This window comes from Lycorma delicatula, chromosome 11 (assembly GCF_047948215.1).
Source record: "Lycorma delicatula isolate Av1 chromosome 11, ASM4794821v1, whole genome shotgun sequence".
In the NCBI taxonomy this organism is placed as follows: domain Eukaryota; kingdom Metazoa; phylum Arthropoda; class Insecta; order Hemiptera; family Fulgoridae; genus Lycorma; species Lycorma delicatula.
The window spans coordinates 638498-710586 of NC_134465.1; the positions used below are offsets into that span (position 1 = coordinate 638498).

The 72089-nt window shown below is 31.3% G+C and overlaps 1 protein-coding gene across 1 annotated transcript; it reads right to left on the reverse strand.

The window, feature by feature from the left end:
- Positions 1-16405: 16405 nt before the first annotated feature.
- Positions 16406-53887, reverse strand: LOC142332216 (uncharacterized). Its single transcript, XM_075378507.1, has 8 exons — positions 53828-53887; positions 35699-36454; positions 32397-32489; positions 28002-28280; positions 23541-23633; positions 19593-20667; positions 16830-17061; positions 16406-16533 (listed from the first exon to the last, which is right to left on the reverse strand). The coding sequence occupies exons 2-6, from the start codon at positions 36371-36373 to the stop codon at positions 20122-20124; spliced, it is 1686 nt and encodes a 561-aa protein (XP_075234622.1). The 5' UTR covers positions 36374-36454; positions 53828-53887; the 3' UTR covers positions 16406-16533; positions 16830-17061; positions 19593-20121.
- Between the last annotated feature and the right edge of the window lie 18202 nt (positions 53888-72089).

Here is a 72089-nt window from a genome sequence, read left to right on the forward strand (position 1 = left end):
ACGATGTGATGCTGAAATTATTGTTTTGTAATTTACGACCGAGCTTGAAATTTCATATCGGACTAAGTTTACTTGCAACAATTTATCGTGTATTTCTTATTTTGGGGGTTCCTTTAATGACCCTCTTTCACATGCTTTTGTCAGGAGACTTACTTATGTCTCCGGAGGAGAGCTGATTTTAATTATAATTGTTATTGAAGAAAAAAAATCCAAAATAATAAAAAACATTAAAGTTCGATAACTAATAATGAACGGTTCAAAATTCATAATAATCCAAATTTTTGTTGTTATCAACTTCAATTACTACAAAAACTAAGGTTTTCAAAACACAATCTTGATATAGAAATTTTTTACTTTAAATCAAAACCAAATCGGTTCAGATTAATTTCATTCTGTGCACAGCTAACATTCTGCTAGATTTGACCATTCTACCATTTTGTTTGTGTTTTTTCTACATATTCACTTGTACACTTTTGTACAAATTGAAAAAAAAATGGCATGTTAGATGGTTTTGAAACCCAATAAACCCGTATTTAGGTTAAGAATATTTTTCACGAACAAAAAACGAATTTTTACTGATTTTCAAAACGCTGTAATTTTGTGAAAAGTTATTATATGGAGACGATAAAAAAAAACATTTTTAAGGTTGAAGTTTCTAGTAGAGATTCCGTTCAGAATCTTAAATTCTTAATCGCTTTAATTTTTTGGGGAAGTATAGTAGTAGTAGTTATTTCCTTTTACGGAGACAGAAGAGGAAACAACCAGATACGCGAAAGCGATAGCGGCGGAGAAGAAAAATCGAAACAGAATTTTGGTGAAAAATCATGCGGAACTTCGCTACCATCTGGTTATGTTGTACAGAATCAAACGTATTTTGATATCCATGTTATCAAAGTTATAACTTTGCTACGGATGCTGGGCGATTAAAAATAAAATTCAAATACAGCTGGTCGGAGGATTATGCTCCTCAGCTGGCGAACTCCAAAAAATTAAAGGGCATCTTTTGCATTTACTGTGTGTTGTTTCCACCGACTAATGCGATTGATGTTTTGTGTCATTTCATAGCGAGGCCCATTATTCGCTATAAAGACATGCACGAATTCGTGGAATTTCATACATCTCGGTGATAGAAATCGGCGGCCACAGCACAAAATTGTTTTATTGAAAATATAGCCGTTGATGTACACCTGATTTCTGTCCACCGACATGAAATAGAAGCAAACAAGAAAATTGTTGCATCAATAATTTCGACTGTGATGTTTTTTTGTACACGTGACCTACCTTTATGGGGCAAAGAAAATCATGAAGGTGTTTTTGAAGACTTAATCAAATTCAAAATTGACGCTGGTGGACACATTATATAAATAGCACATAGAAAAACCCCCCTTGTCAACACGGATTCAAAATGAAATAATCTGCCTGTGTGGCGACCTCGTTAGAGACGAAATCACTACTGACGTAAAGAAAGCATGTGCTTACAGTATCCTGACGGACGAGAACAGTGAAATATCACGGAAAGAACAACTTTCCATCGGGATTAGATTTTTTGACGAAGAAAAGATGATCGTGAGGAATTTCTAGGTTTTGTAGAGTCGACTGACATAGATGCAAAATCGGCAGCATCTGTAATTATCAACTTTGTAGAAAAAGGTAGGACAAAACGTGCGTCGGACAAGGATACGATGGGTGTTCCAGTATGGCAGGAAAGGATGGTGGTGTCCAGATAATTATTCGAGAAAAGTATACGAGAGCGTTATACTTTATAACTGTGCTAGTAACAACTGGACTTAGTTGTAAACGGCTTAAATGAAATAGATAGCAGCGATACGAAATACGGTTTCCACAATAAAAGAAATAAAAAGATTCTTCCGAGAATCGGCTCTTCTTCGAAAACACACACCGAATATGCTCTGTGAAACCCGTTAGTATCAAAAAAATAAAAATTTCGCCATATTCAATAAAAGTTATGTGCTAATCGTTATAGCGCTTGAAAAACTATCAACAGACGGTAACAATGCTACGAGAAAAGCTGCTTTTCAAATGTATTATGCTGCTAAAAAATCAGAATTCATTGCAAGTGTTTGTCTCATAGCAGAATATTCGACACTCTTAAACCGGTGGCAAACACTCTTCAGTTAAAAAGTGTGAACTTATTTCAATGTGCAAATCACATAAAAAAATCACAGACATCATGAGAAAACACCTTAGATGTTGATAGTGGATGTGTTAAAGCAAAGACTGCAACGATCGCCAAGCATCTTTGAACAGATTTCATTATGCGGCGGGTAAAAAATCAGCAGAAACATCGTGCGAATCTCCCAACCCAGACTGCTAGCGAGTTTTGCAGAAAATTTCTAACTATTCCGTACATGCATACATACATTCATTAATAAAATCTCTCGAACAGCGTTTTTCTGAGATGAACTTGCCCGCATTCTCATCGGTAACGCTTGATATGTTTAGTACAACCAATAGAAAGGAAAATATGTACCAAATACCGAACTGAAGGAGATAGAACTAGCTCGCTAGTTAAATAAACCCGATTGTTCTACCCGATCATATAACGTTCTCTACTTATCTCTCTTGCATAGTCCTACATAACGTGCAATATTGAAAGATCCGTCAGCACCTTACGCGGGGTAAAAACTTGGTTACAATCGATAACGGAATATCGGCTTTTCCATATTTGAATGATATGTCCGTAAAAAAACCAAAAAATAAATTTGAGAAAGAAATTTTGTCAAGATATAGCCAGAAACCTGAAAGGCTATTGCTGAAATAAGATTTAGACAGGTTTGAACAGTATTGCAATTAATTGTTTCGTTTCTTACTTTTATCCCCCCCCCCCCCCATCACTGCTTGGAGAACATTCTGGCTACGCCAATGTTAGTTAGTATCATTCACTAACCACAATTAAAAACACATACTGAGAACATATTAACTTGAAAAAAAATACAATTTTTAGTGTAGCTTAAAAAGAAATAGATATGATCTGTTGTATAAGAAATTTTGTAAATACATCTTAAAATGAAACAGAAACAACTTTTTTTGTTAACATAATTATTTTTACTTTCTTTATTACCTCAAATTTAACTGAATAAAAAACCTATTTCTTTCCGAGTAAGTTTACATCAGGAATTTACTATACTCTCCCAGTAAGTTTACATCAGGAATTTACTACATACTCTATCTGAAATAAAATGAAATATGATCTTCCAGTTAAATTTTCTCAGCTTTTATTATAAAAAAATTAAAACAGAACATGTCGCTGTACGATAACACAAAGTAAATGAATTTTCAATTGCAATTTGAATATTTTAACGACTGGGAGAACCTGAAATTTTTCCCTATGCTCTATTAGACTGGGAATTGTATATTTGTTTTTTACACTATTAAGAACTACTCTGTACTGAAGAATAAACGATTTGATTTTGCTGAATGAAAACAGTTTTAAAATATGAAAATTTTATCTAAATTTCATACGTGGATATAACTATAGTTCAAAGTTCGTTAGAAATTTAGATGTTACTGGATAAAACGAACGATTCATATTTCACGAACGACTTATTCGTTCGAACAGTTTATCTAAAATTATATTTGTGTTCGAGGATGAAAAAGGAAAACATTGGGGTAAGAGCCGTGTTAAAAAGTGAACTCAAGAAACAGCTAAAAATATTTAGGATTTTCAAGCTGTTTGTTGTTAGTAGGCTAAATTCATGAACGTTACTTACTCGTAGTTACAGTTGGCAAAAACACTTAACAAAATCTTGCGTAATGAAACAAACCGTGTAATATTTTCACGGCAGGGTACAGGCTCCCTTTTTTCTAGTATAAATAACAAACAACAAAAATCGCATAATTGAAATAAAATCGCATGAACAATACAAATACGGGGATAAAAGTCTGGTAAATAAAAACGTTTAACGTTCCAAGAAATCTTTCAAGTTCTGCATATTGATATGTCCTGCTACAGACATAGAATTGTAAATCAAAGTACAAATTGCTGTGTAAATCGTAAAATTACCCCCTCCAAAACTAGGAGTACGCATGCGTATTCACCAAGGACAAAATTCAGTCGGCTGCAGAGACGATACAGTCGTGGTCATAATTATTGAAAAGTGCTTCTCCGGTTGCACGAATTTTAGGGGGCATATTTTCAATTTTATATAAAGATAATACATGTTATAAAATACACAATATAAACATAATTACAAGGTAATTTGCGTCTGACTTCTTTTGCTGACGTTGATAGCGCAAACCCAGTTACGAAATAAAATGCGTACGCGCTTTTATTACTTTTCTTTCTTTCTTTCTTTTTTCTGTTTAGCCTCCGGAAATTACCGTTCAGGTTTTACTTCAGAGGATAAAGATGATATGTATGCGTGTAAATGAAGTGAAGTCTTATACAATCTCATTTCGACCGTTCCTGAGATGTGCGGTTAATTGAAACCCAACCTCCAAAGAACACAGGTATCCACGATCTAGTATTCAAATCCGTATAAAAGTAACTGTTTTTACTAGGACTTGAACGCTGGAACTCTCGACTTCCAAATCAGCTTATTTGGGAAGACGTATTCACCACTAGACCAACCCGGTGGGTTACAGTTTGTATACTGTGTCGATACAGTTTATGCAATTCGAAATTGGGGGCGTTCAAGCGGTCTAGGAAGGCGATGGCTGATTAAAAATAGGTCAAAATTATATTTTCCTGATATTTCAAACTAAAATTAAATACCTACTAACGAACAGACGAACTCTATCTAGGTGTTATCCTCGATAAGAATCTTCTATTTAAGGAGCACTTTTAATATTCTGCCAAAAACAATCAATAAATTATTGCTATTATCAATAATTATTGTTTAATACATAGGAAGGAGTAAACAGGTTCATATAGTAGTTAAACCTTTAAAAGCTCTTAATGTGTTTTAATCCATAATATTAAAAAAATTGAATGAGGATGATTGCATTAAAACGAAACCCAAATGGAAGAATTATTTTACAAGTTATAATAATTAAAATTAATGTATTAAAAAGATGTTTATGTATCTATGTATGGAGATATTTTATGTCACTAGAAGCCTGATGTATACAACATTAATACATAAATGACTAGAAAAGAAATCTTTTAACAATCCAATTTTATTATTTAATTTTGATCGCTGCTTCGAAACAATAAATTTCCGTGACATTCTCCGAAAAAAAAGAAAAATTGTGAAAATAGATATTACAGCTAATAACAAGTTTAGATCGTATTTTAACAGTAGGAAATTAATGTTTAACAATGGTCATTACAGTGAAAACAGATCATATCAGACAATTTCTTTGTAATAATCTACGACAAATCTTCTATCATACCAGAAAGCAGAAATAAGTTTTATGTAAGTTATAATAAATACTTAAGACCCTATGGAATGGAACGTAAAGGTAGCGGGAAGTTCACAATTCTCCCTTCGAATCGCAGAGCCCGGAGAGTGTCCCTTGCTGCTGTATGATTCTGTAATCGGGCGTGTTTAAGAGTTTATTTTTAATGACGGGTCTAAGTTTTAATGTTTTATTATATTTTATGGACGGATTTATTAGCATTCCATATGAGTTTGTACCAGCGAAACACCCTAATTATGATGCTTCCATGCCACTTTTACTATTACTGACTATTAAAATAGAATTAAACAACATTCTTTTTATAGTGTTAAATTTCTGAATTATATAAATTAAGAATATTCTGCAGTCATTTAACATGTACAAATAATTTCAATTATGAAGATTTTAATTAACAAACGTGTAAAATAATTCTTTATCTTATATTGTTAGTCTTTATTGTATGTTTATTTTTCAGTATTATGGTAACTATGAAGATGGTGTGTGAATATTATATTCAAAAGTGTACTTAGCCTTATCCTATACCTTTTATCACCGGGAATTGTTTAATTACAGTTTGTATACTTATTTCTTTTTCCTGTTTAGCCTCTGGTAATTATCTTTCAGATAATGCTTCAGAGGATGATATGTACGAGTGTAAATGAAGTGTAGCCTTGTACAGTTCGACTACTCCTGAGGTGTGTGGTTAATTGAAGCCCAACCACCAAAGAACACCGGTATCCACGATCTAATATTCAAATCCGTGTAAAAATAACAGACTACTAGGACTTGAACGCTGGAACTCTCGACTTCCAAATCAGATGATTTAGGAAGACGCGTTCACCGCTACACCAACCCGGTGAATTATAGTTTGTATATACTGTGTGAAGAATTGAGAGGAGAGTGGAGGAAGTGTTAGGAGAAGACCGATTTGGTTTCAGGAAAAGTATAGGGACAAGGGAAGCAATTTTAGGCCTCAGATTAATAGTAGAAGGAAGATTAAAGAAAAACAAACCGACATACTTGGCGTTTATAGACCTATAAAAGGCATTCGATAACGTAGACTGGAATAAAATGTTCAGCATTTTAAAAAAATTAGGGTTCAAATACAGAGATAGAAGAACAATTGCTAACATGTACAGGAACCAAACGGCAACAGTAACAATTGAAGAACATAAGAAAGAAGCCGTAATAAGAAAGGGAATCCGACAAGGATGTTCCCTATCTCCGTTACTTTTTAATCTTTACATAGAACTAGCGGTTAATGATGTTAAAGTAACGAAATGTTAAAGTAAAGTAATGAAATGTAGTACAAATAACATTGATGGACCGCTGAATGTGAAAATAGGAGGAGAAAAGATTATGGAGGTAGAAGAATTTTGTTATTTGGGAGTAGAATTACTAAAGATGGACGAAGTAGGAGCGATATAAATCGGCCAAAACTCTGCAACGACACGCGACTTGCAGTTAAGAAATTGATGAATAACGTAGTGGAAGCAACGATTTTAATGGGGCCTTTCAAAGGTGAAGATGTCCTCATTCCTCGAATATCCATAATCCCGACCGATACACCATTTTAATTTAAAAGATTGCAATTCCCAATTCGATTGGCATTTCTCAAGGTCAATCTTTAGAATTGTGCGGTTTAGATTTAGATGCGGATTGCTTCTCACACGGGCAACTGTATTTTGCGTGTTTCCGAGTCGGCAAACCAGATAGCCTTTATATCTATGCATAGTGGAAAAACAAAAAAATATTGTATATCCTCAAGTATTGCAAAATTAAACTTCTATGAAACGTATGCTTTGTTTTGTTTCTCATTTCTCATCCATGCAACCACAATGTGCCACAGCGAAACGTGGCGGGTAGAGCTAGTTTATGATAAATTATATAAATAAAAAATAAATAAATGTAATAATTATTAAATATTAAAATTAAAAGTAATGAAAATATTTAAATAAAAGCGTGGCGCTGTTTTTATAACAATCTTTTCGAATAAGTATTTATAGACATTTGCTGTATTTTAAAATATATTTTTTGTTTAATGAGGTTTAGTATATGTATATACTTTATTTATCTGTAATAAAATAACTAAAGTTTTAATTCTTCGATGGTTCAATTTACACCGAGATGCGTTCAATTTGACTCGGATTGCAAAGCAGAATTCGAAGATGAACTTCAACTATCTGAGAACACGTACAAAGAAAGCGAGTGGATGCATTTTCCCAGATTGTTAGTTGTAGCTAGACAGTCTTAACTGGAGAGGTTCCAGCAGACCTTTCCGCCTCCTCGCATCGTTATTGAAAATGAAAATGAAGTTTAATTGTAAAAATAAATGTTGTGTTGTTTTAAATAAATTATAAAAAATGCTAAATATTTTCATTACTTTTAATTTTAAAATTATTACATTTATTTATTTTGTATTTATATTATATTTAATTATAATTTTTTACTTTTTAGAGGGTTTTTCTAATTTGTTTCCTTTTTTTATTAACGATAATATTAATATTAAAAAATAATTTTTTATATGTAATCAAATATATTTTTGTAATCACAGGTTAACAATTATAACTAAATCAATAATTTAAATTAAAAAAAAGTTAAAAAAAAGAAGATGAAGTCGGATTTGAACCGATGTGCCTTCCCCTTGTAAGATTCAAATATTTGATTAATTAAAATTTTATTTGGTCATAACTGGAACCAATGAAAAATTGTACAATGAAATATTGTTGAAAAGCTCTCGATGAGGGCTTATTACTGCAGTTAAGAAAAAGTCAAAAATCCAATTTTTTTGGATTTGGGCTTTTTTGAACATTTTTGGCCAAGTCGATTGCAATCAAAAGGGGAGGTGCACAACTAGATTTTACAACAGCCCTAAATCCAGAATTTCAACATCCTACTGCTAATAGTTTTTGATTTACGCGAGATATATTCGTACGTACAGACCTCACGCCGAAGCTAGTCAAAATGGATTCAGAGATTATCAAAAATGGATATTTCCGTTGAAATCTGAAAACCGAAGTTTTTGGCGATCACATTATTTCCTTTACTTCGTACAAGTAAGTAAAAAACAATAATCGGATGAATGTCCCAAAGATAGAAATATGTTAGTCAAATTTGAAGAAAATCAGTTCGGTGAATATCGAAAAATAAGACCGAAAAAAATTGCGTAAAAGTATTTTTTTTTTTTTTGTCTAAATGAACTAGTTTGACCTAAAACGTAAAGATTTAAAAAAATATCTGATACTAATCACATGATCCACCATGTTTCCTCTTTAATATATCTTTATTCGCCGAGAAAATAAAATTGTAACCACTCGATGTGTGTACTGGATGTTGTGTCATTGAATTAATTAATCTGCTATGCGAGCGTAGCAGGTTAATTAAAAAAAATGCAACTTAAGTTACCAAGAAAACAAATTTTGCATATTAAATCAACTGACGTCAAAACTTCTGAAAAGTGCCAATTCGTTACTACAGTAACGAATTTTGCTGTTTCCAGCAAAAATAAGCTTACGATACATATATACTCCTTCTACAAATTGCGATTGCGGATTTTTGAAAAAATAATATTCTATTTAAGAAAATTTTCGCGTAATTATACAGTTAATTATTTTTCGATATTCTATGTCGTTTACGTAAACTCGTGAGGCAAGAAAAGAGATTATTTTAAAACTACAAATAATTATTGTCATTTGTTTTACTTTTGTGAAAATAAATTCATTAAATATCTGTTAAATTGTGTAAGAGTAAATAATGAAATAACTTTAACATTCAGTATCAGTGGTTTTAACAAAATTTACGAGGACTTTAAATACGGCGAAGGTCAAATAATGCCTGCTTATGCACCAGAAAAACCCCTCACGTATTTTGAATTCATTAGTCCTGATATAGACGCTGCTTATAAGGTAGATATATATATATATATTTTTTTAGCAAAATTTATCGAAATTATTATTTTTATTAAATTAAAAAATAAATACGTTTTTAAAATTTGTTTTTCTAAAATTAAAGTAGATAATTAAAAGAAAAATCTATTAATATATTTCAGTTAAAATATTTTAAAAAAATATTCAGCTATTTATATGCTGTAAATCAGTGGCTAAATGGACTGGCGGCAGAAGAATACAACGAGAGTACATTGAAGCCGGTGTATCGCTAAGATAAATAAAAAATATTTATAAAGTTTTCAGAATTAATTTTTTTACAATGAATCGGTCAGATAACCTCTCATAGTTCATCTAGTTCAACAAAATATGTACGTACCTATGTGTGTCGCACTGCTTTTGACCTTATATCTCAGCATTGATAAAACAGATTTTCTTCAAATTTGGCTCAAATATTTCTATATATGGGTCATTCATCCTATAATTTTTTTTTTAAATTTGGAAGTGGATGGGGGATACTGCAAAAAACGAATTTCGATCATCTTTGATGCATTTTAAAAAAACTTTATTAAAGCCAATTTCTTACATACAATATATATATATATAAGCGTGACATATTGTCACGATTTTTACTTCGTACAGGTAAGTAATGTAATCGCGAAAAATTTTGGTCTTCAGATTTCAACGGAGATATCCATTTTGAACTCAAAAACGGTTAGCAGTAGGATGTTAAAATTATGGATTTATAACACTTTTGTAACATCTAGTTGCGCACCTCCCTTTTAGATTGCAATCGAAATTAAAATTAAAATTTAATTAATGAAATATTTGGATCTTAAAGGGTTTGTTGTTTTTATTTTTTTTATTTATTTAAAAATATTGATTTACTAAAAAAATATTTAATAGGCATTGCATGCGTGTATATGTCATCAATTTGGTGAAACATTTGATTATTTAATATTAAATGAAAATTATAATTAAGAATTGTATTGTTTTTGTATTTTTTTTTCTTAGCAAATTCTTATAAAATTTTTGAATTTTATTCAATTTAAAGTTATTGTTGAACATTTTTAATATGCACGAGATTTCCGGTCTTTTTCCAAGATTTCCGTATAAATAAAAGTTAATAATAATTGACTAAGCCGTAATAAGAAAGGGAGTCCGACAAGGATGTTCCCTATCTCCGTTACTTTTTAATCTTTAAATGGAATTAGCGGTTAATGATGTTAAAGAACAATTTAGATTCGGAGTAACAGTACAAGGTGAAAAGATAAAGATGCTACGATTTGCTGATGATATAGTAATTCTAGCCGATACTAAAAAGGATTTAGAAGAAACAATGAACGGCATAGATGAAGTCCTACGCAAGAAATATAGCATGAAAATAAACTAGAAGAAAAAAAAGTAATGAAATGTAGTAGAAATAACAAAGATGGACCGCTGAATGTGAAAATAGGAGAAAAGATTATGGAGGTAGAAGAATTTTGTTATTTGGGAAGTAGAATTACTAAAGATGGACGAAGTAGGAGCGATATAAAATGCCGAATAGCACAAGCTAAACGAGCCTTCAGTAAGAAATATAATTTGTTTACATCATAAATTAATTTAAACGTCAGGAGAAGATTTTTGAAAGCATATGTTAGGAGCGTCGCTTTATATGGAAGTGAAACTTGGACGATCGGAATATCTGAGAAGAAAAGATTAGAAGCTTTTGAGATGCGGTGCTATAGGAGAATATTAAAAATCAGACGGGTGGATAAAGCGACAAATGAAGAGGTATTGCGGCAAATAGATGAAGAAAGAAGCATTTGGAAAAATACAGTTAAAAGAAGAGACAGGCTTATAGGCCACATACTAAGGCATCCTGGAATAGTCGCTTTAATATTGGAAAGACAGGTAGAAGGAAACATTTGTGTAGGCAGGCCACGTTTGGAGTATGTAAAACAAATTGTTAGGGATGTAGGATGTAGAGGGTATACTGAAAAGAAACGACTAGCACTATATAGGGAATCTTGGAGAGCTGCATCAAACCAGTCAAATGACTGAAGACAAAAAAAAAAAAATAATAATTGGACTATTCTGTTTAGTGAACTCTTATACTCTATACGGTTACAAATATTAATTTTTGACCTTATGGTGTAGAATAACCAATTTTTATTAACGGATTATTTGGAAAAAACAATTTATTTAAAGAGAAACCAAGGGATTTTTACTCTAAACTAAAATTTCATTTAAAATTGTTAAATTAATAATTTCAGCAATCGTGTAACTGTCCACTTTTATTTCAGAATAAGTTTAAATCAAGTGCAGCAAAAAATGTGTATATGTAATTTAATAGGCGTACAAGGAAGTCATGTTGTGCCCACATCAGATTTTTTATATTTCTTCTCCGATTATCATAGTAGTTTTGAGAATGGAGATACTCGGAATCGTGTCGACTACCAGTGTTAGAATAATGCTAGGACGCGCAGAATACAACGCTCAAATCTATTACAATATATACGTATAACATGCAGAACAATTTTTGAAGGTTTTTTTGTTAATCTTGAATAGTTTTATATATAGATTAATTTATATTTAGATAATACATAATATAACGTCATAAAAACTGTGTACGTGGTTGTATGACTGCCAGGCGTTGCTGAGAAACTGAGCATTAGCATAATTTTTCAAGTGCGTTGCAGGAATTAATTTGAAATAAATATATAACTGGACGGGCTAAATCATACGATTTTTTCTATATTTTTTAAAAAATCTTGTCAAAAAATATATAAGCAAATTTTCTACTGATATTTGGCCTCAAGAATTTCCATTCTGATACTTTTTAAAGGATTTTTACTTCCTTGTATAAATTAAAAGATATATTGTGATCGCGAAAAATTTAGGTTTTCAGATTTCAACGGAAATATCCATTATGACGACCCTGAATCTATTTTGACTAATTTTGGCGTACGAATCTAGCATAGCTCAAAAACGATTAGCCGTAGGATCTTGAAATTTTGGATTTAGGACTGGTGTAACATCTCAAACGTAACAAAAAATTCCCAAAATAAAAAAAATTATGTGAATTTTGGACTTCTTAATTTCAGTAATAAGCCCTCATTGAGAGTTTTCAACGATATATCATAAGTGGTACTTACTTTCATCGGTTCCAGAGTTATAGGCATATAAAATTTTAATTAATGAAATATTTACTCTTACAAGGGAGGTAATCGGTTCGAATCCGACTTTGTTTTAATTATAATTATTAAATATATTAATAATTATTAACCTGCGATTGTAAAAAACCTGTACGATAAATAATAAAAAAAATATGAAAAAATATAATTAGTTATTAATTAAATAAAATTTTATATACTTTTCATTTAAAAAAAAATATGTATATGTAATTTAATAGGCGTACAAGGAAGATGTGGTGCTCTCAATCATATTTTTTTATTTTGTTATATTTCAAACGAGCCTCTGATGTATTGACATTCAATTTTGAATCTAAACTGTATAATTTACGATATGATTTTTACTGAAATGGAATCGTTTCATAAAATCTTTTGTTCGCTTCCGCTTTCAGAAACGAAAAACTAATTTATTCATGTTAAATTTATGGATCAAGGCCCTAAATAGAATATGTTATAAAGTTTGTTCTTTAGTGAATTTAAACGCAAGTATGTAATGTCGTTCTGTACTTTTATAATAAAATCTTTCTACAATCACAGCGTTAATTTAGATTTATATTCGAATTATTAAATTACGCGTAAAACTAGATTAAATAAGTAAATATAGAATCCAGTACATTTCTATGAAATGTTGTTTAAAGTTTTATCGCTCGATTTATATTATATATTAATAATTTTAGTCTATTGTTGCCACGCGAGAGGAAAACAAACTTTTCGTGAAACGAGTTTTTATTGTGCGTTACAAAAAATGAGCGATGCTAATTACGAACAACGTTGTGCAATCAAGTTTTGTGTTGCTACGTTGTGTTGAAACGTTTCCAAAATTGAAAAGGGCGTATGGAGATGACTTCCTCTGCCCAAAAACTGCAGCCACCATCGATACAATCTAAAACGTTCACCAAATCGTACTGGACGACCGGGGTTAGAGAGGTAGCAGAGGGTATGGGCATATCTAAAGGACGAATTTTGTCATATATTAACTGAAGAATTGAATATGCGAAACTATGTGCGCGTTTGCTCGCTTTGGGCCAAAAACGCAAACGAATGAACATTTCTAAGGCTCTGCCGGAACGGTTTCGGCAAAACTTTGTCGGATTTTTTCCTTCAACTCAGAACTGTAGATGAAACGTGGTTCCACAGCTACACTCCTGAGACGAAACGACAGTAAAAACGGTGGACTCCAAAGGGTGAATTCGCTCCGAAAAAGGCGAAGACCGTTCCGTCGGCCGGGAAGGTGATGGCGACTGTTTTTTTTGGGGATAGTAACAAAATTTTGTTTATCGATTATCTTCAGAAAGGTAAACCAATAACGGGACAGTATTACGCATATTGACAAGCTGAAGGCAGAAATTGCTAAAAAAAGACCGCATTTGAAGAAATAAGTGATTTTTCATCAGCTCACACTTCGACATTCGCCGTGGCTAAAATTCACAAATTGGATTTTGAATCGGTCGACTACTACCCGTATTCACTAGATCTGTTCCTAACCTTACAGTTTCGCTTGGAAGAACGAGATTTTCATCTGATGAGGAGTTATCGCATACGTAAACGCCAATTTTGTGGAGAAAGACGCTAGCTGGAAAATGGTGTAATAACCTACAGTCTTTGTGGTTCACATTTTGTAATTTGATGATCAAGATATAGACACAGTTTTTTTGTATTTTAGTTCCTTGTTTATGTAATCGAAAAATTATAGCGGTCACAATTATCGTTACTGTAACTCTTTGTCGATTAAAATACATACATTTTCACGTTTCATATTATTTTTACTGGTTATAAATATTTTTTTTCAGATCGATCTACTGAAAAAAGGATTCTCCTACGACAATATAATCAAAAAAAATAAACTTATACGCAAGTTTATTGAATATACTTACATCTTATTCAATAATATATATTATTGAAATATTTAAATAATAAATTTAGTAATTATTGCAATTATTTATTATTCAAATAAACAAAACGTTACTGTTAATTAGTCGAGTTTAGCGAGTCAAGCGAGCGTAGGTTAAGTTTGGTTGTTTATATTTATTATGCTTATATTTTTAATATGTTAATATGGAGAATGTTTAAAATGACCAGTACATAAAACACATATCACATACAAATCATTATAAAACACATCAGAAAGTAACAATCTGGTTGTTACCGCAACCAATTAAAACGGCCAGTATGTTGTAACGGTGAAACATTCTAGTCCTATGTTATTTCCAGGTAATATGTATATATATATATATTTTAAAAATCATTATGCTTATATGTATTTATATTTTACATTAAAATTTACTTATCAACTTTTGTTATAATTTACAGCATATTATGATAGTTTTCTGTTAACCATTGCAAAGGGGTAATTACAAAAACGAAAGTTCAAGGCGGTTGTGTTCTAATTTGTTTCCTTTTTTTATTAACGTTAATATTAATATTAGTTAAATAAAAGTTTTTTTAAAAAATAATTTTTTATATGTAATCAAATATATTTTTGTAATTTTTTTTCGTTTTTTTTGTATTTTTTTTATTACATTTAATAATTATTAACAGTTTCATAAATGTTTTTCGCCCGCGCCCACATTGAGAATGTGGGCAATAAATGACTATAAATAAAGTTCTTCACGACGCAGCAATCAAATGAAAAAATAGTCGGATACATTTTTTTACATTTCATACTGACTTTGTAATCGTTTTTCAGTCTATAAAATCTGTCTACAAAAGATAATATAGTAATCGCCTACAGCTTGTAGAGCAGAAAAATTTCCCTTAAATCAAACTTTTAGTTTTTGATACACAATTGTTTTATTTGAAGGATCATGAACAGCACTCATTACATCGACACCTTTTCTACCTTTTCTATCTTTACACCTGTATACTGCGATGCCACTGGAACATCACTACATGAAAATTCAGCCCGGCTCATGGTCTTGTCATTTGGAAGAAAAGGCCTACCCTTTTTGGTAGGATTTATTGCCCCGCAAGCAAATATATGTAGATTCTAATTTTTTAAATAATGGAATTGAACAGAAAAAATTATCCACGTATGAAGTTTAAGGAACTTTTTAAATACTACTCTTTATCCAAGGCCTATCTGGCCTATCTCCACCCAGAGATCTGAATAGGGGACTAGTTTACCTCCAGAATATTTTACCGAGAAAGCCGCCTCCATCATTGTTATACAAAAATGCAGAGAGCTACATTTTCTTGGAAAAAGAAGCAGCTGTAGTTTTCCATTGCTTTCAGCTGCGCAGTACTGAAGAGGATTGAATGTAGTTGAAATGACCAAAGTCATCCTGACCTACACCCTAAAAACTACTTAAAGAGCTCTTTCAGGAATCATTCCTTAGTCTGGCTCTCAATAGATACCTCTCCGATACGGTTGCACCTTCGGTCCAGCTACTCTGTATCACTGAGCACTCAAGCCCCCTCACCAACGACAAGGTCTCATGATTCATAGAGGGAGATACAACGTCTCAGGTTACCTAAACATCTCTTACTTAATTCGATTGAATTTTTGAAACTACAAAGTTTTGTTGAAAGGATTTATAAATATAATTAATCATTCGATTGAACTTAATAAACATCTAAGTTAAATGCTTTAAAGAAATTAAATCGGCATGTGTGCTTTGCTTTTATTAGTTCAATCAGTTTACAACCTCACCCCATAGGGGAAGACAACCAGTTTGTGACATTCCAGATCGCCACACCACCCCCTCCATTCCAAGCCCTGATTGGCTTTACCAGAGAGGTCATCTTTGTCTGATTTTGATCCTGCCTGATCTTGACCCCACCACCCTGCTTATTTTGACCCCACATGATTTTAAACTTACCGCCCCACTAGATCTTGACCCTGACTGACCCTTCCTGATCTTGACCCCGCGCCTAATCTTAACCTATACAACCCCGCCTGATCAAATCTCGCCACCCTGTCTGACCCTGGCTGATCTTGACCCCGACCTAATCTTAACTTCTTCCACCCCGCTCATTTTGAACCCCCCCCCCTTCTTTTAACCTCACCATCCCACTGATCTAACCTGCCTATCTAGCCTCGCCATCCCGCTTGATCTTGACTCCACCATATTTTGCTGTAAGGTAGTGATGCAGTTGAATCTGATGATCGAATTCTGAAAAAAGAATAATAAAAACTATATATATATACACGAGACACACATACATATAATAAATTGTAACATTTAAGCTCTATGATTGGCAATGTTATATTAAATAAAGTTAGCTATCAAATAAGACATTAGAGAAGATAGTTTTTATTTTTGGAACGATTAGAAAGTTCTAGTAAGTTTTGTTTTACAATGTATTTGAATATCAATATTATTTTGGTAAGGTTTAGTTTAGCATACTTTTGAAAAAATACTGCAATAGGAAAAAGAGCAAAATCTGGTTAAAAATTAAAGTGACTGACCTTGACCCTGATTGACCCCGCACCTAATCTTATCCTATACACCCCGCCTGATCTAATCTCGCCATCCTGTCTGATCTTGACCCTGACCTAATCTTAACCTCTTCTACCCCACTTATTTTGACCCCCTTATTTTAACCTCGCCATCCCCCTGATCTAACCTCGCCATCCCGCTTGATTTCGACTCCACCATATTTTGCTGTAAGGTAGTGATGCAGTTGAATCTGATCAAATTCTGAAAAAAGAATAATAAAAACTATATATAATATATATACATACACAAGACACACACGCACACATAAGACACACACGCACACACAGAGTGTGTGTGTGTGTGTGTGTATGTGAGAGCAAGAACATATAATATATTGTAACATTTAAGCTCTATGATTGGTAATGTTATATTAAATAAAGTTAGCTATCAAGTAAAATATTAGAGAATATAGTTTTTATTTTTGAAACAATTTGAAAGTTCTAGTAAGTTTTGTTTTACAATGTATTTGAATATCAAAATTATTTTGGTAAGGTTTAGTTTAGCATACTTTTGAAAAAATATTGCAATAGGACAAAGAGCAAAGTCTGGTTAAAAATTAAAGTGACAGCTAAAGAAGAAGGCATTATGAACAGAAAGTCTGGGCCATGAATTTCAAAAAAAAAGTATTTACAGAAGCCAATCATTATTTGCACAGAATTATGTCATCATTAAATTCTAAGATTAATTTTATATTAAGAATGGGTTTTTTAATTACTCTCACAAAAGTTTCTTCTTATACCAACATATGTGCACACGGGCCACGAGTTCATGTTATTAAATAATTTAATAATTTGTATTATACCTGGTGAACAAAAAAAAAATATTGGGGTTTTAATTTATTATAATATTACTTCTATGACATGTACAATGCTCCTCATTAGCATAACTCTGCCTGGGATCAATTGAATGACACTTCCCCAACTACTGGATCGGTCAGCATGGACCCAATTAACAAAACAAAATTTAATAACAGGTTACAACATTTTACTGTTTTAAAACGAAACACTACACAATGTATACGCAATAAATCTATTTGAAGCTAAGGAATAAAAAATAAAAATACTGAAAATGACAAAAGCATTATAGAAATCTTTCTCGAGCGAGTGATGGTGAATTTTACATTTTTTTTGTTAATAAAAAACACTGCGATAAATTTTTTTTCAACTACATTCATATCGTTTTTGGGGTGAAAAGAAACAAACACCATTCATATTACCAAAGTCAGTATATCACAATCTAAAGCTACTACTGAAGTCATATCAATAAACTCCAAAAGAAAAACATCTTAGCATAAGGAGAATAGGAAGTGTTTGATTTAATATATATATATATATATATATATCAATCACACATTCACAACAAATTCTCACCATCAAATTCACGGGTTTAATAGTTCAAGATAACTTGAACAAATATTCAACTTAACATCATCACTGAGTAGTTTATACTAAATGAAGATTTTTGTTAAAATGCATCCACTGGTTGAGATGGGTAAAATAATGTGATAAATGTTTGTACGAATGGAGCTAGAGTGGGGAGGTCTTTTATTGACTGCACATTTGAGTATTGCCAGTCTGTGTCGTGCATTAGCTTTTGAACAAGGTTTTCTAATCGAATGTTGTTTGTTTAAATGCGGTTAACTGTTGAAGAAAGTGTATTTGTGATAGAAACTTAAATAATGTGTTATTCAGAAGGTAGTTAAAAAATTTTGTGAAAAAGATTTGGTGTAAAAAGAAACTGCCCGACACAGGTCAGTTTTAATGATGCAGGTAATATGTAACATTAAAGCGGCAGTTACAAGATCTCATAAACATTTGTGGATACTAAGCCAAGAAAAGAACATTTTACTTGGTTCAGCGCACACTGCAGTGAGGAGAATGATAAATGTTATTCATATCGAATGCAGGTTTTCCACGAGTTAATGCTGATTTTGCTAAAAGGGTACACATTGCTGTGAACGGTAACTTGATTAGAGGTAACATTAACATTTTAAATAAAATGTTTTTCACAGATGAAGCACGGTTTCACCTTGGCGAGTATGTTGTATGTTAACAGTCAGAAATACCTGATCGGGGTGAAAACCCGCACATTTTCTTTAAATCATTCCTATACCCACAAATAATAAGCATATGTGTGTGGTTTCAAGGTAGTAAATTATAAACCCTCGTTTTTTTTAATGGAACTGCAGTCTACCTAGAAATTATCTAAAATTTCATTGTCTTACTCAAGCGGATGGGCATGACTGCTGGTCATACAGTTCACTCTACTCTATATTAAGAGTGAGATTCTTTAAGATTTTTTTGGTGGAAGAATCATTTTTAAAAGGTTGTGGGCACCAAGATTCCCTGATATTGACTAATCCAAACTTCTTTCTGTGGAGTTAATCAAAATAAATTGTTTATAGGAGCAATTCACACACCTTGCAGGAATTCAAGATAAGCATTACCAATGTCATCAGAAAATACACAGGGTACAGCCAAAAACATGGTCAAATGTGCTTAACAAGTCCAAAGAAATGAGTGGATGGATATCATTTTCAACACCTTCTGTAAATTATGGCACCCTCTTTTATGTTTAATACTCTGCACATATAAATCCATTCTTTAACATGATCTGCAGAAAGTATGGAAAAATGAATAAAATAAACTAATTGTAGCATATCCCAGATTCTTCCTATAACTTCTGCCCCGATCTTAGTGACTAACAATATAACTAAATTTTATTTTTATTACATGAAAAATTGGTTCCTGTTGCTGCTGCTGCTGCTGCTGCTGTTGTCATTGCTGTCTTCGTCATCATCGACGTGGTCATAGTTGTTATTGTTGTCATCTTCCTGATAACTGTATCTATTGAAATTTATTTAGTGATTTTTGCATTTTATTCATCTGCTGAGATTGTGAAGAATTTTCAGCACTTATTATTGGAAATTTATCAATATTTGGAAGCCAATACAGCTGTTGTTCTTTTTTTTTGGATAAAGTGGGAAATTCCTTGACTTTTGGAGCGACTATAGATATTTTTCCAGATGTAAACATTATAGATAAATTCACTGGTTTTGATGGTTTGAATGTTTTCAGTGGCTTCAATGGCCTCTGTGGTTGCAATGGTGGCTTCAATGGTTGCAATGGCCTCTGTGGTTGCAATGGCGGCTTCAATGGTTTCAATGGCCTCTGTGGTTGCAATGGCAGCCTCAATGGTTTCAGTGGTTTCATTGGTTTTATTGGTTTAAATGTATTTTTTGGTAGTAATATTGATCTGTCATTATTTTTTAATGTTCACTACTTGAAATGACAATGGCTGTAAAGCCCTTGAATGATATATCAGTAAAGTACTTTTACTACACAAACCACCACCTTTAGCACGTGGTCCGTTCGCACATGATTTTGAAGAAAGCCCTTGTGATTGTTGTACAGTTATCGATGAAGTTAATGGCCCTTTATTAGATGACCTATTTGCCACCGGAACAGGAGCACAACTGTTATCCATTACTGATGGATCTGAAGGACATGAGAATGATGAATGTGGTGGTGAACACTGCGATATAATTTCTTTAGTTGGTTCTCCACCTTCTGGGCACGGATACGATTGTGACATACCCGTTGAAGGACACAGTAACTGTTGTGATATGTTTATCATTGTCGGCATTTGTCCATTCATTTTTTGCTGTTGACACATCATTAGTGAAGTACCAAGTGGACTCTGCTGCGATTGCTGAATTTGTAACGTGTTTTGCTGTATAAGCGGTGCTTTGGAATCTGCTAAGAAATGAAGCATCGATGAAGTTCTGGCTGATGATGATGTTCGAGTCTGAAAAGAGAAAAAAATTGTACATCTTCAAATTTATAAAAACAATAAATACTACAAACACATGCACGTGCACACGCACTCACAAAAAATGATTCACATAAAATGAAAAACTTTCAGGACATGTTCTGATAGTGAAAATAAAAAAATAACTACATAGAAACAGAGGTTTGGAAATTGTTCATTAGTGAGTATAGGCTTGTGAAAGATTTCATCTCTCAGTAAAGTTAAGCCACTGTAATTCTTGGGACTCAAATGAAGAGATGAATTTAGCGGTTGTATATGAAATCTGACCTCGATAATTGAAAAAAAAGAATAGTTTCCAGAATTGCATTTTTTATCCCTTTCAAGAAATAACTGGTAAAAGACAAAAGATCGGGGTCAAAAACTGTTAAATAGATAATATATTAAACTTATTAAACAAAAGTTTTAGAGAATTTGATTCCAAAAAAATTTATCCTTCTTACAATTATAATATTTAATAACTGTTTTACCACAAAGTACATGTACATTATTACAATCAGAAAAAAATTTAAACAATTAATTTTTACACTGATAAGCCAAGAGGTTTTCCTTGTCTTCACTATTAGTGGCAGAATATTGCAATATAATTGAGAAACCTTCATAACACAGATGCTGGAGTTAATATCATAAAGCCATAGACGAGTATGTAAATTTAATTTATCGGAAACAAATATGATTTAATCAGCAAATCACTCAAAAATATAATTATATAACATACTATATAAACTTACTCTAACTATCCTAAGAATTTAATAAAATCAATGATTAAAAAATTCTTTAAGATCAGGTCACTTCAAATTTTAAGCAAACATTTATGTACAAATATACATTCATAGAATATAAAAATATACTTTCTTTGGTAGTAAAAAAGATTATATATTTAAGGTCAAGCATTTTGACAAGAATGGGTCAGACACCAACGTGATTAATTCTTTAAAAATGAACAACTTTATTATTGAAATGAGAAAGTTAACAGAAAGGTAGGACAAGTGCCTAAACGTAGCCAGAAATAATCTTGAAAAATAGCATTAGTATATAGTGAGGATACTTGCTATAAAATCATACAGATTATTATATTTGTTTCTCACATGAATACCACCAGCTTTCTTTTACTCTTAGTTTCTTGGAATTTGACTCCCCTTTTAATTTCACAACATGTAAGCAAAATGACATTTTCCATAATGTCTATAACACAGTAACTATCAGTGCTGACTATTGGAGAAAGAATAAAATGTTTTAGCTAGTTTCATTGTAACATACCAAAACCGTTTTAGTGAAGTTAATTATTCTCTGTAATCAAGGTTTCACAGTAGACTAATTGCTACCAATTTATTGAATAATTTTGATTCTGTTAATGTAACACTTAATTCTTAAAATTTCATTATCAAAATGCTAAGAAGTTTGCACCTGCTTGTCATTCTCAGTATTTTGATTATTTCTTTGCTTTAAAAATAAATTAGTTACATGTAGTGGTTAGTTTATTTTTAGCATATTAATGTAAACATTGCTGTGCCTTACATTTAAATATATACTTGCCACCGATTCACTTTCATTTTCATTTTTACTTCCATTTTCATTTAAATCACTGATGCCTCCTGAGTTGTCACTACAATTTCCATTTTTAAAATAAAACAAAAAAAATTATATAAGATAAAATGAATCATTAATTAAAGATTGAAATAAAATAATTGTTAAACTTTCGCCAGTTCATATACATGATACCTCTCTACATCTACATTCAAAGGTTAATGTTGACAAAAATAAACAAATAACTGGTTTCAGATAAGTTGCTGAATTATCTTGAGTTTAACTGTCCCTGTATAGGCCACTTTAAGGCTTCAGAAAATTATAGATAATTATAGATTGAAGCAGAGTAATCTGGTTTACTGATGAAAATGTTGTCTACTCAATACAAAGCTAAGCTGTAAGTGTAGTAAGTGTAGTAGATTTGATGAGCTTACTTCAAATTATCACCAATGTCATCATCAGTGGATACATACTTATTTTTAGAGGAAAATTGTGCCTTTCCATTAAATTAAAAAAAAATCAGTTTGTAGAAAGAACTTGTGCCCAAAATTGTGACAACAAATTTTAACAGTTTAGATCACACACTAAGCTGTTTATAAACCAAATCCTTCAATTTCAACTTCAATTTCCAAAAATTGTATTTATAGAAAGCAGTAATTATTACTTGCCCTGAATTATATCATCCTTAAAATCGACATTCATATTTTTTAGGAAGAATGGATTTTTTTAGTACTTACAAAAAATATCCTCTTAGCAGCAACACATGTACAAACGGGCCACAGCCAATATTAAAACACGTAATATTTTGTATTATACCGAGTGAAAAGAAATTGGGGTTTTAATTTGTTACAATATCTCTTGGATGATATGTACAGTGCTGATTTAAGGTTGGAATAAAGAAGCAAAAAGCAAAGTGTTAGTTGCACACATGGACATAGATTGATTCTCTATCTTTCTGCTAGATTGCATTGTTAGCAAAGATGGTGCTTGAAAGCAAAATTAGAACAAAAAGCATTTTGTGTTATTCAGTATGATTACATATTTACTTAGTGAATCTATAATTTTAGTTCAAATTGCGTACCATACAGTTTTAATTGTGATCCTGTGTCTGGCAATAACATTCGTCAATGACAGAATCAGTTTGAAACAATAGAATATCTGTGTAAAAGCAAAAGTATGGGACAATCGAAGGAATCTGAAGAAAATGTTAAACAAGTCATGGAGTCAGATAAAAGAAATTGGTTGTGATATTTTGGATACAATTACTGTTATTATAAATATTATAATATAATATATTATAATATTATACATATTTTTAATCTTACATTTGCAAATAAACTTGCAGATTTAGTTCTGTTTTTCACTTCAGCTCCACAATATATGCAGTTGTTTCCTGTAGACGAACTGTCATTTCCATTCTTAAAATGAAAAAAAAAAAATTATGTAAATAAAAAATTTTTATAAACAAAATTAACAATTATTGAACTGAAATAAGGCGGTAAATTAAATATTCATACATCTAACCTACCAATTACTACCACTGATACTATATTTTTAATACAGAATGATTGCAAAGTCGCGCAACCCAAATTTTTCTGCTTCGTAAGAATATCAATTAAATTTGTAAAAGATATTTTAATTAGGGTAATTATTTATGACAATAGTGTATGGTAGCACTGCTGGATCATGGCCCGGGGTAACAGTGGGCGTGGCACCAAGCAGTTTGTTTAGTCCAAGCAGAAATTTGTTTTACGCAAGATTAATGCATCTTTATTGTTGCGAGTTAGTCATAGGTACACTTTAAACGGCAAGGAGTGTGGTTGTTACAAGAGGGAAATTGAGATTTATTTCAACTCCCTTGACGGTTAGGTTCGGTCAGCTAAAAGCCAGGGGCCTATGCAGTCCAAATTGAGTTAGGTGAAGTTGTCAAGAGATGGAGCCTCGATGTTCTGCAACACACATACGTGGTCAGGGGTGATCTGCCAGGTTTTCCAGGTTGGAAGAAGTTTTTCATCGGTGACAGCAAATCTGCCGTACTGTGCAGGAAGTCTTTAGACAGTATCTTCATACAGCAGGCCTCTGATACACATCACATCATCAAGCTTGCCGTGGATGATCTGAACCTTGCTGTCATTAGTTCGTACTTTCAGTACAGAGATCCCACCTGCACAGAATTTGGAATGACGGGATTGTTAGATTGGTAGCAGATGTCCTATTCTTATAGGAGTTGATGCAAATGCCAAATCGCCTCTTTGGCACAGTGAGATCACAGATGATGGTGGGGAATTGATCTAAGGTTTCATCACGCAGCATCATTTTGATGTCTTTAATACAGCCAGCGAATCGTCTACCTACATCAGTGCAGTTGGTTTGCAGAGGGCCTTCCATGGTACCAACATCAATGTTACCATGGGTAAGGATATCCCTGTTAGGATTCTTAACTGGTCTATAGTTGATGATTGCGAGAGTGATCATCAGCTAATAGTTTTTGAATTGGTAGGTGGGCTGCGTAATGTCTTTAGGGGGAACGTCCTTGTTCAGCAGGAGAGCTTCCTGCACAGGCATGCGAATTGGCCTAGGTTTTTAAACATTCTTGCGTCCAGGCTGCGAGTTTTTGCTTGAAGTCTGGATGAACACAAATCACAGAAAAACAATCAAAGCAATATTATATATAATGAAGATTGATGTATAAGAGATTTAGTTGCGATTGTTCAGAATTTAAATAATTATGATTTTTAATAATAATTATCCCAATATATTCTTTTCATATAACTAAAAATAAATATACCAAAAATGACAATAAAAGCATTTCTTTCTTGGGTGTGTAACAACAAATTTTATTTTTTCTTATTAATAAAGAATCCTGTGATAAATTGATTTTTTCAACACATTCATTTCTTTTTTGAGGTGAAAAGAAACAAATAGCATTCATATTACCAAAAAATAAATCACAATCTAAAGCTACTTTTTATTAAGTCATATCAAGTTCCAAAAGAAAATAATAAAGCTACTTATTAAGTCATATCAACAAGTTCCAAAAGAAAATAAACTTAACATTTTTTTGGGGAATCTTATCATTAAGACAGCTGCTTCACACAGTTGCCCATTTATAGGAGTAGCAACTTTTGGGTAGCACCTCGTGTATATATATATATATATATATAAATATATAATATATACGAGGTGCTACCCAAAAGTTCGGGGAATTTTACCATAAAAATAAAATAGCTTACCATAACTTATTTCCACTGTCTCCTTCAAAGTAATCCCCCCTTGGACATTGATACAGTGATCCCAGCATATTTCCCATGATTCCATGCATCCCTGGAAGTCTGCAGGTATAACTGTTCGAAGCACATTCTGCGTTTCTTCCTGAATCTCAATTGTTAAAACGACGGTCTTTCAATTGAAATTTTATTTCCAGAAAGAGAAAAAAGTCACACTGGGCAAGGTCAGGCGAATAGGGTGGATGGGTAATCACTACCGTCTTTCTGGAAGCCAAGAAATTCCGAACAGCTAGTGATGTATACGCGGGCGCGTAGTCATGGTGCAGAATCCAACTGTTGTTACCCTACAGATCTGAATGTTTGCACCTAATGCTTTCACGTAACCGCTTCAAAACTTCACAATAGAACATCCCACTGACAGTTTGACCAAGAGGAACAAATTCCTTATGGATAATGCCTTTGATGTCGGAAAATACAATCATCATGGACTTCAAGTGGCTGCAAACTTGGCGTGCTTTTTTTGGCCACGGTGAACTTGGCGACTTCCACTGCAACGACTGCTATTTAGTTTCAGGGTCATACCTGTACACACGTCTCATCACCGGTTATGATGTTGGAGATGAAGTTAGGGTCATCTCTTGTTGAATTTTTCAATTCACTACAGACAGCTACGCGATTTTGTTTCTGGTTGCTGTTCAACAGTCTCAGTACCAATTCTGCAGCAATGCATCTCATGTTCAAATTGTCCGACAACATGCATTGCACGGACCCATATGACATTTGTAAAATTGCACAAACATCACGGATTGTTTGTCTACAATCTGCAACAATAGCCTCTCGCACTTTCGCGATGTTTTTTGGTGTTGTGCTTGTTGATGGTCTTCCTGAACGCTCATCGTCATCAACTGTTGTTCGTCCTCTTTGAATTGTTTGTACCACAACAAAGTTTTACTTTTACTCATAGCATTGTCACCAAATGCTTCCACAAACATGCGATGGGTTTCTGCACCAGTTTTTTTAAGCATAAAGCAAAATTTGATGCAGGTTCTTTGCTCTTTAAAATCTGCTATTTAGAACTTCGCTGAAGCAGTAAAACAACGTTACACCACCGAACAAAAAAGTCAACAATGCAGCCTCTCACAGTCACAGCTGTTGGAACACTGATTCAAAAAGAATACAGTTAGCCACATCGTGAGGCAGCAGGTCGTACCAGCAATGGTTCGCGTGCGAAATTCAAATTCCCCAAACTTTTGGATAGCACCTCATGTGTGTGTGTATATATACATAAATACATGAGGGACATTCAATAATTAAAAATACAAAATGATGTAGAAATAAACAGTTTGTACTCTTGTACTTTCATGACTTTAGGTTGGTATCAATGGAATGAGCTGAGAACAGCTGACGAATAAAAATTGCTTTGTTTATAATCTCAATATTGCATTTAATGATATCGTGTCTGCTTGAAGTTTCCACATTAGTTGAACAATATTCAGTGATCTGCTTTTTGCTAGGTGAAAAACCAGCTAAAATCTTTTCTCAAATGAATTTACAGTATGGTGAAAGTTGTATGAATCACAGAAATTATAACTGGGTAGAACAGTTCAAAAATGATCAAACCTGTGACTGACAAGCAACGTCCTGGCCGGCCAGTTGAAGTATCAACACTCCTTGTAATATGTCTGGTCCTGAAGACCGACATATTACAGTTGAACATATAGCAAAAATAGTTGCAGTTGCAGTTGCAGTTGCAGAAAGTGTTAGCACAGTTCATAACACCAGCAAAACCAGTGTAAGGTGGGTCCCGAAAGAGTTAACGCAAACAAAAGTAAACAAGACTCGAAGTGTGTACAGACTTGAAAGAACGCTATGAAAGGGAAGGTGACCCTTTTCTAAACATGATTTTAACAAGTGATGACAAAGCACGAAATGGACCAGCTCACCTGTCCAAAAGAAATTCAGAACCCACGCATCAGTGGGGAAAAGTCATGTTGACAATCTTTTGGGATGTCCAAGGTGTCATCTTTTGTGATTATGTGGAAAATCAACATACAGTAAATAGTGTCTACTACTCAAGACATGTTGATGAAAAAAGTAAAGCCAGCAATGAGAGAAAAACATCGTGGATCTCAAAGAAAAGGCGTGATATATATATTGCTACATGACAATGCTCACCCTCACCCTGCCCAGCTGACCCGAGAAACCACTGGAAAAATGGATTGGGAGATACTACCTCAACCTCCCTACAATCCAGATTTGGCTCCCTCGTATTTTCATTTGTTTGGTCCACTCAAGGAGGCACTACATGGAAAAAAGTTCAGAAACAACGAGGAGGTCAAAGAGTTTAGTGGAAAGCGGCTCAAAATAACAAAACAAAGACTTCTTTGCATCAGGTATTAAAAAAATTAGTTCATCGTTGAGACAAGTGTATTAATATTGGTGGGGATTATGTTGAGAAGTAAAAGTCTCATTTTGTAAAAATACAGTTGTTTTTCTACATCAATTTTTTTAACATGAGTATGTTCTTATTTTATTTTTATTATTTGAAAAATTGGTTACCTGTTGTCTTTTTGTTAAACTGGATGTTGCCATCAATTGAGACTGGTTTTGTGATTTTTGCATTTTATTTATTTGCAGAGACTGTGAAGAATTTTCACTACTCCTGTTTAATGTCATACGCTTAAGATCAAGGGAATCTTTCACAATCTTGAAATTTGGATTGATTATAAAAGAATCTAGTGTATCGGATGAAATTGTTCTAGATAAATTCAATGGTGTCAATGGTTTTTTTAGAAATAATATTGGTCTTTCTCCATTTTGATAAGAGTTATTTCCATTCTAAAAAATGAAACAAAAGACTATTACATAAGATATCAGTTAATGATTAAAAAAAAAATTAAACTAATTGATATTGATACAAACTATTACTTGTTAAAAAGAATCATAGAACTATGCTGTTTGAACAATTAGTTTTCTCTGTTTAACTTAATAAAAAATAATAAACAAGCACAAAATGAATATCAGAGTCGATAAAATTATAACATCAACCTGATCATTAATCACCTTAACAGTTTTATTGTTAAATGAAAATTACATCCATGTTACAATATAGAAATTTACTAACAACACAACTGTAACTAAATATGCTTTCATTCTTTCTAGCGGATTAAAAAATTGTTAGGTTTATAAAACTTACAGTTCCAGTAAGTTTTGTGTTAAAATGCATTTTGAATATCAAAATTATTTCGGTGAAAACAGTTTTTCATATCGCTGAAAGAATATTACAATAAAACAAAGAACAAAGACTATGATTTGGTTAAAGATTAAATAAAGTGACAGCAAAATTATTAACAGCAACTTTGTACCTTTAAGTTATTAGGGGCAGTCATTACTTGCAATGAATTAAGTCATTAAAATCTGAGATTTATATTTTTTTGTAGTAAGAATGAATTTCTAGCGCTTTAAAAATACATACTCTTAGAAGTTAAGCATGTACACATGCCACAGGTACATATTATTTCAAGTGAACAAAAAAAAAGTTACTGTACTAAAATATTCATTTTATTTTAACAGTTAATAGAGCAAAATAACTGGTTGTGATATTTTTCATATAATTAATATTTTTTTTTTTTTTTTTTTTTGTCTTCAGTCCTTTGACTGGTTTGATGCAGCTCTCCAAGATTCCCTATCTAGTGCTAGTCGTTTCATTTCAGTATACCCTCTACATCCTACATCCCTAACAATTTGTTTTACATATTCCAAACGTGGCCTGCCTACACAATTTTTCCCTTCTACCTGTCCTTCCAAAATTAAAGCGACTATTCCAGGATGCCTTAGTATGTGGCCTATAAGTCTGTCTCTTCTTTTAACTATATTTTTCAAAATGCTTCTTTCTTCATCTATTTGCCGCAATACCTCCTCATTTGTCACTTTATCCACCCATCTGATTTTTAACATTCTCCTATAGCACCACATTTCAAAAGCTTCTAACCTTTTCTTCTCAGATACTCCGATTGTCCAAGTTTCACTTCCATATAAAGCGGCACTCCAAACATACACTTTCAAAAATCTTTTCCTGACATTTAAATTAATTTTTGATGTAAACAACTTATATTTCTTACTGAAGGCTCGTTTAGCTTGTGCTATTCGGCATTTTATATCGCTCCTGCTTCGTCCATCTTTAGTAATTCTACTTCCCAAATAACAAAATTCTTCTACCTCCATAATCTTTTCTCCTCCTATTTTCACATTCAGTGGTCCATCTTTGTTATTTCTACTACATTTCATTACTTTTGTTTTGTTCTTGTTTATTTTCATGCGATAGTTCTTGCGTAGGACTTCATCTATGCCGTTCATTGTTTCTTCTAAATCCTTTTTATTCTCGGCTAGAATTACTATATCATCAGCAAATCGTAGCATCTTTATCTTTTCACCTTGTACTGTTACTCCGAATCTAAATTGTTCTTTAACATCATTAACTGCTAGTTCCATGTAAAGATTAAAAAGTAACGGAGATAGAGAACATCCTTGTCGGACTCCCTTTCTTATTATGGCTTCTTTCTTATGTTCTTCAATTGCTACTGTTGCTGTTTGGTTCCTGTACATGTTAGCAATTGTTCTTCTATCTCTGTATTTGAACCCTAATTTTTTTAAAATGCTGAACATTTTATTCCAGTCTACGTTATCGAATGCCTTTTCTAGGTCTATAAACGCCAAGTATGTTGGTTTGTTTTTCTTTAATCTTCCTTCTACTATTAATCTGAGGCCTAAAATTGCTTCCCTTGTCCCTATACTTTTCCTGAAACCAAATTGGTCTTCCCCTAACACTTCCTCCACTCTCCTCTCAATTCTTCTGTATAGAATTCTAGTTAAGATTTTTGATGCATTACTAGTTAAACTAATTGTTCTGTATTCTTTACATTTATCTGCCCCTGATTTCTTTGGTATCATTACTATAACACTTTTTTTGAAGTCTGACGGAAATTCCCCTTTTTCATAAATATTACACACCAGTTTGTATAATCTATCAATCGCCTCCTCCCCTGCACTGCGCAGTAATTCTACAGGTATTCCGTCTATTCCAGGAGCCTTTCTGCCATTTAAATCTTTTAATGCTCTCTTAAATTCAGATCTCAGTTTTGTTTCTCCCATTTCATCCTCCTCAACTTCCTCTTCTTCCTCTATAAAACCATTTTCTAATTCATTTCCTCCGTATAACTCTTCAATATATTCCACCCATCTATCGACTTTACCTTTCGTATTATATATAGGTGTACCATCTTTGTTTAACACATTATTAGATTTTAATTTATGTACCCCAAAATTTTCCTTAACTTTCCTGTATGCTCCGTCTATTTCATTTCTCTTTCCACTTCTGAACACTTTTCTTTAATCCACTCTTCTTTCGCCAGTTTGCACTTCCTGTTTATAGCATTTCTTAATTGCCGATAGTTCCTTTTACTTTCTTCATCACTAGCATTCTTATATTTTCTACGTTCATCCATCAGCTGCAATATATCGTCTGAAACCCAAGGTTTTCTACCAGTTCTCTTTATTCCGCCTAAGTTTGCTTCTGCTGATTTAAGAATTTCCTTTTTAACATTCTCCCATTCTTCTTCTACATTTTCTATCTTATCTTTTTTACTCAGACCTCTTGCGATGTCCTCCTCAAAAATCTTCTTTACCTCCTCTTCCTCAAGCTTCTCTAAATTCCACCGATTCATCTGACACCTTTTCTTCAGGTTTTTAAACCCCAATCTACATTTTATTATCACCAAATTATGGTCGCTATCAATGTCTGCTCCAGGGTGAGTTTTGCAGTCCACGAGTTGATTTCTAAATCTTTGCTTAACCATGATATAATCTATCTGATACCTTGCAGTATCGCCTGGCTTTTTCCAAGTGTATATTCTTCTATTATAATTTTTAAATTGGGTGTTGGCAATTACTAAATTATACTTCGTGCAAAACTCTATAAGTCGGTCCCCTCTTTCATTCCTTTTGCCCAGCCCGTATTCACCCACTATATTTCCTTCCTTGCCTTTTCCAATGCTTGCATTCCAATCTCCAACTATTATTAAATTTTCATCTCCTTTTACGTGTTTAATTGCTTCATCAATCTCTTCGTATACACATTCTACCTCATCATCATCATCATGGGCGCTTGTAGGCATATAGACGTTAACAATCGTTGTCAGTTTAGGTTTTGAATTTATCCTTATTACAATGACTCTATCGCTATGCGTCTTGAAATACTCCACTCTCCTCCCTATTTTCTTGTTCATCACGAAACCTACTCCTGCCTGCCCATTATTTGACGCTGAGTTAATTACTCTAAAGTCACCCGACCAAAAGTCGCCTTCCTCTTCCCACCGAACCTCACTAATTCCTACTATACCCACGTTTACCCTATCCATTTCCCTTTTTAAATTCTCTAGCCTACCAACCTTTTTTAAGCTTCTAACATTCCACGCTCCGACTCGTAGAATGTTATTTTTTACTTTTCTGGTGACCCCTTCCTTAGTAGTCCCCACCCGGAGATCCGAACGGGGGACTATTTTACCTCCGGAATATTTTACCAAGGAAGGCGCCACCATTATTGCTTTTGAAAATGCAGAGCCACATTTTCTTGGAAAAAAAAAACAGCTGTAGTTTTCCATTGCTTTCAGCTGCGCAGTACTCAGGACTGAGTGATGTTGATATGGCCGTTTAAGTCATTGTGACTTACGCCCCTAACAACTACTGAAAGAGCTGCTGCCCTCTTTCAGGAATCATTCCTTAGTCTGGCTCTCAACAGATACCTCTCCGATATGGTTGCACCTTCGGTCCAGCTCCTCTGTATCCCTGAGCACTCAAGCCCCCTCACCAACGGCAAGGTCTCATGATTCATAGAGGAGGAATTATATTATATAAATTTATTTTAATTTGCATTATATAAATTTTTTTAACTCTTACATTTGCAAATGAACTGGTAAAGTTAGTTCCATTTTTCACTTCACTTCCACAAATTATACAATTGTTTCCTTTAGACCAACAGTCACTTCCATTCTGAAAATGAAACAAAAAAAATTTGTACTAGATAAAACATTTATCTAAAATTAATTAACAATTATTAGACTAAAATAAAGCAATTAAATTAATATTCATATAATTGTAGCGTACCAGTTTTATTATACTGATACTATAATCTGAAGTTCAATTTGGCATTCAGTGATCAGTTATGATGCTAACATTAATTGCTTGTGGTAAAAGTTAAATTACGAAAATAAAATTAACATGATTGCCACTACATCCACTAAATATTGCCTGATTGGTAATAATATTTTATCTGCCTTTGTTTATTAAGACCATCATTTCATTTAAAAATTAAGATGTTCATTATTTAATTAAATGGGTGAATGAAACAATAACTTATTAATTTAGAAAGAAATTCTTAAAAAAACTGAGATAATTATGGAAGTTCTTTGTTACAATATGTAACAAAACTACTCCTAGCTGGAATGAACATTAAGATCACAGAAACATTGTCAAACCAGTATTTATAAATTTTAAAAAAATTTAGTACATGTCCTCATTTTTTTTAATAATTATGATTTTTACTAACAGTAATCATGCCCTGAGGTAGGTAATCCCCACTTCCAGAACGTATAATCTATGTTCCTTCTCTAGGGCAGTAACAGTTGTACATTAAGAACAATACATTTTGGTGGTTACTGGAGCTCTGAATATTTATCAAACATGTGATAATTATTTGTAACAATTATTCTGACCTATTTCCAACTTCATTATGATAGTAGTGGACTATACATGACAATTGTGTTTTTTAACTAAACGATTTTTGAACAGACTTATACCATCTTTAGAGCTGGCGATATGCTGATCAGGATCAATATGACTGCAGGTGTAACAGAAAGCCTTCCACTGTCCACATGCCCCCCTGCAATAGCAAGCATGTAATAAGATAGTGCCCATGTATGTCGATGCATGGGAGCCCTGAAATCTTCAGCGAATAGGGGCCTGGAGTCAGTGCAGAGATTACACATCTGTACTCAGCTAGGACATATGTCAATTTCTCCGGAGTACGAGGCCTCCGTGTTTATTAGCCCTGGAGTGGGAGTGAACCCGTGTCTAGCTTTGTTACAGAAGAGATCAATATTCATCCACGGTGTTTATGGGCACTTTCTTCAGAAGGTGCCCATAAACACCCTTGTTCAGAATCAGCCGATAGAATGGTTCAAGAAAATCTGCCGATTCTTGAGTGCCTGGGAGGTAAGGTGTGCTACTGGTTCTGTGAAGGAAATTTGCAAGACTTCTTACAGTATGTTAGTGAATTCAATTCAATCTCAAAAAATTCAAAGTTTTAAAGAAGATCGGATTTCCCTGTGCTTGTGTAACCTCGTAGCACCTTAACTCATCACAAGGAGTTTGGAAGAAGGAATAGTGGAAGAATTGTCAGGACAAGGAGTGACTCAATACCGCAGATTGACCATGAGCAGAAATGGTCAACCATTTCACCTCTTCCTTCTGCTTTGCGTGTGTTAAAATTCAACAAACCCTCTTTACCCAAGAAAATACATGGTGGTATACACATTGTCATTTTGATATGCAAGCTTTCATTCTGCAACCCGTGCATTATTTAAAGAGTCAGTGTTTCAGACATTGGCAGTCAGATGTGATGGGTAAGAAATTTGCATTTGTGGGGCAGAAAGTCATGGAATGCAATCTGTGCAAAACTCCTCCAGTTTGTGACAACTGAAAAAGGAAACACCATTGTCGTTCAGGAAACTGTCCAAATCAGTAGAATGAAATCTTTGAAAAAAAAATCAGTAAAACCTGTCAAATTTTAGCCACCAATGGATACTCTACATAAGAATGTTAAGGAGACATCTGAAACAGCCAAAAACACCAGTAATTCAATCAGTCATAAGGCGAAGGAAGGTATGGCAATGGTACAGAAGTAACTTTGTGAAACGTAGGTCTAATTTGAACACAGAGACTGTTCAGCATAAAACTATGGAGACTCCAAAAGCACAGAGAGCTCAGATAGATAAAGTACTTCAGCAACACAAAATGTCTTCAGGAGTGCATCAAGTTTGGATTGTGAGACAACAATGCTAACCTCTCCATATAGGTTGGTATAACCTGATGCCAGCCACTAAATTTCCCTTGTATCAGAGATGGATGAAGATATCAACTCCGAGGCCTCAGACCCCTGTCATCAGACGCAGAGGCTGTTAAGAGAAAAGAAATAAGAAGGGATGACCCCTAAGGGAAAATCTAGGAAAATATACAATGAGATATGTTTTAAATCAAGATTTCCTAAAGTTTGTAACATTTTTATTAAAAAGAATGTTTTAATAGTTGTTAGTGCTTAATAACAAAGTAGAAAGTTTTTTTTTTTTTGTTTGAGAAAACGGCTGAAGACCAAAGTAGCTGATATCCATAATCCCAATGTCATATTAGTTCATAATATAATTTTAACACAAAAGAAATTAGTAATACTATTGTTGTAAAAATAAATCTGTAACTTAAATGAATCTGTTAGAAAATAATACCAAAATGTATATGCAATAAATTTACTTGAAGCTGGAAAATAAAACAAATATATTAAAAATTACAATAAAACATAATAGGAATTGTTCTCTAGTTTGTAATAGTGAATCTTTACTTGCTTATTAATAAAGTATCTTGTGATTAATTAATTTTTTAACCACATTCATTTCTTTTTTCAGATGAAAAGAAACAAATAGCACTCATATTATCAAAGCCAATACATCAAAATCTAAAGCTAATTGTCATAAGTCACATCAATAAGTTCTAAAAGAGAAACAATCTGTTTAATATTAATTTTCTTGGGATGTATTTTGTCAAAGTTATCTTAGCATAAACACATACCTTGCACACAGTTGTCCAATTAGATGACAATTGGCAGTGTTTGTGTGGGTTTATATAATAAGAAGAATCAAGATCAATCAGAAATATATAAATACTCAATGTAATACACTTTAAATACATTACTCTAACATGGGTTGTAGAATGTATAGAAAATGCCTGAATACATTTTCATTAATGACTAATATAGGCCAATTTGCCCAATAAAGCTCTCACAGAACATATGTTCTGGGTGAGCTCTTCTATATCCCATTTTTGCTGTATCTTTTGAACTAATGAGTTTCTGACAATTTGCCCCTTTGCTCTCACCTTAGTGACTAACGACATAATTAAATTTTATTTTTATTATTTGAAAAACTGGTTACCTGTTGTTGTTGACTTCCTGATAAAGTTGATGTTATTGTTTCAGACTGATTTTGTGATTTCTGCATACTGTCTGTCTCCTGAGATTGTGAAGAATTAGTACCACTTGTTTTTCTATGCATCATACGCACAAGATCCAAGGAATCTTTCACATTCTTGAATTTTGAATTCATTAGAAAAGAATTTAGAGTAACTGATGTAGACGCTCTAGATAAATTTGATGGTATTGAATTTTTTAGGAATGATATTGATCTGCTTTGTTTTTCATTGTTCACTGCTGGAAATGATAGTTGCCGTAAGCCTCTTGAATGATATGTGAATGAATTCATTTTAGCACGTGGTTGCTGAGTTGTCAAAGGTAACCTATTGGCCAAACAACAAGGTGACTTACACAATACTTTAGGAGTATCGACAGCTAGTGCAAATCCACAATTTTTCACTGGTTCATTTACAACTTTAGGAGCATAGCTACAGTCCATGTATGCCATTACTGGTGGATCTGAAAGACATGAGCTACGTAGTGTTGGTGGTGATGGTGTTTGTAAACAGCACTCTGCCATTAAAATTTCTTTAGTAGGTGGTCCATCTTGTTTGCATGGATACCTTTGTGACATACCTGTAGAAGAAGGATATAGTAACTCTTTTGACATTACTGTTGATGGCATCTGTTCATTCATAATTTGCTCTTGAGACACCGTTAACGGAGTACGAAATGAAACCTGTTGTGGTTGCTGCTTTTTTAACGTATTTTGCTGAACCTGTAATGCAGTAGAATTTGTTACAAAATAGGTTTTGATAAAGTTTCTCTGGCTAATAGCTGGAGAAGTAAGTATATACTTCTGTAAGGTAATCTTGTCAAGAAAATTAAATCTTCTAGTTACTACCCAACTCTGAATTTAATTCAGTTATAAAATCTAATATTATATCAAATTTTCCTGAAATCCAGAAGTTTAATTAAATGATTCTATATAATTCTCGACAGTGGTATAGAAACCACAGGTGGTTCTGCATAAAAAACAGTCATCCTTACTTTCAGAGAAAGCTGGAACATCCAAGGGATACCATACTTTAAACTCCCTATTTCACCATATATTTTTCAACCATATCCACTCTTTTACTATGTAAATTTAACAACAAACGCACATTCATCATGAAAAATAAACTCTCAGGTTCTGCATCAGTTGCTGTGTTTTGTTATTTAATGCAGGTTTTCTTTACATTCATCTCAACCACTCTTTCAACATGTATTTTTTCAGTAAATTCACCTTTTACTATGTGAATTCCTCAATTAATGCACATTCATCATGTAAAATATACCCTCCAATTCTGTATCAATAGTCGTAGTTTGTTATTTAATTTTGTTTATTATAACATCTACTATAGATTGTTGGCATCATTATAATTAGTTTGAGATTCCTCGGCTGCAATCTGAACATTTTAATGATTCTTTATTGTATCAGTTTAAATCCGATGCCAGAATACCAACTGCGGCTTTTTTATAAAATTAATTGCAAAATATTTCATATAAAGTAATTTTTTCACTACATTTTTTACAATAAACAGCAATCTTTAACTACATTTTCAGAGTTAATGATTCTTTAATGTATAATGTATTTTATTTATAACATACTATAGACTGTTGAGGACATCAATCATTACTCGGGGATTCCCTGCATTGTAGAAAGCTGCCAATTAAAATAATTACTTGTTTTTTATGAATTAACTTTTAATATTATACATATGTGACCTTGATCTATACGTCTAATATATACATTGAAAGCTAACATCAACGAGTTATGTTTATTAAAATCAACACTTCATTATATTAGATGTGGTAGAGCGAATATGATACGACATCCTTAGTACACAGTCATCCTTAGTGTCATCCAGTGTCATCCTTAGTACACAGTTCTGAACGCAAAGAAAAAGTTTTCAGAGAGCCAATTGCATTGCTCGAACGATTCTTAATGGGACCTTTCACCTATCTATTTACAAAGATGATAGAACAGTCCCTGGGACTGAATGAATTGCTGAATGACAGAGGAAAGGGTGGGGCGATCGAAACGCAAAAAAGTTTTGACAATACATACATATATATATATATATATATATATAATCTAATTACTTGTTTTATTTTATCAGTTAATGGGGAATAAGCGACTATATTCTCGTACATTAATAAGCATTATGCTGTTGCATTAGGCTTGAAATTTTTTTGGTATCAATATTCTCAAATCAACAATACCTGTTTTTATAGAATCATCTTGTTGCAAATAATCCAACACGTATAATGGATAATTATTTTTGTAATCTGAAAATGTGTATGGCAATTCGATATTTTTATAATATGATTTTTGAAATTCTATAAACATATATACATCAACATCTGATTCCCTCGTAAATCTTCATATGAATACAGGGTTGAATTTAACATCGCCATTTTAATACTTCTCATGTTACAAGAATCAAATTTTGATCCGTCTACAAGTTTTATCTTTCCTATTGGTTTGAAACCCTGCAATAACATAAGGCAGTTTGTCCAACTGCGTTTACATTTCATGTTATAAAATTTGTTTGAGGAACTACTGGATTATTCGTGAAGTTCCCAATTTCTAAATTCCATACTCACCTCTTAAATCTCTCAATTTAACTAATTCCAATTGATATTCAGGCGCTGCTTTTAAATACGGTACACTCCAAACAATTTCTGTTATTTCCAATTAGATCTATGATCTGTAACTGTAGCATATATCGCGTTTATGTCGTTATTACTTCGTTTCAACACTAATTCTTGTCTATTGTTTATGATTACTTTTTTATAATCTTCAACAAAACCCATCAACATTGATAATGGTATACACAAAGTAAAATTACCATCATTGTTCGTGTAAATACTTTTTTATAATCTTCAACAAAACCCATCAACATTGATAATGGTATACACAAAGTAAAATTACCATCATTGTTCGTGTAAATTTTATTTTCACCATTCAACCACCCAGCTCTTTCAGCCGATGAAAGTAAAGATTTTGTTATTGAAATCGCATTTTCATAATCGTTACACCCGTGTTTATAGTGCCAGCTGCTTCTTAACCAACTATAAGATACTTAATCTCATCAAATAAAAATGCACTAGCAAAATCTACTAAATCTAATGATTTTTTCCCCATTTCCGCCTACAAGTTTCCCCACAAACAATTTTCTCAGAAAATACTTATAGTTCCAGGGCCGATTTAAAAAAATCAAATAACATATAAAACAATTAATTTGTTCTATAAGTCCAAAATTTTTTTATATATTATCTCATTTCTGAAGGAAAATTATAAAAATAAAATATTTAAATAATTTTTTTTTTAAATGACTCCTGTAGTGAAAGTAAAATTTCATGAATCACATTGTATGTTATTAGTATTAAAAGTAAACACATAAAATACAACCAACTAAGCACATTATAATATTTATATAAAGAGTATTCCTGAGTCACTTAGAAATGCTGCTGCTGCATTTTGACTGCTGCCATCTTATAGCAACTGAAAAAAGTAATTAAATGAGAAAAAAAACATCAAAACTGGATCATCGTCATCACCATTTACATGCATGTAAATATGCACACACCTGATTTCCTCCCATTTTGTGGCACGGATATAATCCGACTAGTTTATGGAAATCACCCTTTCTGGCTGCTGAATCAATACAAGTCTTGCCCCCATATCCAAGATTACGCACCTATTTAGTAAATATAACTTAAAATATTATTTTACATAGAAATAATCAGCAATAACTGTTCAATCCACAGTAAAAAATATTAGATACATAGTACAGAAAAATACCATGAATAATAATTAAAAAAATATTCCATCATGAATGAAGCGAAGCCTATCATACTTAGCTTTCATAAAAAAAAAAGATCACAGTTTTAATTTTCCAAATTAACAATTTCTACAATCTTTACTTTCAAAAGAAAAGAAAATCTGTTGATTTCTTTAGTGGTCTAATAACATTTTACTGACAGCTTACTTTTTTAAATCTAAAACATTTTTACGTTTTTTTAATTTTGAATTCTATTGAATTATTTTATTCTCACTTGAATATGAATAACATAAGACCAAGAGTGTCTTTTGATATCACCAATTCCAAGCCAGGGACCTCATCTTGCAAGCAAAGAAGAAGTGCAGAAGGGAGAATAGACTTTAAAGAAAAAATTTGGGTCGATCTGTCTCTAAATTTAATAACCACCCAATTATAGGGCACCTGACTTAAAAGGAAAAAGTGAAATTGGTCAGTGGTTTAAATGAAAGAAAATACTCTGTGACAAAGAGGGCAGAGGAGATTAGGAGAGCAAACCCTGAAAGAAAAGTCTGCAAACTTGGAGGTAATAAGGCAGCAGTTCTAACAACAGAATAAACCTACACAGCATTCACAATGTGCTCAGGAGATTTTGTTGTTGTTATTGGCAGGAACCAAAACAGCCTCAAAGTAAAACAAGAGAGGATTGCATAGTAATTTATCTGATTCCTGGAACAGGCAGAAATACTCAATTCATGATCTGAAGAACACTGATTATTAATTCATTTCGATTATCATTTAACCAATCAAATGTACATCTTTGTTCCATTTTTTTGTTTCTATGCTAATTTTTTTTAACTCTAAGTATTAACTGAATTCTATATTTTCAATTATTTACTTCAAGAATTCTAGATTTCTTTGATATGATTCTCTCTCAAAAAAAACAAAAAACACCTTCATGCATCATGAAATCAATCACGTAATAAAATTTTCACGTAATACAAGAAGGGATGTTCAATAATTAATGACACAAAAAAATGGTTCATTCAACGACAATGAAACTTTTTGAGGGTCAAGTTGGCAACCTTGGGAACACATTTAACCAGCTTTTTGATCATAATTAATCTAAATATAACTCTTTTGTTGATTACAGAATCTCAGCTTGGCTTGAAACATGTATACCAGAAGAGCAATGTTCAGTGGTAAGATTTATAGGAAATTGTGCTAAAATTCCTTGATTACATTGAAACCGCTTCAAACTGTACTTAGAAATGTTTGTTTGTTCATGCTTTTTATTCAGTTGTATTGCGTTTTGCTGCAGCCATTGTGGCAAATACAGATGGTAAAACTGCTGCACATGTTTCAGTTTTCACATAAATAACATTCATGTGAAATATGATTAATTTCATAAATTTCTCAAATTAGCAATTACATTTGCTTATAATCTTCTAACCTCCATCACTATATCATGGATTTTTTTATAGGTATCAGTTTTATCTATTAAGTATGTCTTGTAATTTTTAATTTCTCTTTTTTTATAAAAAATGAATGCTGTAACAAAATATTTCATATTTATTTTTTCTTCTTTTTTATTTCCACTCTTTTTAAAAACTTAATTCAAATTCTCTAGTTTTTAATTTAAGAATAAAAACAATTATAGCAATAGACAACATCTTTTCTTTCAGATATTACCAAATCAGAACTTGTTTTTCCTATCCTTCGATTCCTTCCTTAATACGTAATTCTACAAAAAAATTGTGGTTGTTAATTTTTGTCATACATTCCTTTGTTCTCATAACATTTTAAAATTTCTTATCATTTATTTTAAACTCTTATTAGTGCTGTTTATTCTGTACACTGATAACCAAATCACAAAATAACTTCTATTCTGCAGGAGTACAGAATAACTCATGGTATACATCTACAGCTAAACTGCATCATTACAATCCCAGGATGAAGTATATCTAGTTAACAATCACACATTGTGATTATGCATACCTAAATGCATCCCTGCTTGTGTATACCTAAATTGGTATTAAGAAATGAATCCTTTTTTAATTAAATATTATCACAAGAAGTAGCCATATAGATTATTGGATTACATACATTAGTATAACAAAAACTAAATTAAATGATAAACTCCTCCATGTAGTAACAGTAAATCTCAAACAGCTTGCCACACCTTTTATTATATCTGTATATGATTATGATTGTAACAAAGGTTTAAAATTATAAACTGGCATGTCTAATAGTTTTAAAATATCTACAATAAGAGGTTTGTTCAGAAAATAACTGAACATCTTTAATTATGCACCGATGGAGATATTTAGTGACTGTTCTGCATAACCTCCTCTGTAACCACATGTTCTTGGATTATTGATAACTCATTTCATTTTCATGTTATTCTTATTTGAATGCAACATATTTAAGTGTTAGTGGCGATTTTTGTAATATGTGATTTTTTGACGATTGAACTTTTGTCTCAATTTTGTAGCCGTAAATTCAGATTTTGTCTCCCACTATGATCCTTTGCATGAATTGTATCATCATCATCATCGGCTTGTTCAAGAAGTAGCTGACAAATGTTCTTTCTGTTGTTCGGTCATCAAACAAGAGGAACAAACTTTGCTGCGACTCAATGCATGTTCAATTTTTCAGTCAAAATGTCATGGCATGATCTGATTGAGATGCTAACCTCTTTTGCAAGTCCTCTGACAGTACAAAATTTGTACCCACCAGATTGTTGACTTTCTAAATGCGGGTGTTATCAGTTGAAGTTGAAAGCCTTCCTGGTCGAGGGTCATCTTCAATCAACTGACAACTACTTTTAAATCATGAAAACCATTTGTATAAGATCACCATTTCGGTAAGTTTATTCAAAAGTTGAAACGTTTCTGTGAACGTTTTCCCTGGTTTCACACAAAACATTATGTTCTATCGTTGCTGCCGAAAATCACTACTAACACTTAAAGATGTTGCACTCAAATAACAATAACATGAAAATTAAATGAAATATCAACAATCCACGAACATATGATTAAAGAAGAGGTTATGCGGAACACAATGATGCCAATCACATGTCACTAAATATCTCTACTGGTGCGTAAACAAAAATATTTAGTTATTTTCTGAACAGACCTCGTATTATAGATATAATATTATTTAGATGTTACTATAGGTATATTCACACACATTTACTTTACAAGTTCCTGGAATAACTAATTAATGTTAGAAATAATTATCAAGAGGGAAATTATTCTTTTATAGATTAAAAGTATTTATGATGTTAAACTATAGTTGGTGTTGCATTTCCATTCCTTGTAAAATAATAACGCTTATGTGTTTATATAATGCAAATTTGACTAACATACTGTACATTTTGTAATATAAATTTGATTACTTTTCTTATCAACATATCTTATTATTTATAGAAACTAATCAGAATAAATGGTTTTAAATAAATATGATAAAAAAGGTGGGAATTCTCTTATAAGACAATTCACGTTAGATTCATTCATGACAATTAACAAGTATATTGCATGATATATGTAACAACTCTGAAGAGTCTACACCATACTCCCACCTTATCTGCAAGTCTTAAACCTGATCAGCAGCTAATTTTTACTAATTTGCTTGAATTTGTTAACTAATTTACTAATTTGCTCAACTCAAAAAGATAAGAATTTCAAGGGAAATTCTTTCCTTTTAGAGCTGATTAAAGAATGGTAAATTAATGAAGAACACGTTTCTACAAATGGGTTACACGAATATTAAAAATGTAAATGAAATATTTAAAGGTAATATTGTAAATAAAAATTAAAATTAGATTCTTTTAGTTTTACTTTTTCAGCTGTTGCTATATAACAAAAACGATTATAACAAGAAAATACAGCAATTGGCCAAAATTTTGTGGGTCAGTGTGTGTGTAAATGTGAACATTTTAAGACTCCCTTAGTCCAAAAAATATAAAAAAAAATATAGAAATTTTTGGAAGATTATGTATACATATTAACATATTTTGTATATATATATACAGAGTGTCTAAAATTGTGGGCTGGCTATACTTTTTTGGAATCTACTTGTAAAACTAAAACAAAAATATCCTTAGGAAAAATCGCAGTTTCTCCTTCATTCTCCTCCTAACATTTTTTTATTTTTATATAACATTTTTAATTAAAATTATATATTAAAAAGTTATATAAAAACCACATTAATATTTGATAAGCCTCTTTGTAAAAAAGTTTTAAAATTAGCAAAAAATCAGGACTAACAAATAAACTTTTAAGCCCCCCAAAAAGGAGGATAAATGAGACCTGTACTTAAAATAACTTTTTAAACTTTAATTTTCAGGGTTGGAAATCCGACCGTATATAGTATCTAGTAGACAAAATGGAAACTTTTCTGAAAAAGAAGTTCCATGGGACCCAAAATATGGAGTAATTTTTTTTTTGTTGTAATTTCTCATGCTTTATACATTTTTCAAGTTATGGATTCCATATGTGATAGCTGACAGCAAGGATTCAAATGGAACCTTTTTGTTTAAGTACTTGTACTCTAAATACATTGTAACTTTGATGACAAAAAAAATTTGGTCAAGGAGATCAATTAGATCAAACATTTTTTACTATTTTTTTTCTCAATTATACTTTGAATGTTACATAATTCTTATGGTTAAAAAAGTCCTTTGATCAAAAGGGACAAATTGGACTCAAAACTTTTTAATGAACATTTTCATTTTTTTACAATTGTAATCTAAATAATTCATAATTAAGTAAATAACATTTAAAAACCATACAGGATATTTGAAATAAAAATCTGTCAAAGGTATAGCTGGAAAAGTTATGCAACCCTTTTCCAGATGTTTGAATAGTTATATTACTGCCACAATGTAGTGATAAATACAAGTAATAAAACAAATTGAATATAATAACAAAGTGTTCGGAATATTTTTTTTTTTTTGTAAGTTTTAGAATTGATCAGCCTGAGACTAAGATTCAAAAAGATGAATTGTTACTTGCCATACAGCATGTTGACAATGTACATTCATTTGCTAAAGCTTTATCGTGATCTGTGGAATACTTCTCAAATAATATCAGAACTCATGAGCTTGGCCGAGAACCTGCTTGATTTATGAAGTCAGTTAAAAATTAAATATTTAAGGTGTATTTTAAAACTAATCCAGGAACTACAAGGTCAAACTATGTGAACATCATCAATAGTAGTTAATCTGTAATGTGAAGTATAAATAATATGAGAAAATCAGTAAATATCAATCCTACTTATGCAAAATTCCATTACAAAAAAAGGCAATACAACAATTATATGAATATTTTTTGCCTTTCTATAAAGTACTATGTGATTGCAATATAATTTATAGTTTTTGTCGGAATATTAATGCTATATACACCAATAGACATATTATTAGTATTATTTCTAATTAATTATTAATGTTGTTAACTACTTATTTTTTTTATGTGGTTAATATAACTATTATGTAATAAAAATTATTATGTAACAGTAAATATATTAATTATTATATAAAGCCAGAAATTAAAATTAAAAAATAATGTTTCTACCGTAAAAACCTGCAAATTTAAGTAATTTTTTTTTTTTACAAGAGTCCTGTGTGATTATGTTAAACCGAAAAAATTAAAATAGATAGTCGAATGCGTCTATTAAATACTTTAAATAAAGGGGAATCCTGATACTTATTTTTACCAGATCCTACAGCAACATTAATAATGCAATATTTATATATATTTTTTCAAACTGAAGTGAATAGAGGATCCCATGAAGTAGTAGAACTGATCTCTGATGAAATTCTTTTATTTACTTGTGCCAAAGGAAATGTAGTAAAAAAGAAAAGTTTCTATACCACAATACTAATAAATTTGTTAATTACAAAAAACCTTGGAATTTAAAGTGCCCAGAGAAGGAATAACACTCAAATTATCACAATGTTGAGTTTATCTTAGTTCCCATATATAGAATCTTTTTTTGACAAGAATGGTTTGAGTATTGGAATATTTTAATTTCTGTTAAATGACTGCTGCAGTGGCACACAGTGGCCAAGTAAATCAAGACTTGCACCTCTTGAACACCATTAATAAAGTTTCCTGTGCTTTCTTAAAGGTACAATGTGTTTTGAATATCACATAATTTTTTTTTCAATTTTTGATAATTTAAAATGATGCAAGGGATATAATGTATTTAATGGTAAAGAGAGAGGTAGAGTTCCACTGAACTCTATGGCACTACTCTTTCACAGACCAAGAACAGAACAGTTTTTTTGAAAAAATGGTTGTTAAAAAAGTGTTTATTATAGACATATATATGCATTTTTTAATAAGTCATTACACACTACAAAGGAAATAAATACATAACCGGTTTAACTTTGTATGTATAATTTCAAATAATTTTGTAAAATGTTACTTTTATGTTAATTAGGGAAGCCATCAATCAGACTTTCAGATTTGTTTAAATTTGAATGGCATAAAAGAGATTTACAAATAACAGGTAAAACAAAAAAACTCAAATTCATCTTTGCATCTCTTAATTTCAAATTTTAGACGTGAAACTGCTTTATCAATATAGTGAAAAAAGGAAGAGGTAAATGTTTGTCATGTATTTACTCAGATTTGTGGAATGAAGTAGACATCTAAGATGTACAAGAAGTACAAGTATGTAGAAACGTTAAATATATATGTTACTTAATCTGTTTCTTAGAGTACAAAGAACAAATTTGCAATAGACATGAGTTCTGGTAAACTAATTCTCTAAAGGAGAAGGTTAGGAATGAGGAAATAATTTTATGAAATTGAATATGGAGAATCCAAGATAAAAATTAAATGATTTGAAATTAAAATTAAAATTAATTTGTACTAGTAAAATTTTAATTGAGCTTGAAGAAGATGTAGTTTGTAAGTGTGGATTCATAAAACCATGCTGAAGAATAGGAGACTAATAAGGGTTTGGAAATGGTCATTACTGCATTGAGAAAGAAAAGAGAAATTTAGAGAGAATGAAAAGTAGCTGAGACTGAAAAAATAAATAACAAGTGAAGCACTTACAGGGAGTAGTCAGGCATGGAATTTGAGAAGCAGAAGATAATTATAATGGCTGAATAAGTTCAATTAGTATAAATAAATACATTAATGTATTCTATTATTCAATTATTATTAAAAAAAAAAACAACGTGAAAAAGGACTCATATTTAGAGAACATTAAAAAAGATTTATTTACCATTCATTTCATATTACAATTTTCATAATCATGAGTAGTGTTTTTTTCATGGGCAATGATCTAATTTTATTTCAAACTATACGTGTTATGTGCATATAAATAAGGATTTAATAAATATACTTAATTTTGCTGTTCCAGGCATTTGTACATATATCTACAGCTTACTCAACTGTCTTAAGTAAAATTGAAGAAAAAGTTTATGAACCACCCATTGATGATAAACAATTAATCATTATAACAGAATGCCGTGATGATCAGCAGTTGGGTCAACTTACACCCGTGTAATAATAATTATTGTAAATCTTATAACAATGCAGTAATTTTTTAAAACAAACTTTTATCTTTAGTAAGACATTTTTATCGAGTACTATTGCCATAGGCGTACATCATATGTTCAAATTAAGTACAATTGACAAACTAATCTATAAAACTGGGTGGCGTTCATTATATCGGGTACAATACTACTTGGAACCATCACAAAAATGATGACAACATTAAGTATAACATTTCTTAATATTCCTGCTGATGCTATGAATACTGTCGCCCATAACAGAATGAACATGAACCACTGACAAACTAGTATATGCAGGTGTAATTAGACCATTACAGGTATAAATCTGCGTTTAATTTCTTTCATGAATATCAATGTGGATTCCGGCTGGACCATAGTATTGCAACAGCATTATTAAAAATACCTAATAATATCCATCTAGCTATGAATCAATGACATATGACTTTCTCCTAATAATACTATTTTAAAGCCTTTGCTATGTTCTTCATAATATTCATTTAAATAAGTTAAAAGTATATATGTAATAAATGTAATGTATACGTTTATACTCATAAATTATATTAAGTAATAATTTTTACTTAAATAATATTTCTGATGCTGCAAATAAAGCATTGATATTGTCTCATTAGCTGCAAGGGCTGAATATTATCATTTGTCTTTAAATGTGGATAAAACAAAACATATATACTGGTGGCTGAAAAGTAACTTTACACAGATCCCCTCTAATGTTTTTTTTTATAATAGAGATAACTGGAACTGAATTTTGGGCAATCAAATTTAGTTTTAATTAGATAATTTATCTCATATGATCAAACTCTTTAAAATGATATATCAAATGACCGTTGCCCGTTTGAAATTTTTGAGTTTCTCCTTAACCCCACCACCCAAAAATTAAAAAGAATGATATATAACTTCATCGAAGTAAGCCTTTGGTGCAAGTAGTAAGAACAATACAAACTGAAACCAATTATCTCAATCATAAAAAGAATTAGAGGGGGATGTAAGTTGCTTTTCAGCCACCATATGTTTTATATATATATATATATATACACAAAATATTTAGAGATAGATAAATTCATAACTTTATTGTGGGTTCTGAATGTGAAAATAGGAAGAGAAAAGATTATGGAGGTAGAAGAATTTTGTTATTTGGGAAGTAGAATTACTAAAGATGGACGAAGCAGGAGCGATATAAAATACCGAATAGCACAAGCTAAATGAGCCTTCAGTAAGAAATATAATTTGTTTACATCAAAAATTAATTTAAATGTCAGGAAAAGATTTTTGAAAGTGTATGTTTGGAGTGTCGCTTTATATGGAAGTGAAACTTGGGCGATCGGAGTATCTGAGAAGAAAAGATTAGAAGCTTTTGAAATGTGGTGCTATAGGAGAATTTTAATAATCAGTTGTGTGGATAAAGTGACAAATTAAGAGGTATTGCGGCAAATAGATGAAGAAAGAAGCATTTGGAAAAATATAGTTAAAAGAAGAGACAGACTTATAGGCCACATACTAAGGCATCCTGGAATAGTCGCTTTAATATTGGAAGGACAGGTAGAAGGAAACAATTGTGTAGGCAGGCCACGTTTGGAATATGTAAAACAAATTGTTAGGGATGTAGGATGTAGGGGGTATACTGAAATGAAACGACTAGCACTAGGTAGGGAATCTTGGAGAGCTGCATCAAACCAGTCAAATGACTGAAGACAAAAAAAAAAAATTGTGGGTTATTATGCCTTTAAATAGTGGATAAATAGTCCTTTTGAAGTCATTTGACATGCTTAACAGAGTTTTATGTTTAAATTAAAACTGTAATCTTTATGGCCCATAACTTAAATATTTTATCTCTGGAACTGGGTTTAATTTAAATTAGTCTACGAACAACTATTGAAAAAAATTGAATAAAGAGACAAATAAAACCTGTTTATTGAATAAAAAATTTACTTTAGTAACTAGTTTTTGTTTTATATTTTTCAGTCACAGGTTCAAGTAAAGAACCTGTCCCAGGCAGGATTGATAATTTGTATGGTACTTCTGGAGTTTGTGTTGGATATTCAACTGGATTAATAAGAATAATGGAATGTGATCCTAATGTTACAGCTGATATAATTCCTGTTGATGTGGTAGCTAACATAATAATTGCTTCAGTATGGAATTTAAATTGTAGGCGAGTTTTAAATTTTAATAAAAGTTATAATACAAAAAAATATTTTTAATCATAAATTGAACCAATTTTAATTTTTAAGAAATTACAACTGGTCTCGTGCAAGCAACTCTTTTCTGCAGTCTTTCAAGAATTTCTTGGTAAACATATTGATTTACAGTCTGTCCTGTAGGCAAAAACTCCTTATGGACAATGCCATTACTATCGAAGAAACAAATTATCATGATTTTGATTTTTAATCTGTTCATTTTTGCTTTTTTGGGACGTGGTGAGTTTGAAGTGTGCCACTCCTTCCTGTGGCATTTTGTTTCAGGGTCATAGTCAAATATCCAAGATTCATCACCAGTATTAACATTTTTTTTAACTGATACACAATTTCTGTCCCCCAGGCTTCCAAGTTCCTTCCAACATCTTGAGATATCTATGACGAGTGGTGGATGATGTGCTCGAAGAAGCAATGCAACTATAATTGATTGACTGTGGCAGAACTTGAATCTCTGCTTATTGAATGATGAGTCATACAGTTTGGTCATCTTCGTCTGATAGATTCTCATGCATCAATCTATTCTTGAGTTCAGCATCCCTACTTCTATATCATACTTGGCGCATGTCCAGAAACTTCTTTCTGTTTCTTCAGAAACAGCCAAGATATGCTGCTCTGCTAGGCAACAGAGCTCAGCACTTTTTTTAGCTCTAGATTTTCAGATACCTCCAGTACTACTGTTATTCAATGTTATTACCTCCTTTAGCGGCCTTCTCCTGTAAATTATTGTTTTAGTTTTTGTATATAAAAACTACACGCAACCGGTTACCTTACAAAAAGTTTTATAATATTATAAACAGCATGAATTCTGATGCTATAGTTCATACAGATGGATCTAAACACGATAATTCTGTTGGTTGTGCTTCTGTGGTTGGCAATAGAACATACTCATGTGTTTGGCCTTCCCAGCATAGTCAGCATTTTTGTCGCAGAGTTGTATGCTATTAATAAAGCCTTAAGTATAATTAACCAAACATATGACACGTAGTCATCTGTTCAGATTCCATGAGTGGCTTGCAGGCGATTAGTGCTACCAGACACGTTGGCGTCTGTGAGATTCACTCTATCATATCTGAGATAAAACAGCGTAACACAAGTGTGAGCTTCTGCTGGAGCACCAGACATGTTGGAATTTCAAGAAATGAGCAAGCTGATAGTGCAGCAATATTAGCTAGTTTGTAGCCTACTTCAACTAATCGCATTGTTTCTGATGACCTTGCCTGTTCTCTTGAGATAAAATGAATGGAAAGCTACCATCAACAATAAACTTCGTCCAGTTAAGAACACTATGTCATCGTAGAATTCCTCATGCAGGATTAGTTGAGAGGAGGTATGTGAATAGGGCACACTAAATTTACTCATGGACACCTCATGAATCAGACCGATGCACCATTCTATGTTTGTTGCGACTGCCAACTAACAATATATCACATCCTTCTGGACTATGTCTGTTATGCTGTATTGTGTCCCAAGTTTAAACTAGGAGTTAATATCCAAAATATTAATGTCTTACAATTTCTTAAGGCTGTATATCTGGATTCAAATATTTGATTTTAACTGTAATGTTAGGCTTTTAACTCTATTTATGACTTTTAACGTAGAGCAATTCGTCATTTCATGTTAATCTTTATATTGTTTTTATTTTTGTTTCATTTTGCATTTATAATATCGCATAGGTATTTTATATCTGAATAACGTAAATTTTGATTGTTAATTTGTAATCATTTACTATAGTAATTTTGGGCTGATAATATCTCATTGTACACTCAGGAAAAAATTTGCCAAAAGATCAGATTTGAATTGTGTCTATTCAAGTCTAACATTTTCTCTAACTTTATTTACTTTAACTATAGTTTGGAAATCTAATTTTCAGTCTTTTTTCTGCACGATACTCTTGATTTACTTTGTTTTAATTGCGTTCAGTCTTTTCTTGGGTTCAACCATTTTAAGTTAAACTTTATGTTTTACCCAGAAATGTTGGCGTTATTATATATAATAGGGTACTTTTTACATTTATATTTGTTTTTTGGTTAATTTCACCTTTAATTATTAGTTATAATAAACAGGTAGTACATATTTTCAAATCTAATGTGCACTTTTTCTGAAATTCTTTTTGCAATTTGTGTTAATGAAAATCCAGTGTTCATAATTTATGGGTAACGAAGGTACAAATAAAGTTAAATGTACTTTAAATTTAACTACCACTTCTCTAAAGGAGTCTCAATATACAAAAATAGTTTTAGTCATCGATTGTTTTTCGCATCAAATTTGAGAGAACCAGAATTCAGCCTAAAAGCTTTTTTGTACTACTATTCTTCTGAATCTTTAGGACAATTCTAGGTTCCTAGCAAGACTTACAACCTGGCCTACCAAATCAGAATAATTACACGTAGAGAAATGCTCCAGAAGTTCTGTTCCTTCAGTTTTGTAGCAGCTCACATTTCAGAAGTAAGTGCTTATCAATTACAATTGATCGTTGTATACACATAAAAATTGTTGATTGATTGTTGTTGGGTCTTCTCATATAATCTATATAAGACAATATAATCTGAGAAAGAGTGAATGTATGATTGTTAAACATATTGTATTAGGTTAGAAACTCTTTAGTAAAGAAAACACAATAGGATGTTAAAAAACTGAAAAATATTTATTAAAAAAAAAACCTTTAAATATTTATTTTTAAAAAATCACCTAAAAAATGCTCTCAGATAAGAGTAAAGTTACTTTAGAATGTTGCTGTATTTTTAAGGATTTTCTTCAAGGTTTGCAGTAAAATATTTTTACTTGGAGTAATATTGTCATTAAGCCCATTAACATTGCTGTAAAAATACACTTATGAATTTCTTTCTGAATTCAGAACAGTATGACAAAATCTTGTGAAAAACAGAAACTTTAATATTTTACATTAAGATTTTTTACATATGTACCATTAACAAATTTTGTATTTACAAATACACTATTTAATTACCTAATCCTTCATCTACTATTAGGTACACTTTCATTGCCTGTACAATCTAAATAGGATATTCAGAATAATTTTCAAGTAAGATGACTAAATTTTAAGCTTCAGTGTAATTTAATATGAGAAAAAAAGGTGTTCAGTTGTTTACTGCAGTCTGTTTATGTTTACATTATAAAGTGCATAAGAATCCATTTGTAGTATATTTCTTAGTTGAATTTGTGTAGCTGTAGCTGTAGTTTGAATCTGCAGGTTTACTACTTCCTGTAACTTCAAAAAGTTTAGAATTTTGAGGAAATATAATTACTGTAATACTAATGAGATATTTTTCAAACTGAAATAAGCTAATCTTATACTATTTTTCCTGTATTGCTACCATAAAACTTTTAAAAAATTTGTTACAGAACAAAAAAGGACAGTATTAAAGATCCACCAACGAATTAAGGCACACAAAATCCAATGACATGGAATAATTTCTGTAAACTTGGCAAAAGATTGTGGTCAATTTCCATCTTTGCCTATACAATTCCCATTCTCATTCTGGTAAAGGACAAATTTAAATTCAGCATTTTTAAGTTCTTTCTTCATTATCTACCAGAATTACTGATAGATATAATTGCGCAAATCTTTGGTAAAAAAAAAAAGGTAAGCTTTTGTTTTTAATGACAATTTATAACAGGAAACTAGAGCCAAGACTGGCGAGAGTTTATTCCTTGATTACACTTTTGTAAGTATTACTATTATCCACTTAAGAAAAGGAATCATGCCAAATGTTACCACTCTATGTAGAGGTGGACAAAATGGTTGAAATTATAATTTAAAAGTTTAATTAAAGCCTATACTTTTAAAAATAGATACAGACTATTTATATCAAGGTAAAGATACGTTTATTTTCCCAGGGTAAGTGCCCACCGGGCTGGTCTAGTGGTTAACTCATCATCGCAAATCTGTTAATTTTGAAGTTGAGAGTTCTAAGGTTCAAATCCTAGTTACTTTTATACAGATTTGAATATAGATCATGGATACCGGTGTTCTTTAGCAGTTGAGTTTCAATTAACCACACTTCTCAGGAGCGGTCGACCTGAGACTGTAAAAGACTACACTTCATTCACATTCATACACATCGCCCTCATTCATCCTCTTAAGTAACATCTTACGGTTGTTCCAGAAGCTAAACAGAAAAGGAGAGAGGATAAGTATAAGAATTGCTCAACTATCCTGAATAGTTTCTATAACATTTTAAAGATTACTTCTTTCTAAATATTTGACCTTCAGTAATTACATCACTCTACTCACTTACTGCTGTAAGTCCTGCTGTTAGTGCTGTAGAAATGTACTTTCACTCATTTACTTTCACTTTCAAATGTACAAATGTACTTCACTTGCCGAGTAGACAAAGTGTTTAATCCAGAAAATTTGTACCTACAATTTTTTTTATCTTCATACACTTTCCTAATGCTAAATTATAACATTAAGTTAGAAACAATTCTAAAATAAAAATTAATTAAATACTGATATCTATATTTACTTTACTGAAATTATTCTTTTTAAAATTCATATTATTCCGCTGTATTGTTAAAATTATATTTAATTTTTTTTAAAATAAAACACCTAGTACAGTATATTGAGATAAGACATACCTTACCTTAATTTTTCATTAAAGTACTTCATGGATCCTGCATCTTCAGTCATGATTGAAGTTATTCTGTAATAAAAATATAAAAATAAAAATACTAAAATAATAATTGCGCATTAATTTTCATGCGTGCTGCTATATGTTGCAGTATTTAATACTGTCGATGGCTATCAAATTGAAATTTTGTTTGTATTTATACGTGTAATATTTTTCTAATATATTTCATTTTATGTAATCTTTATTAATTTCTAATACTTCTAAATTTGTGTTAATATCAGAAATACAATGTTTATTGTTTATTAAATGTTTATGCATGTATTTATTTATAGCAGTCTTGGTGAATATTTTTAGTGAAAAAAAACTGTGTTAAACATGTTATTCATTTTATTTTTGTTGGTATACTTTTAGGCAGCTAAAAATATCAGAGAATGTTGACAAATTTTCGCAGTTAGTATCGCATTTCTCTACAAGACAATGGGATTTTTCTAACAAGAATACTCAAGATTTGTGAAAATCATTAGATCAAAAAGATAAAGAAATATTTCCATTTAATATTGAAGATATTAATCGGGAAGAATATTTTTATAATTATACGAGAGGAATAAGACAATACTTATTATAAGACAATTTGTCAACTATTCCAGCCGCAAAGAAAAGGGCAAAGCGGTTAGTTTTTCTGAATTTTTATTTATTAGGCATTACACTAGACGGTATTCTCTGTTTTTATTCTTCTCTGCTAATCTCAAAAATATTTATATAACATTCTTCTTCATGTGATATCATTTAACAAATTTTATACTTTCAAATAATACTACTTCTAAAAACCTACTGCTCTGAGAATGAGTTATTAATGTTTTATTTTATACTGTTATCAATTTTCCCAAACTGAGGGCGTTGCTCACGTTTTTAATGATTATGGTTGACGGTCGCGTGGGTAAGTGGTAAGTACTTGAGTTTTGTGTGTGTGTGTGTGTTATGTACTCTGGGTGAGATTATGGAAATTTAATTAACATTTGAGTGTACTTTGCGAATAAGTTATATCTTGCGGCCATGTCTTCTTGATTGTGGTGCACTTGTCTTGTGTCGGCTTGATTGTATGAATGTATAAATGGGTGTGGTACGTCTTAGTACCTGTTAGGTGTTCTATTTTGCTGAATGTTTTTCTCTTTAGGTATTCTTGTAGAGGTTTGGTACGGATGATGTTTGCAAGTGGAAACCGAATGTGTGTGTGGGCGTTTACCCCCCTCCTGAAGTAATGCTTTATTAGCGGTTTCCCAGGCGGTGGAATCACCAGGGGTGGAGGTTAGTCGGTAGTTAGTCAGTGAATTTATACTAATGTCTATTTTCCCGTACCGTTATTATACTCTACACAACCTCAATAACCAAATTTGGAAAGATTACCGTTAAACCTATCGATCTAATACTACATTTTACAAGGGGGTAAAGTTCAACTTCTTTAAATTTGTTCATGTATTTTATGAACCTGCATCATTTTCTTGTTATACAAATGATTTTAAAGTTTTCTTTCCTTTCTGACCGATCCCTACATTTATATTTGGTACAAGCAGATTTATTTGCCGCATAAATGGTTCTCTTAGTTGGTGCTAATCTGTTTTTAATATCATCTTTACTTTCCCATTCCTTTGTGGTTTTATCATTTAAATAACAAAATTCTCATAATTCTGATATGTCACCTCTTTTCAACATTTTTGAACATCTACCTTTATGTCAGTCATATTTCATTACTTATATTTTGTATCAAAATACGACCAGAATTTATTTTAATAAATTTTTTATTTCCACTAGAACAACTATATCATTAACTAAATCCTTATTTTTAACCTATATTTATTAAACTTGCTTTTTCATTAATTATATGTACAAGTTAAGAAAAATCATAGGCTGAGGTATTCATGTCCAATTCCTTTCAAAATTAAATCTTGTAAATTTTCTCTTGTTATTATAACAGCAACTATCCTTCTACAAATTGTATATATTATTCATTAGCTATACCCCGACACAATTTTTAAATATCTCATTCCATTTGACATCATCAAAAGGGTTCTTAATATCTACAAATAAAGTGAGTAGTATATTTAGGCAGATTTATTTGTCTTTAGTGTGCCTCGGTTGATGTATAACAAATAACACGTGGATTTTTATACAGATGATTAAAGATATCACTATGCTTTTTTAATAAAATTGAATAGCTTTTTTGTAAGATAAAGTCATTATTAAAAAAAATGAAAGTACTTTTTTACTAATACAATACTACTATTATGAGATTAAGTTCCAGTTAATCTACATTCTGTACACTGTAGAGTAGTATTCAGTGAAATATAAACGCTTTTGTAAAAGTAACTTGTCATCACTGGTTCTCATTTTAAGAGTTCTTGCAATGATAAAAATTAAAAATATGAATTAAAGTATTTAACAAGTCTCTAAAGGTGGCAAAAGATGGGATCGATCGACAAATGGCAGATAGACCTACAGACTGATCCCAGAGATCAGAGATGGCTGGACATGGGGAACTGGATATGGGTTGAACCAGCTCCTTAACAGTCACAGGTATTTTAAAGCATACCTATGGGCGTGAATGTTGAGACAATTTGTTTGTAAAAAAACAATAATAAAAATATTAGTAATAATAATAATACATAATTGTATGATTTTCAATAACTTTTTTTTTGTGTTTTTTTTCAGGATATATTTGTCAAATTACATATTAATATTCTTCATTTTTGTATTTGGGTGCATAACATGGATTGCTGTTGGTTTAATTACAAGCTTTGGTTCAATAATTGTACCCTTAATTTATGATTATTTTACATACAGCTCAACACATTTACATGTTATAAAAATGAAGAAAATAATGCAAGCTTCATTAACAGTTTTAATCGCATACATTATTAAAAAATATTTAGATAAATATGAGGATGATATACCAGTTCAATATATTTCTTTAAGAGGTGGAATGTTTATATTTGATAACAATAATGATCTAAATGATGAATACGTACATGACTAAAAACACCATTTTATACATTTTTTTTTTTGCAATGTAGATTATAAAATTCTCTACTAGTATTGTATGAACCATCTAGGATAATTAGTGTTAAAGGTATTTTGTTAATTATCAAATCTTTTAAAATTACAATATATAAATGTTTAATTAAAATAAAATAAAAATTTATATATTTAAATTTGTGATGATGAATACCTCCTTCAGTTGGCAGGCATGCTATTGTATAACAAAATATATTTCGTCAAGAAAGATGGCGAAGTTAAACTTCATTCATCATGATGAAGTAGATTACTGCTGCATTCTTAAAAAATTAAACAGACTTGAAAAATATTCAGCTCAAAAATTTACAAACGTTTTTATCTCATATGGAAAAGTTTACAATTTATTACTGATTTGTGGCATTATGAAGAAAGAATTATATGATGCTTAATTTAAAACTTTTATAGAGCATTTATTATATATAACAAGCAAAATAATGTTGCTTAAACAAACCGATCAAAAAAATTAATTACCAATGCAAAACAAAAACTACTTTTTACCTTCTTATGGTTCTTTGTGTGATTTATTCATAAATTTTCACTAGTTGTAACATATGGTGTAAAAGAAACTAATGTTTTAAAGAATACTTATTTATTAGTTTCACAGGGTCATTTCACATCAAACGCCTACTATCTACAAGAAAATGATAATGGAATTGGTTTTTATAGCAGATAATGCTATTCATACTAGCTATAGAGGTACAATCAGAATATTACCATTCCTGCAGCAAATGAGGTCAATTTGTTTTTTTGAGGTCACTTTTTTGTGGTCCATGAATGAAATTTTTGTGGATGAATATTCTTCTACCTCGGTCCTAAAAAATTAACAGCTTCAAGAAACAACAGGAAAGGATAAGAAATGGATTGATTTTGGTGTGTTAAGTTCAAATTCAACATTAATTTCATCTTCAAATACTGTAAATGTATTTTGAAGGTTGGGTTTCAATTAACAACTCAGTTTGAACTAGTTGGCTAGAGTCTATGTACTACGTAAATAAACTATGGTCCATCACAACCAAAATAGTATCTAAAGCAAAATATCAATCAACAATAACTTTCTGTTAATATATGCTGCAGATGTTTATTAACTAAATCTTATTTTTATTAGCAAGTTTTTTTTTTGTAGTAATGCAGAAGTTAACATTTATATTGACTTTAACTTATTTCTAATCTGATAAATAATAATATTTACAATAATCTGGGAAGTGAAATAATATAAATGTAAAGTTTACAATATGTTTATAACATTTTCTTTGAGTTTGGATTTTTATTTCCTTTGAATTTTCATTTGGGTTTGAGTACTGTATGACTAAAGAAAAAGAGAAATACAAGCAGAATATCTGTGGATGTACTTTCATTGTGTTCAAACTTAGTTTTAATTAAAAATTATCACATCATCTTACCCAAATTATTCTGCAGATAAAATAGTACCCGAATCTCTGGGACACCTTAAATTACAAAAGCTGATATCTAACACTTCAAATCAGACATGCTTGGGAGATATGCAGAATGCATATATACAAACAGATGAGGTCATTAGTAAAAATACAAAAATAACAAATTTCAAGAATAGCAAATAAACATGAATAGCAGTAACATTAACTGAAATTGCTTGCTCAGCTGTATAATTTTTAGAAATTTTTTTCTATTCTGACAGTTGCAGCACAATGAACTGTTATTGTTAGATGTCCTTAAAACACTTTTTGATTTGTAGTTGAAAGGCCTAACATTGCTTTCCTGCAAACTCTTGAAATTAATACAATTTTCTCAAACAAATAGAACGACGGGTGAAATAAATCTGGAAAGGATATCCATTCACAGTCTTAGTTAATCATAATTGCTTTATTTGTGTTATAATTTTACAAAACTAAATGAAGCGTTCATAAATTATTGAAGCAAATTATATGATAAGACAGTACACAGTCATCTGCGATGATGACTAAAATATAATTTAACACTTCTCTAAAATTTGAGATTATTTTACATTTTTACAGTTACATCTTCCTCAGATTTACAAAGTACTATTTACAAAATTAAACATAATTTTCATAAGATACACCTCTAATTTTTTATTCATAATATTATTATATTTTATTTTTCAAAGTTTTTCATGTTTGAAAGCTCACATAAAAAATTTCATCACAAAAATTTGTTGATTACCTTGAATTTTCTGTATGCTTTCAGCTAACTTAAATAAGAAGTTCATTATAACATGTTATTTTTCAACTAATACTCTTCTATTAATGAGAGTTATATTTTTATTATTGTAGTCGCATGAAAGTTCACCAATATTATTATTACATCTGTCATTCTTGATATTAATAAATAATTTTTTTATCATTTTAAAATTACATTTAAGAAAAAGTATTTTTAGTTATCTAAAATGTCATATATCAAAAGTTCCATTATTGATACTAATAATCGTTATAAAAATTTTCGCTTTCATTCTTGGTCGAGTTAATAAATATAACATCATACAATCAATCAAAATAAATTAGCATGATAAATCATCAGAAGTACGGCTCATAACAATTCTCTCGTGAATTGTTAGTCCAGCAACAAAAACAATATTTATTCAGTAAAATCTTAAGGTTCAGAAATGTTTTTTCAAGTTAGGTTTTGTAAATATTCAAATCTGAAAATGCGAGATACCTAGATTTTGTAACAAGAGGCGATATTAATATTTTGAAACATTTCCATGATTAGCTTGTAATAAAATGCACTGCATTTTTTTTAGCATTTGACAGAAGGCTATTACTTGAAAACAATCCTACCAGAAAGATAACATTTAATAACATTATTGAAGGCTATTTGTTTTGCAGTGACAGCAAAAACTGTAATATTAACATAATTAACTTGGAATTATATGCAAATACGATAGATGTTTAAGTAAGAAAAGGTAAGCAACCAAATATAGAGAGTGGGACATAGTTTTGAAATTTTCATCATAGATTTACACTGAAGTTTCAATTATAAGTCTTTTGCTAAAGTATCAGGCAAAGCAACTTCGTGTTTAATTGCTTACTCACAATACCGTATTCCAGCTGGTCTGGAATTGATCATTATAGGTCAAAATTGACCATTTTACTAAATTCTTCAAATTGAGTGGCTAATGGTTCAGCAATTTCATTTGATGAATCTGCTATATGTCTTTAGATTGAAGGCAATGTATTTGGTTAAAGCAGGTGTAGCTAACAGTTTTTGCCTCCAAACTGAATTAGAAAAAAAACTGTTTACTATGGACCAAACGGAATATTAAAATTAAAAAAATATTAAATACAAAAACGATTCGAGTAAACAAAATTTTATTATGGAATTTGTTGTACTTTTATTTAGATTCATTAAAAAATAGGTTTGTTCACAAATATATTTTGAGCTGAATATTACTAAATATTTCTTGGCAAGTTTTTTAAATTTCTGTATTTTCCACTATTTAATTGCTTATAAAAAAAAGCTAATATTGAAGAATTTTTCACAGGCTGCATAAATTCATTACACGGGCCATATGTTGGCCATGCCTGGGTGAAAGTATGTATTCTCACAGAAAGCCTTCACTTTCTTTCAAATGTCTGCTGCAGTCATATTTCTGCTAATGGATCACACGTTGTTGCAATAATTTTTTTTAATCTCTTACACCTTTTTGCAAATACTGTATTTTTTAAAGGCAACTAAAGTTTTTAATGTTGGACATTTCTTGAAAGCATTGTATGTTTTTTTCTTTTTTTGATCACTTCACAAATCTCATTATTCCACCATTCACGGTGGTTTCCTGGGTCTCCCAGATGTTCTGTAAATAAGTCTTAAAGCAGAGTCAAATATAAAATCAGTTATTGTGATGACATCAATTTCAATAACTCTAGTTTTTTCTGGGAGGTTTGTGTTAGCAATGAAGCTTGTTCAAGCTGCCTTGTTGAATAACCATCTTTTACAGACGAGATTCATTTTCATTAGAGCACCAGTTGAATTTGCACCAAAAGTGGTCACTTTTGTGAAGGTTTTTTCAAAACCTTGAAAGAGTACTTTGATGCAATAGATGCAACTATAAATCTATGCAGGATTTCTGGCATTAAAACAAGTTCCTGAGCCATTATTTAATATAACTATTTCAGTATTTATAAGGAGCCTTTCCAACTCTCTTCCTCGGGGATTTATTCAGTCTAATCCCCAAAGAGCATTATGTGCATTAGTTACCCATTAGTAATAGGGTAGTGGGTGGAGGAAGCTGGGCAATTAATTGCATTATGTCATCCTCTTTCCAGTGAAAGTTTGGTAAGTGTATGTTGCAGAGAGTAATCTAATGGGTACTTCATTCTGATTGTGACCTCTGAACCTTACACTTGAAGGTTGATCTCACAGATGAATATTACACTTTCTTAATTTAAAATATCATCTTGGGGAAAATGGGTTTCTTACAGATATATACAAATAGGGTTCAGATCATTTAACAATCATAGAAACTCAAGGACTCAAATATCCTTGATGCTTCACTGCAAATCAATTTATTTATGTAAGAGATTAATTTCCGACTTTGCCTTTTGGCCAACCCTTTATCTTCTTCTCCATCCTAAAAATTGCTTCATTGTCTAAAATTAAGTGAAAAAGGAGAAACAGTCACCCCTTATGTTGTTTTAAATGGTCTCTCTGGTTTGGTAAGTAAGATCACCTGAGAAGATAATGGCATCAAAGGCTCTTTAGAGGAGGTTCTGAAAATTTACTTTCATAACTGGTTCATCTGGTGGATTATGTACCTGAACCTTAGCCTCAATTTTATATGGTTTTTTAGTCTGTCTGATGCATTTTTATTTTCTTTCAAAAGAATTTTAAATTTACTCAAACAACCATTGAATGTATTTGTAAAGTTTCTCATGTAAGTAAATACTCAGCAAAACTTCCCATTTGAGAGTCAAGTGAATTTCCACTAAAACCTCAAACACAAGAGTGAAGAAAACACGCAAGAAAATGATAAATGGAATTATTTACAGTAATGGTTATTAAGCTTCTTATGAAAAGTCACAGCATTTCGTTCACCAAAAAAACATAACTAACATGATAACCAGTAAAAAAGCTTCGTTATGTAATTTTCTTTATATAATGGTTACTTTTTTAATGTTTTTTTGGTAGTTATGATTTTTTTTATTGAGCTAACACATAACTACTTATTTCATGAAAAATAATAAAAGGCTTATCTTCGCTAAATTACCACCTTCCCTCATAATCACCAGGTACTAAGGTCTGAGTGAACTCTTCTAGTTAACAGCTCTCTGCAAACTCCTTGCCTCATTATGAACACGTGCTAATTTAAACCTCTTTTTTCTTTTCACCTCTGACAACACGGCTGGTTCATAACGAGAGGGTTTACGTGTATCCTAAGTTACAATAGATTGTTCAGCAATGAAAAATTAATAAACAAGAAACTGAATGTCATGACACAAACTCCAAACAGTCCTTTAAAGAATTAAAAAGGAAAATAGAATAACAAAACAAAAATCTATCGACAAAATTTTAATATACAAGAACAACTTTCCCGAAAATATTAATAAAAAAGAAATCTATGAATTTAAAAAACAATTCACCAAACTAGAAGAAGAAAATAAAGAGAAAGAAATAAAAATGCAAGAAACGTCAAATAGAATCAAAATATTCCAATATAACCAACAAAAAACTAATCCTCATATAAAGAAGCAAAACAACAAAAACCTACAACAAATTATTTATAAAATAGAAAAGAAACATGATGAACAAGTTGGGGGAAAAGACATAGAGGAAATCTACAGACACATGCCCAATAAAATAAATTAAAGATAAAGAGAAGGAAATATCATAGTAAAATTCATATATAACTCAAACAAGGATTAAAATTTATAACTAAAGAAAAACAATTATAACAAATTCAGATGTAGAGAACAAACTGGATGAACAGAATATTTGTTATGCATGAAAGCTTCACAAATCAATAAAAAAAATTCTTTTGGGAAGGAATCCATTTAGTTCTTCAAGGAAAAGTCCTTTTTTAATGGTCAGGACTATGAGAAACAATAGATCATATCTCAGTCAAAAAAGAGGAATGGAAATGAATCGACAAAAAAAATATGTATCTATAAACCAAAGATTTACTTACATCAAAAACTTTACAAATCAACAAAAAAGATTTTTCTGGAAATCAAAACTATACATCTGATAAGAACATATAGTAAAACCAACTCCAAATCCAACTAAATCCAAATATAATTTTTATATAAAGCAAATAAAAGCTTAAGGACCTTTTTCAGTAAGTGGGTACAACCTTTTTCTTTTTGTTTTTAAAAATAATAAAAACATTTTTACATTTATATAACAATAACCAAATAACATTTTTTTAAATAATTATTAATATATTTATTACTGAAATATGTGGCTTTAAATTATTACAAAACTAGGTGGACCTGGAACAATTGTAGTATTGATGAGTCTCTGTTTTCTAAAAGAAAATACAATAGAGATTGAATGTTACCACAATAGCGGGTTTTTGGAGAAATTTATCATGAAACAAAAAAATGTTTCATGTGTGCTGTTCCTGATAGAACAAAGGAGACATTAATGTATACAGTTGTAGCATGTATTGAACCAGGTACTAAAATCATATCAGATTTATGAAAAGCATTTGATGGTATAGAAGATTTAGAAGGTATGAATTATATACTTACACAAATGACAGTAGATATAGGCAAGTCCTCATTTTCAAAAAGAAAGTGCAATACGGGCAGAATTCTTTCAAATCAGTGGGCATTTGTAGAGAAATTATAAATATAATCTAACCAAACTTATCCTACACTCTTTTTGCTCGCTAACCTTGACTAATTACAAACGTGATACAGAAAATCATAGTGAAAACTTTGTTGATCCAAAAACAGATGCATATACCCAAAGTAATGAAAGTTTATGGTGGTGAGCTAAAAATCACAATAAGAAGGAATGTGACCCTAAACGGCTATTGGGTTATTTTAATAAAAATTATGTTTTGGAGGTTAATTTGGTTATTAAAAAACAAAAAAAATATGGGTACTTTGTTACTTTTTGAAAAAAGTGGTACCCACTCACCGGAAAAGGACCAAGCTTAGTCACAATTTTATATATACTGGTTTTGATGTTTCTTCATTGGACAAAAAGTATATATATCACTATAAAAATTTATTTACATACTCAAACAAAAATGAATCTGAAAATCCAAGATCATGAAATATTAATAAATAATAATGAAAAAATGTATAATACAAATTGGAAAATACAACAGTACAAATAATAAATACAAGCCTAATCTAAATATAATCCTCATTAAACAGAAACCGCTTAATATAAACTGGTGTACACTAAATATGCAATTAAAAAGAATGAGAATTGAAAAATACATAATTTGTCTATCAGAAGTCAATTTATGTAAAAGTAATGTTTATAATGTAAATGGATATAATAAAATATCAAAACAGAGAACATTAAAAAGAAAATGGAATTATAATATTTATAAAAGAGAATGTAAGGTATACAATCCAAAAGCCAAAACTATAAAAAGCAAAATCTATAGAAATTGAAATTATCAAGAGTTAAAAAAAAACATCACTTAATAGTAATACATAGACCACTACCAGGAAGCATAATTGAATTTATTGAAGAACTAGAAGAATATCTGAAAATTGAAATAAATCACGGGAAAAATTAGCAGTGATTTTAATATAAATACAATAGATGAATCATTAATTCTAGCAAAAAAATATCTGAACACACTATCTGCATTATGGATTACTACTAAGCATGATAACCAAACCAAAATCAGAAGAATTTGTCTAGATAACCTTAACTCAATATGAATAGATCACATCAATTCCAATTTACTACCAGAAAAAATAATACTTTATCCTCTTCCAAAAAAAAACATTTTTAGTTGAAAAAAGACCCAAAAAAACAATTGTTTGTTCTGAATCCAAAAAAAAAATGATATACAAAGAGACTGAATACTATTTGTTACTCTCAACATTACATAGTAAAGTGTATAGTGAGTAGAGAAGGGTCTCTTTACACCTGCTATCACATCAACCCTGGCTGCCACACTACCAGTTATAATGGTGGTGTAAGTTCGATTCCAAAATCATTTTCTATTATACATAATCTGCGATAAGCCATGACCATAGTGCCCAATCAATGTAGTGATCTGAAAGTGGAAGTCAGATCAGGATCATTATAAAGAATGGTTACATTTCCAGGTCTACTCATTTTATTACATTTTGTATTTGTTTTCACTGTATATACAATAAATAAATTAAAGGGTAAACAAAATAATCGTTTAAACAACCGAGTAAAAATATTAAACACCTCATATGATTCCTGATTCATTCCACTTTTGGAGTGAATGGCCAATATGAATAAAGGGGATTAAAGTTAAACAGACTGTTTTAAATACTAAATAATAAAATAGCAAAATAATAGATTTTGCTTTTAATGATTGAGTAGCTTACATTTTCGTGTTTCTTCTAAACCATTTGTTTTTTACATTTGGATTCAATTACAAAATAATAAATACCAAAATAATGTTACTTTAAATAAATGTTCTTAACAATTGAATAGCGTGCTTTTTTTCATACTTTTCCTAAACTAATTGTTTGTTATAAGTTTTTTATCTTGGAAGGTTTATCATGTTTGCATGAATCACTGATAAATATGTTTTTAAAATACATAGGGCTCAAAAATCTACCACACTCTTGAGTCAAACTGACATACCTACAAACATAATTTTTTATTATTATTATACTACAATTAACACTGCATATTTGTTTTAAATCTTTTTATTTGTTAAAACTAATTTAAATTGTTTAGTTTTAGGTGCTGCTTGGTAATTTTGATAATTATCAATATGTTATATATAGTGCCATATTATTTCTTCAAGTTCCACATTGAACTTGTTACAGCCTGCCTGCCAAAATGCCTTATAGCTACTCTTCAAAGTCATAAGAACAAAAGAATTGCAGTCTTTTAAATGTACCAGCAATATGTAAAATATTGCAAATCAAAGTTCCAAAAGAAACAAATATGAATACACCATACAGATTTCAAAGACTAGCATTACATGACCATGTTGATAGGTTGTACTTGTAATTTCCGTTCTAAGAAATTACTTAAAAATGTTACATTCTAACATCATCGGGTATGTTGTGTTATTTTGATGGAAAATGCAATGTTTTCACTGATGATTCTTTAAATAGAAAATGATTGGATCATGATCAAGAAACTGTTATTGGCCACAACTTTACACAACTTATTTTCCACAACTTTACTCTATGATCAGTTCAGTTTCCAACATTTCAACAATAAACTTGTACATTGACTGTGGCATATCACTAGTATTTGGAATAAAACATGAAAAAGTCACATTCACTGTTAGCAAAATGCAAAAGGATTTGCTGGAAATGGTAAAAACAAAACACATTGTTAATTTTCCTAAAGACTTGAATGTGAATTTTATCAGATTAGATGTTGCTATTCACAAAAGAAATGAAGTATTACTTTTACCTTACATCATAATGTATTAAGATAATCCGAAACCAATGAATATGCTCAATCAAAAGGCATCATCCCCAAAAAAAATTTTAAAAATGTGAAAAAACAAAATTATACAATATTGAAAATGAAAAAAACCCAAATTTATTATTTCAGTGAACATTAATTCATCGGTGTCAAACATCAATATTCTGAAAATTCCATAATAAAACATGATGTTGATAGTTGCAGTGAAAAGCCAGTAAGTGTGAATGAAAAAGCACATTATTGTAGGTAAAGCTACTCAATCAAATTCAACAATTTCAAACCGGTTCAACAAAAAGCAAAAATTGAAATCATACATGACAAGAGATGTAAAAATGAATTTGATACATTTGAATGATAATCGCATGAAAATCAGACAAAATAATCAATGGATAAACAATAATCAAAAGGCTGCCTTTACATCAATAATTCAAAACACTACAACTTATTTACCTTATGAAACTATTTACTTTTAACAACCCAAAAAGAGAAAGCCACTTCACTATTAAGTAGCCACTTCTAATTAACTACCCAAATAATGTATATAATATTCATGAAATAAAATACATTTAATATTCACGATGAAAGTAATTAATCAATTGAAGAGAATAAATATACAAAATTTACTTATTTACCAAGAAAATTATATTTTGCCATATTTTCAACACCGTCATATCACACTTTAATTTAGCCTGGGGTCATTTGTGATCACTATCTTTGTATCATTTCAGAAAATGTTTTATATTGTTTATCCGATGCATTTTAGGTGTTAGATTGGCAGAGATTGTTAACCCTAACTGCATGTGGGAGATTGATAATTCAAGGCTGAATACTATACCCAGCCACCATTTTTGTAATCGGTTTCTAATGAATAGTACACACCCGGCGGTCCCGGGTTCGAATCCCAGTCAGGCATGGCATTTTCACACATGCTACAAATCATTCATAACATACTGTGAAACAATACCTAACAGTGGTCCCGGAAGTTAAACAAAAAAAAAATAATCTTATGCGAGTTTATCAAGCTCACCGATGTTTTTATAGACGCAATATTATAAGATATAGACCACAATTTGTTTAAAGTAATGTAAACAGCCTATACCGTTTCTACAGTAAATCATGGGAAGTATGCTCACTTGCATACTTTCTGCACTAAACACTATCATGTTTTTTTTTTCAATTATTATTTTATTAGGGCATGTTTTATAACATATTTTTAGAAATACCGGTATCTTTACTTTATCGACTGCAGCTCTATTGCTTCTATGTAAAGGCTACAACTACAAAGAGTTTGTATATAACATATTCATCGGTCCAAAATTTCGATATCGGGTTTTTTTGCAAATGTCGACGTTTCATAACCCCCCCAGTCCAAAAAACGGTTTTTTAAAAATCCGTGGAAATTTCGGAAAGATTTATGTACATTTGTTGGCCTGTATTTTGATTAATATCTAAGTGTAATTAGCGGCTGAACGAACATTTTCTTCGAAAATGGCCCAAAAAGTTTCTACATAAGGGGCTAGATGCCATTAAATTTTGGAGAAAATTAAAAAAGGGAGGGTAGTTGTTGCCATTCTGAATTAAAAATTCCAAAGTTTTAAGTCAATCAATATATTGGTGGGGGGGGGGGGATATTCAATATTGTATCTAAAACGAGTTGACCAAAAAGGTTGAAATATGGCACTAATATTTTTCTATATAGATTTATATTTTTCTCCCACGAAAAAAATGAGAATTCACAAATTCGTGAATTAATTTCATTGATGCTTCCATTTTCATCGGGGAATGTCCTTCTTTTATTAAATGCGCTACATAATTAAAATCTTGTTTTTGATTTTTAGAAGTAAAATAGAAGAAAAAGATATATAGAAAGTAATGGTGTATATCCAAAATAAAATGTTAAATGCAGTGTAACATATATTGACAAACGGAAAGAAAATTAAAATTAAGATGTAACTAACACATGAGATTTTTTAAAAATACATTCACAAATGTGTTAAAGGAAGAAGAATGAACATATTACAATATCTAAAAACCTTTAAATTAAAGAGTAACAACAAAACGATCATAAATGAACAGATCAACAGACAAGCGTGTGTCCTTTTCAACCTCGATTTATTAAAAGCAGAAAATAGATAAATAAAATTATAAGATAAGTATAAAAATTAATTACAAATAAACAAGAAGAAGGCCAGATAAGGCAACAGGTTGGTCTAATGGTGAATTCGTCATCGCAAATCGCCGATTTCGAAGTCGAGAGTTTTTAGGTTCAAGTCCTAGTAGACGGTAACTTTTATACGGATTTCAATATTATATCGCGGATACAGGTGTCTTAGGTGGCTGGGTTTCAATTAACCACACATCTCAGTAACGGTCGACCTGAGACTGTACAACATTACACTTCATTTACATTCACGCATATCATCATCTGAAGTAATACCTTACGGTGGTTCCGGAAGCTAAACAGAAAATAAAGATAAGGCATGACGTCAAATATAAGGAGGGGCGCTGACGCCCCTCAAACGTTATATAAAGATTAACAGAAATTTAAAATTAAGTTTTGACAATGAAGTATTTCGGAAACGCGTCGACAAACGATAAAAGAATAAAGCTAAGAAAAGGTAAGCGGTATTCAACACAGAAACTATAGTGAACTTAGCAGAAAATATAATAGGAATTATTATTTTAATAACTGCCATGTCAATCGTTCTGAGAATTCGTCGGTAGTATTAAGGCCCCAAATACCAAAAAGGATTTTATCGCTTTCGGCCTCTGAAAAACAATCGAGAGTGCGAAACAAACAGGGCGATGATAGATTCCAATTTATACGAACTTACATGGAGTACAAAAGTGTGAATCTGTACGAACAAATACAACGCGATAGTGGCATATATCCCTCCTACAGAACAGGTGAGTGGCATGTTTGATTACGGAATTAGTAATACTTTATAAATAGCAAGGTCGTTTAAAAAAATACATGTTAGTTACAGTAAATTATCTGAAAAGGAATTTTTTTTCAATTCAAGCAACAATTAACTAGGAATAGAAGACGTACATCAAATACAATATTTTTCGAGAAAAAACTGAGGAAAGGTCAACAACGGAAAGTTTATATAAGCTGCTGTTCCTTGAGATTACTTAGAATTTTGATTATTAGAGACGTTGGAAAATCTTACAACGGATGCGTACAGACGTATGTTCTTGAAATCTGATTTTTGTGTAACGTTACTCTCTCGTCACATTATTTATAATTTCACCTATGAGGAATCGTTTAAATATGATTATGGAGGTAGAAGAATTTTGTTATTTGGGAAGTAGAATTACTAAAGATGGACGAAGCAGAAGCGATATAAAATGCCGAATAGCACAAGCGAAACGAGCCTTCAGTCAGAAATATAATTTGTTTACATCAAAAATTAATTTAAATGTCAGGAAAAGATTTTTGAAAGTGTATGTTTGGAGTGTCGCTTTATATGGAAGTGAAACTTGGACGATCGGAGTATCTGAGAAGAAAAGATTAGAAGCTTTTGAAATGCGGTGCTATAGGAGAACGTTAATAATCAGACGGGTGGATAAAGTGACAAATGAAGAGGTGTTGTGGCAAATAGATGAAGAAAGAAGCATTTTGAAAAATATAGTTAAAAGAAGAGACAGACTTATAGGCCACATACTAAGGCATCCTGGAATAGTCGCTTTAATATTGGAAGGACAGGTAGAAGGAAACAATTTTGTAGGCAGGCCACGTTTGGAATATGTAAAACAAATTGTTAGGGAAGTAGGATGTAGGGGGTATACCGAATGAAACGACCAGCACTAGATAGGGAATCTTGGAGAGCTGCATCAAACCAGTCAAATGACTGAAGACAAAAAAAAATTATTAACCGTTGTGTAATATACACAAGCCGAACAACGATTTCGGTGACCCGCTCGTAAGTATTTAGGGACGAACAGAACAAGTATAAAGACAAGCTGTGCCTTAGATACGTACATCCCAACCCCGTAGGGAAAACACCCGCCTAGTGACTTTCCGTCGCCACCCCCCCCCCCCAGCCCTTGCCCTGTTGGGCTTTAACGGGAGCTCAGATACGTAGTCAGTCAGTCAATCCAGGTAGTGACACAATAGCCAGTTGCCAAGTACGATGATCAGCTGTTTCGAAGAGTCCATGAGGTTAGCCAACGACCCGATAAATTAAAAGTCACATATAAACAAACGTAAATCCCTCGCGTGGGAAAACGTTTCTCTTCATTAAAAACGCACTTTGCAAAAGGATCTTTTGTTTTTAAAATGTTATTCGCTTACTGATTATTCGTATTTTTTCCTTATATACTAAAATAGAATTTATAATGTATTTTTTTATTTTTTATTTACGAGGTCGTAGTACAAATAGGCTAAGCTGGTGCATACAAATCGAGTATCACGCACGACTAAGCTGCCACTTATTTCATTAACGATAACAGATTAAAAAACTCAATTTTACTAATAAAGTAATAAAATATATTTATTTATTTCTTAGCCTATATTTTAATCTCGGGCAGCCAAATATATTTATTAACACTTTTAGTGCCAACGTCCGTTTATCAGGACTCTAGTAAAAATTATACGAAACCGTAAACGAATGTTTTTTTCCACACTGTTTGTAATTTTTTTCTCAGAAAAAACCCGTTCTTTCTGTTAATAATAAAATGCTGTGCATTTGGGCTATACCGCAATCGAAATATAGATTAGTCGGTTAGTTGTTTTCCGTTTACGTTTGGTTATGTTGTAAAAGCGTCTTTGTTAGTCGCGTTATGTTGTGCTTTGTTCCAGTTTTGCGATATTTTAAGAACAACGTGAAACGTTGTACAAGTGGACCAGGTAAGATAGATAAATTAATATTTAGGCGTACCATCTTATCGATAAAGTTAGTTACCTCAATAACTGATATTTTCTTAATTATACCGTTTTCTTAATTATACCGTTTTTACGAAGTAAAAAAAAAAAAAAACAATAAAATTTAATTTTATATACATATACATGCGCGTAGTGCGTGTGGTTTTAAACTTTTTTATATGAATATTTGTAAGAGAAGAAACAAAAATAAACATTTACCTAAAAAATATTATTCCATGTACATAATAAAACACGCGTTAAATTAATAATTTAACTTTTAAAGTTCCAAAATGGTAGAATACATAAAAAAACAACTAAATTTCCTTGTTAACAAAGTTTTTCAAAATAACGAAAATACTTTCTTACATAGACAAATCGTAGTTCTTTATTTTATTATTTACAGCAAAAAATACGTTAAAGGGAGTATAAAATAAAATAAAAAACAAACGTACTTAAAAAGTTTAATCTGTACAAGATAAAAACATTTACATTTAGGTAAGACAGATGTTTAAAAGGAAATTACTTTTTCGTTTCGTTTTGTTTAACCTCCGGGACCACCCTTAGGTATCGCTTCAAAGGTTGAGATGAATGATTTATAAAATGCCATGTCTGACCGGGATTCGAACTCGGGACCTCCGGATGAAAGGCCGAGACGCTACCGCTCGCGCCAAGGAGGCCGGCTAAGAAAAGGAAATGACTTGAAGTACGTATTATTCTTTTTAAAAAAAAATTTGATGCGGACACCGCATAACTTCCTTGTACGCCTACTAAATTACATATACGCATTTT

Bases quoted from the DNA above. Each gene is read 5' to 3' on its own strand.
- LOC142332216 (XM_075378507.1), bottom strand. From the start codon at position 36,373: ATGAATGAACAGATGCCATCAACAGTAATGTCAAAAGAGTTACTATAT. The intron at 28,281-32,396 runs GTAAGAGTTAAA...TTCATTTTTTAG, and splicing joins TTACCAGTTCATTTGCAAAT to AATGGAAATAACTCTTATCA. The intron at 23,634-28,001 runs GTAACCAATTTT...TTTCATTTTAAG, and splicing joins GTTTAACAAAAAGACAACAG to AATGGAAATGACAGTTCGTC.